The sequence below is a fragment of the Alnus glutinosa genome, chromosome 3, assembly GCF_958979055.1.
Source record: "Alnus glutinosa chromosome 3, dhAlnGlut1.1, whole genome shotgun sequence".
NCBI classification, from domain to species: Eukaryota; Viridiplantae; Streptophyta; class Magnoliopsida; order Fagales; family Betulaceae; genus Alnus; species Alnus glutinosa.
In genome coordinates, this window is record NC_084888.1 from 26,535,403 (window position 1) to 26,602,630 (window position 67,228).

At 34.2% G+C, this 67,228-nt stretch overlaps 1 protein-coding gene and 1 pseudogene across 1 annotated transcript; both read right to left on the reverse strand.

Moving 5' to 3' along the window:
* Positions 1-18,177: 18,177 nt before the first annotated feature.
* LOC133862497 (uncharacterized) lies at positions 18,178-18,897 on the reverse strand (annotated as a pseudogene).
* Positions 18,898-41,171: 22,274 nt separating this feature from the next.
* On the reverse strand, positions 41,172-42,038 carry LOC133864924 (ethylene-responsive transcription factor WIN1-like). The gene is made up of 2 exons (XM_062301365.1): positions 41,916-42,038; positions 41,172-41,807 (listed from the first exon to the last, which is right to left on the reverse strand). Exons 1-2 carry the CDS (start codon positions 41,993-41,995, stop codon positions 41,330-41,332), a joined length of 558 nt encoding a protein of 185 aa, XP_062157349.1. The 5' UTR covers positions 41,996-42,038; the 3' UTR covers positions 41,172-41,329.
* Positions 42,039-67,228: the final 25,190 nt, after the last annotated feature.

The window sequence follows — 67,228 nt, forward strand, 5'->3', positions numbered from 1 at the left end:
CCTAGCTTGAGGCTGAAAGGCTGAAAGGACGCTGCTGTTGCCATCATCAAACGACTCAATCTCTACAAGCTGCATTCTGAAACTCATTCTCCTCTTGCCAATCGAGCCGTGCAGTTTTTGAAGGGTAAACAAAACACTAAGTCACTAACAGCTAAAGGCTAAAGCTTCCAACTTGTTTAACGTTCTTTTATTTTATGCCTTGGCTTTTTCTTTTTCTTTTTGTTTTTTCTTTTTGTAACTTTTAGTCTTTTATGCTTTATATCTTTTCTGTACATTCTTTATGTTTTTTTTTTGTTTGAAGTTTTATGACTTTAATATTTTATGCCTTATTGCCTTATGCCTTATCTTTTTTGTACGTTCTTTATTGGTTCTAACATCAATTCAAAAGTTTGAAAGTTAAAACCATTACCAAATCATCAAAAGAGAACAAGGTTTTAGGACAAATCAACACGGTTTTCCCACCTCTGCCGCACAGTGAGAACACAGTTTCTCTAAATCAAACTGACATGCAGGTTATGGAGCAACGTGTTTCACAGTTTCAGTACGTTTTCACTTTGAATTTTCGCACGTCTACAGTACGTTTTCACTTTGTTTTTTCCCATTTTGAACAGTAACTCATGTCAATCCTACTGAACCAAATCCTGCAACTTATTTTTTCTCTCTGACTTCTCTTCGTTTGATGCGCCTGTTACCTTCCCGAGTAAACCCACTTTTTGGTTTTTTTTTTTTTTTTTTTTTTTTTTTTTTTTTTTTGTGGAATACCGAATACCTGGCGAATACACGAAGCAAAGTCAGAGAGAAAAAAATTGTTTTTACAAAATCGGTTCAGATTGACATGAATTACTATTTGTGATGGGAAAAAAATTCGATTATTCACCGGGTGGAATGGCTTGCCAACCTAAAAATTATCTACAGATAAGTGGTAGCTATTCCAACCGATGATTAAGAAATAGGAATTTGGTTTTACACTTATCGGTTTTCACAACTACGTGGATTTTAATATTTTTAACCACTCGCAATAGTACGAGACTTTGTAGTATAGTACTAAGGAGGGTATCGTACCACAAGGATTGGAAGGTTGTTCAAGTTATGAAGTATCTAAGACGTTGCCTAATTTAATTATGAAAAAGATGATTTGTTTTGTTCTAACACTAAGCTAAACAAGTAACAATGAAAAGTCTAAGAATAAGGAAAGTGTAGGGCATTGATTTCACTCAATCCTTAAGCACATGGTATATTGTATTCCTCCCGGATTTCTTTCCCAAATGTAATACGAGCGCGTAATGATTGTCAATCACACGACAACCTCAACATGAAATTACTTTAGTTAAAGACAATGATAAACCATCTATTCATACAAAAATCATTCAACTCAAATCTAGGGTTGAATGATTCATGCTTCCTAGTATGGATTATAAGGTCTATCAATAAGCATACACATTTATGGAAAAAGCATAAACCATCTTAGTTTAACACATAATCTCCACATAAACTTACACTAGAATGGAAAAAACATTTAAGCAATAATTAAACTAAAAAGAGTGTGGAGAGATATGTGATCCCTAGCATGAGTTTATCAAATTCACATAAATTATGTCATAAGCACCATTACACAACCATCCTTAGGTTATGTAATCATTACACTTGTATGGAAATCCAAGAACAACACAATCTACCCCATGGCACTTAGAAAGAGTTCATCAACACCCTACAACTAAATTAGCTAATCATGGAGTTATGGAATTCTCTTATAGAAGAAGAAGAACCCATTACTCTAGAGGATATAAAAACTACAACCCACACTAACAAGATGTAAAAACAACTAACTTTAATTGTTGAATCTTCCTTAACAACTAAAAAGGTACTCAAAAACAAGCTTTAAAGAAAAGAAATTTTAAGTAGAACATTAAAGAACAAGCTACGGGCTCTGGAATCTAAGGATTCCAGAATTGTTTTCGACATAAAATAACACAAAACGAAAGGAAGAAGAAGAACGAAGTGCTGGAAATATAAAGAAAATATAAAGAACACTTGAATCAATTAAACTCCAACTTCACTTTACTATAAAAACAAGTTTAGAATAAATTACAGCATAAACATACCTTGAAACTAGCTCTCTGGAAAACATGAAGAAAAGAGTGCATCACTTGAATGCACAAAAGCTCAAAATAAAATTTATCAACTAAAACTAACTATATTTTTAACCCACACGTCCATCCTCTATTTATAGAGGATTTGGTACAACAAACCTAGCTCTAACAATCACTCTCAGCCGCACAAAATGATGGTGACAACTTCTGATTAGAACCGCACAACTTGAGGATGAATTTGAGCCACACAAAAAGCTGCCGACATCTGAAGATCTTTCTGAAATATCCGAAGTCGATCGATCGATTTATTTTGCCTTGGAGATTTCGATCGATCGAATGTAGATCGATCGATTTATTTTCTCAAGGAAATTTCGATCGATCGAATATACTTGATCGATTTTTCTCTTCTAGGCATGAACACTTGAACTTCACATATCTTCATTAGGCTTAACTTGTTGATTTTTTCTTGTTTTCAATTAAGATCTAAAAAAGAGATGAAACACTAAAACATACCAATACGTTATTTAACAACACAAACTAGGGTTTAACATATGTAAATTAAGGGGCTTTGAATGTAAACATTCAACGCTTATCACACTTAGAATTTATATAAAATTTCTTAGATCGGTTTCTCTTAGAAAAATAAGAATTTATAGTTAAAAACCATAATAATTAATTAGGAATAATATTAATTTTTAGGTTGTTATGATTATTTGTTAGAAAAAAATTTCATTTTAATGACTCAAATCATGAAATCACCATAACGCATCATGTTTGTTTACTATAATAATTAATAAGGAAATTAATTTTTATTTGTTAATCAATTACAGATGGATTCACCTCTAGGCACACATTCAATGAATGGTACTTCTTGTCATATATCTTCTCCTTTGGACACTCCAGTAACTCCCATAGAGATTGAGGATACTCCAGTGACTCCCATAGAGATTGAGGATGTAGAAACATCTGCTAGTGGATCTATGCCAGTGGGTCGTGGTGGACGGCCACCACTCCCTAGGAAAAAAAGAAATGTTTCAAACAAATCTGCAGCGTGGGACCATTTCACTAGAGATAAAAGTACCTCTGATGACGATCCTGTCGCTCATTGCAATTACTGTGGGACTGCCTATAAATGTCACCCAAAGAACAATGGCACCTCATCTATGTTGTATCATGTGAACTCATGCCAAAAGTACAAGAGCCTAAAAGCTAAACAGGATAGGTCTCAGCCTAAGTTCACCTTTGGGGCCGGGCAAGGTGGTAGTGGTAACAACCTCATGATTGCCAAGTATTCTGAGAAAGTTATTAGGGAGGCACTCTGCGAAATGATTATTGTTGATGAATTACCTTTTATGACCGTGGAGGGAAAGGGATTTCAAAAATTACTCAGGGTTCTTGAGCCTCGATTTAAGGTTCCTTCTCGATATACAGTAATGAAGGATTGTGTCAAACTGTATATGAGAGATAAAAACACATTGAAGAACACGTTTTTTATGACTGGTCAAAGGGTTTGCTTGACCACTGACACATGGACTTCAATTCAGAATATGAATTATATGTGTGTCACTGGACATTTTATTGATACTAATTGGACTTTTCACAAAAGGATATTAGCATTTCGTCAAGTGCCAGATCATAAGGGGCAAACAATTGCAAGGGAATTAGAAGAGTGTTTGGTTGAATGGGAGATTCATAGGATATTGACAATATCAGTTGACAATGCAAGTGCTAATGATACTGCAATTGATTGGTTTAAAAAAAGAACAGTAGCCAATAAAGAAGTTGTTTGTCATCATGAGTTTATTCATGTCAGGTGTTCTGCACATATTCTTAATCTAATTGTACACGAGGGTTTGAAAAATGTTGACAATTCAATCATAAAGGTCCGAAATATGGTGAAGTATGTGAAGTCTTCTCCCCAAAGATTGGCTCTCTTTAAGTCTTGTGCAGAAAGAAAAAACGTTGAGTGTAATGCTTCCTTGACACTTGATGTTCCCACTAGATGGAATTCTACTTATATGATGTTAGAGGTGGCAGAAAAGTACCAAAGGGCATTTGAACTTATGATATACGAAGATGGACATTTTTTAAACTATTTGTACGAGGATGGTGCGGGAAAAAAGGGGTTGGGTTCTCCGACTGATGATGATTGGTATAATATTCGTCACTTTATTAAGTTCTTGCAAGTGTTTTATGATGTCACAATGAAAATCTCTGGTTTCTTGCATTCAACTTCCAACTTATATTTCGATGTACTTTGTGATGTTCATTCATGTTTGACGGAGTATTCTGAAAGCAGTGATCCATTGTTGAATGCCATGGCGAACAGAATGAAAGTGAAATATGATAAGTATTGGGGAGATGTTGAGAAGATTAACCCGTTGTTGTTTGTGGCTTCTTTGCTTGATCCACTTTACAAGATGACTGATTTGGAATATTGGTTCCGGCTTAGTTTTGGGGCTGAGAAAGCGGAAAGAATTGACTCTCAACTGAAGTGGGTATTAGATCGGTTATATGAGCACTACGCCCGTGGTTCTAAAAATGTTGGAAGTGGGTCTATGTTATCAAATGATGAAATGCGGAGTGGTACAACATTAGTTGGTAGTTCTAAGTCTAGAACTACTTTTTTACAGAATTTTCATTCATTTCGGGCGTCTCGAAATTTGATGCAATGTAAGACAGAAATAGAACAATATTTTTTGGAGGATGTTGAGACACCTAGTGAAAACTTTGATATTTAAATGTGGTGGAAGGTAAATTCAACAAAATTTCCAATCCTCGCTGAGATAGCGCGAGATGTATTGGCAATTCCAATTACCACGGTTACTTCTGAGTCAGCATTTAGTACTGGGGGTCGGGTGATAGATCCTTATCGGAGTTCTTTGGCTCCAAAAACAGTTGAGGCTCTTGTATGTACTCAAAATTGGTTGAGATCTACTCCCATTAGTGCCCATGAGACATACTTGTCTTATGTTGAAGATGAAGAGAGCTACAAGCTTGACTCAGGTAATGATAACAAAATAAATTTCATATTTTGTTTTTTATTTCAATTATTCATTAATTTTATTAATTCTTGTGAAAATTTATTGTGGTAGAAATAATATCCAATTCCATCACATATGATGCGGATTAAGGCTTGAAGGATGTGCTTTATCAAATGATCTCTTTTTTTAGGTAATAATTTATTTTTACTTAATATTTAGTTTGTAGTATTTTTTTTTTTTATTAATCACTATGCTTATATTTTGATTTATTTGATCAATGCAGGTATCAAATAAAAGTAATAGAAGGATGTTTAGTTTAATTGGATTATTGAGAAGATCAAATTGAAGGATGCTATTTACTATTTAATTTGTATTAGTTTTCTTCTACAAATTTAAATCTGGTTTGCAAACTGTTAATTTTTTTTTTGTTTATTTGTTTTAGTGAACTATGATATGAGCACTAAAGTATTTTATGATTTGAGAAATATGAATAATAAAGTTAAGTTTAATTTTTATATAGTGTCTGTTGTATATTTGTATTATTTAAAAAATGATTTTGATTTTTATTATTTTTTGTTTTTTTTATTATTATTATTTTACACTTTATTTATTAATTTTGTGGTAAAAAAACTCATTTTCCCCCCACCCCCAGGCCCCATCCACCCGATTCTGTGCTTTTGGCATTTGTTTTTAAAATGTAAAGCAACCTTTTCACTGACGCAGCATCTTTTTCCCATTTTACCCCTTTTGGGGAAGATGGAAAAAAACAAAAGAAGGGGTAAAATGGGAAAGAAATTTGGGAAAAGCGGGGTAAAATGGGAAAAAAAAGTCTGCAAAACTATCACCTACTTCAAAAAGCTTGCCGAGTGCGTGGGGGAAAAATTGGGGGTGGGGAAAAGAGGTTTTCAACTAGGGCCACAATCTTGCCTTCATTACTTGCATTTACATTGCCCAATGCAAGTAAATCTATGCCATTATTACTTTGTACTTCGTGCAGTGCTATAATTATTTTATTTTAATTTATTTTAATTATTTTGCACTTTTTTTTACTAAAAAGTCTTGCCTCTTACCGAATCCCCCGTTATCTTCTTTTCTGCCTGTCTAACACTGTTGCACCCTCTCCTTTCTTTCCATTATAGCAGAAGCAACCTTGCCCTTTTCTTTTTTTTTTGGCCATGTTTACTGGTTACCGTGAAGCAGATTCGGTTACTTGAGGCCTGATTTGAAGAGAGCTGAGGTATATTTGCAGTTTCGCACAGGAGGAAAAGAACCTTATCTACCACTACCAGCCACCTTCTTCTTCTTCTGCATATCTAATCTCCCTTTAACCGACTTCACGGACCGTTACTGTCTCCGATTAACCAATGACGGTAACGGTCGAAAAATGATATATCGGCACATTGTCGGTGAAATTACCGATTTCACTGACAAAGTCGGGACGGTAGGCGGAAAACCCCCTACCGTCACCGATTCCCCCGATACCCAGGCCTACGTACTGAGATACTTGATGTCGATTTACTTCTGTTTCTACTCTTTATTCTTATAAAATAAAACTATAATAGAATTACTACATAGTATCTTTATGTAAAATCGACAATATTGAGGCTTTTAACAAAATATCTCATCCATCATGTATGTGCATTAAATTCATAGCATGCAAGAATTTTAGTGTTCTTGGTTGACTTAGCAATTATAATCTGCTTACTGCATTTCTAAGATATATCCCTTAATAAGAAAATAAATCCTGAAATAAACTTTCTATTATCTATATAATTAGCAAATTCATAACTGAATAACCAATCACCTCCAAATGGTAAGTGTATCTTTAGGTTAAGTTGTACTTCTTGGTTCCTTGCATATACGGCAAGACTTTATCTGCAATACTTTATTGACCTAGTATTTTTACTGTCAGTCCAATGGTTAAGTCTAGTGCAAGCCTATGCTTTCCTTAGGTTGCATAATGCAGATGCTCATTTTAGGACATTAATCTGTATTGAATTGGTCCCTCTTAATTGTTACTGAATGTGCAAAATCCTTCATTCTAAATCTTTCCAAACTTTTTTCAATGTAGGCCTTCTGAAACAATGTTAATTTTCTTTATGTCTCTGTGAATCTCAATGTCAAAGACATAAGAGGTTTCACCCAAATCTTTTATTTCAAAGTTTTGTGAAATGAACTTCATGTAGCAAGCTTAAATCACCACTTGCAAAAATAATATTTACATATGGGTATAGAAAGATTACTTTACCCCCACTGACTTTAAGGTATATATACTAATTAACAAGGTTTTCAATAAACAATGAAGTAATAACCTTGTAAAAAGTATACCACCGATGAGAGATCTGTCACAGCCCATAAATAGAATTATTTAATTTGCAAGCAGTCTGACTGTTATTTATAAAACCTTTTGGTTGTTTTATGTAAACCTCTTACTTAAGATCTTTATTAAGGAAAGTTCAAAGTTGTTCTCACATCCATTTGATGTAGCTCTAGGTCAAAATGAGCTACTAATGCTATGATTATCTTAATGGACCATTCTTGTGTACTGGAGAGAATGTTTCATAATAATCAATGCATTCCTTATGAGTAAAACCATTGGCTACGAGTCTAGCTTGACTTTTTAGCCATGGATTTATCTCTTAAATCATGGCATTGAACCACAATGTCGAGTTTTCTCCACTCATGGCATGTGAAAACAATTTGGATCATCCTTAGGTTCGACATCAAAATTAGACTCTTGAGGTATACAACATAATCACTAGTGATTGTTGATCTCCTTATTCTATAAGATTTTCTTAATTCTACTTCCTCTGCATTTTGCAAAGTCTAAGTAGATTCAAATTGAACCTATTCTTCATGAGTTGACAATTCTAAAACTGATTATAGCTAAGAGTAATCAATTTAATTTTTCATAAGTACAATCAAACATCCTTCATATGAAGGAACCTCAGTCAATTGTCGTGCTTCTTCTAAGTAAAACTTTTGAGGATAAGTACTCCCACTAGGTTCAACATCCTTTAGAAATTTTACAATCAACAACTCTATGATTATATGAAGGATAAGAAAACATAAAAACCCTTTAGAGTTTACTGGATAGCCTATAAAAGATCCGCTAATTGTCCTTGAATCTAATTTCCTTAGCCGAGGATTGTAAATCCCATCTTTAGCAAGACAACCCCATATATGTAAACAATTTAAACTTGGCTTCCATCTATTTCATAAAAGGTGTCTTAAGGACAACCTTAAATGGAATCCTGTTTAATATATACGCACCGGTCTTCAAAACTTTACTCTATAATGGTAATAACAGATTAATATTGATAATCATTTCCCTTTTATGCATACCTACCATAATGCTCTTTGCCTACATTAGATCTTATGATCTTCATGTTGTTTCTCTTCTTTTTCCTTATAGGCATTGAAAGCATTCAATACCTCAGACTTATCATTTAAAAGATAGAGATACATAAACTTTATATGGTCATCACTAAAAAAGATAAAAATATAGCTGACCATTTAAGCAATGAGTATGAAAAGGTCAGCACATTTCAATGTACATGATCTCAAAAATCTCAAAAGGCTCTCTTCAGCACCTTTAGTGATCATGTTGGTATGCTTTCCCTTATGCAGTCCACACAAGTACCAAAGACAGTAAATTATTATTTACCGACTTTTATTTTCTCTATGGAGATATATTTCAATCTTCAATGCCATAACAAGAGCATTTTTAAATTCATAAAGACTCCACTTTATGTCAACATCAATATGCAGAAATAATTTTGTTTCAAAAATTGGGATATAGGTCAATTTTAAATAGACATTAAATAGACCATCAACTAATATTCCACCAAAAATAAGAAAATTTTCAAATTTAAAATAAATTGAAATTTTTAACAAACTAAACTAGAAAATAAATTCTAAGAGATAATGGAATATAAAATATTTTTGAGGTAAAAAATTAATATAACTGAATTTTAAAATTAACCTATAGATCTCAACAACCTCCAATTATAAAAACACGTGTTCTGCATTTGTTGACAATGTGGACTGTTAAATCATAATCATTCCACAACATATTTAAATGAGTCACTAAAAGAGATTCACGACATACTAGATATACGAAATTATCTTTATTTTAAGTCATTTCTCATACTTTATGCAATCTTTCTTTACATGCTCTCAGTTTTCCTTATTCCAGAAGAAATAAGTGTCTTGATTGCCATAGTATTTCTTGGCACCGTATTTTCATGCTTTAACTAATAGACATGATTGTATTTATTGGTATTTTCCTAAATAATAATGTGAACACTTTATGGATTCTCTCATCTTCTTGAACACACATGGTTAGAAATTCATTTACTAACCATTTATCCTTATGTGTGTTACAAAATAAAATTCCACACTTAGAAGAGAGAATTCAAAAAATGAAATAGACCAATACTGACTCAAAAAATTTGAACCTTTAGAGACTTAAGCTAAAGGGGTAATTACCTTTTCCCCCCATCAACTACCAATCATTGTCAACATGCCCCCAGGAACTGACACCTCGACCAAAAGAGAACATCCAACTACCAACTTTACACACTTTGCCCCCTTTCGTCAAGGAATTCCGTTAACTTGGACGGAATATTTCATTTTTGGGCGTTAATTTTGGTTTAAAGACCAAAATGCCCTCCAACAGTAATTAATAAAAAAAATATTAAAATTAATACGTTTAAAAAAGTTGAGGGCATTTATGTCTTTTTACGAATTAAACTGACGGAAGGGGGCAAAGTGTGTAAAGTTGGTAGTTGGATGCTCTCTTTTGGTCGAGGTGTCAGTTCATGGGGTCGTGTTGACAATAGCTAGTAGTTGATGGGGGAAAAAGATAATTACCCCTAAGCTAAACTATAACATCATTCATTCCCATAATGGAATTAGAAACACTTCACAAACTGTAAAAAATTTGTCTTTATAGCTTTTTCTATTAGGGTGCTGGCCAAATTTTATTTGAACTTCCTAAATGTTCATTAGCAATCTTTATAAAATCTTTGGCCTTGAAACATTGAGGAACAAATCCCTGATGACTTTGGTGACATGAGATTTTATAAACATCTAACTTAGGTGATTAAATCACTCCCACTATTCATGCTTAATAATCTTAAATGGCGTACTTAATTCCGTGGGAGTAGGTGGTTTGTCCACACGAAGCACCAAATTTCTAACACCCCAAGTGAAAAAAGCATATCAACCTTTTTCCAATCAGAAAAATATTACCATAAAGTATTGCGACATAAAACTACCAAAAATAGGAATAACTGCAATGACCCAAGAAAATAAACAAAAGAATACTTTAATGCTATGAAATAACTTTATTTTAAATTAGCCAATGCCAATTTAAATAATAAATTTCAACCTACCTGTGAGCAAATGTTGCATCACGCACGAAATTTACTCTTTATTAATAAGACTAAAAGCAAATTTACATATTAATAAATAAAATTCTTCGTACCTGTGGGCAACCCAGAAATTTTTTACTTTTAATAAGAAATTTGTTATTTTATTCTAATTAAGTCATAAAAATAAAAACCTTAATGTGGGGATAAATAATTAAATTTATGAATTAATTACAACACGATGTTAATTTTTCTATATGAAGTTCATGTGTATGATATTTTTTGCAATTATTATAAAATCGAGATTCTGTGGCTCTCCCAAAATCATAATAATTACGTTCATGAACATATAATAAACTCTTTATGATGTTCATACGTGTAATCCTGATGTAATTATCATAAAAAATTGGATGTTGTGGCTCTCCCAAAATTATTATGATAATACGTGTGTGTAATCCTGTTGCAATTATCATTAAGAAAATTGGGATACTGTGGCTTTCTCAAAATTATTATGATAATTGCGACTTCATTAATATCTAATAACTTTATAAATGCCCCATAAATGGCCTTAGGAATAAAACAAACCAATACAAAAATGGGGTAAACAGTGTTCTCCAAGGTACAAGCAAGTGAGTTCCCAGAAAAGTGAGGGGGGGTCACATGGACACTCTTAAATCCCAAGACTTTCATTCTCAGAACTTTTCCAAACATTGCATTTTTGGATAGTGCCGTAAACACACCAACATATGTGGTATTGTTAATTATTTTTAGGTTTAGGTATCAAGCTATTTATAATTAGACAATATAAATTATATTCCTCAATTCATGTGTTAAAGAAACAATAATATTAATACAGAACACTGTAAATAATAAATGGAATAAAACTTTAATGTAAAAGTATAAAATTAGACATAGCTTAATGGTTTGAAACTTGTCACTTAATGGACTCAAAGGTCCCTAGTTCAAATCCCCACTTAAGCCCTACTTTTATTTAGTTTTACAAAAATCCAAATGGGCCACTGTATTGGGTTGGCCCAATTTGGTCAACCCACTTAATCGGATTGGGTTTTCGTATTGGGAAATCGGGTCAGGTCTCTGTATTGGTCACTTTATGGGCCTTTTTTTTTTTTTAAAAAAAAAAAAAAAAAAACCCAGATTGAGCTTGGATTAAAATAAACCCATACCCGAAACCCTATGGAACCCTACCCGGATTCCCAAAAATGTGACCCGACATCCCTAACTCTTGAAACCCTAACTCAGGCCGCCGCCGCCGCCGCCACCCTCTTCCTTCTTCCTCAATTGCTTCGGCCACCGCCCTTAGCCCAAGCATCCTCATGCGGCGACCACGACGACCCACAGGGGTTGCCGGTTGCCCAGAACCCAGGCGGCTCATAAGAGTCGTCGTTGCTGTCACGGTCCCTTAGTCCCACCACTGTCGCACGCAACGACGGCGGCAACGAAAAAGGCCACCGCCCACTGCCTACGGTAGAACTCGCTCACCCTTATGCAACCTTTCGCTGGCGAATGCCGGTGCTGCTATGTGAGAATCCGTCGGTTGTGACACTGTGGTTTCACAGCAAATCTACTTTACAGAGGAAAAAATTCTACTTTACTGAGGAAGAAGAAACATCAAAACATATTACAGTGCAAGTGTACAGTGATTTCACGGTACAAAAGCCACAATCTCGCATAAACAATAATGAACATAAATAATATTGCAAAAATGTGTAATAATCAGATGTAAAAACTGTATGTGAACCATAAACACACAAACTGGGAATCAACGTAACTTAATGCTGAGCAAAATAGCATAGAGGTGGCTCTAATATCACATGTTAGAACATATAAACATATTATGCCAAACTAACATGCGTAGCGGAAAACAAAAGACAAGGATCTAAGCTTACCTTTAGCCATCTTCGCTTAAGCGTTTCCACGAAGATCTGAAGAACAAAAAAATATTATTTGAGGGATCTTCTAACCTATGCCTTACTATATTGCCGTATTGATGGTGTAAACAAGCTATTAATTTATAGGCTAGGTCAGAGACCCTCAAATATAATAAACACCGTATTATTCCTCCCATCAAGGAAATAATATTATTAATTGATTTTGATTTTAAAATCAATTAAACGATTCCATTACAATAATTTAAATTAATAGAAATTACCATAACTGTAATACCGTATATTATATTTATTTATTAAATAAATATAATAAATACCGTATATGTGGCATATAGGCCATATATGGAGATAATATCTTACAATGAGATGTTATACATGAAATTCGAATTCTCTTTGTGAAATAATTAAAATCTCATCATGTTTTTTAATTTCAGTTTGTTGAGATTTGTGTATAAATTTAAAATAGAATAAAAGTTGAATAATAGTGGAAGAAAAAGAAAAAGAAAAAGGGAGAGAGAGAGAAAATAGGTAGATAATTTACGTACAGAGCTGGGGGGTGGCCGGCAGGGGCCATAAACCCCCCCACCCCCCCCCCCCCCCCCCCCCCAATTCCTTTGATTTTTTTTTTTTTAGTTACATATTATTTTAAGCCCAGCTGGCACCTACCCAATTTTTTTCTCTTTGTCGATTTTTTTTTTTCCCTTCTAGTTATCAATTTCTGTTTATCTGTTTAGGGTTAAGGAGTAAGTCAAAAGAAAGGTAGAAGATGGAAGATGACTATTTTAATTTTTTTTTTTTTTTTTTTTTTTTATCAAAACCCATAGTTTTTAAATTTGAAAAATACAGTTTGTTTTTTGAAGTTAGAAAGAGACAATTAAATAATGCAGCGCCGACTGAAAGGGTTTTAAAAAAACAAAAACAAAAACAAATCCTTGTGGGCCTCTCCATCTTCTCTCTCTCAATTACTTGAAAAGTATTTGAGTTTTGATTTATTTTTTATTGTAAGCGAAGTTAGTAGAAACCCAAAGCCTCAACCTATGAGACCAAATATATATATAATTTAATGCTTTATATATTAATTTAATATTTAAATATATAATATATTTTTCATTTATACTTTGATTTCCCTATTTTAATATAAGGATTAAAAAATTAAAAATTAAAAATTGGTCCCTCCCCAGAACAATGGCTGGGCTCCGTCCTTGTTTACATGGTTCGGTCTATGACTTACGTTCAGTGGCGAAGCTAAGATTTTTGCTAAGGGATCAAGATTTTTTTATTTCTTTTATGAATAAAAAAAAATTGAAGTTTAACAAAAATTAATTAAAAGTATTAAAAAATAAAACTAACACACTCTGTGTTAACTTGAAGCTAACATATGAAGAAAAACATATATATATATATATATATATATATATATATATATTAACTCGAAGCTTGGAGTTCGGACGAAATTTTTAACAATTTGACATTTTGACTGGGTGTGTTATTTGTTATATTCTTTTTTTTTCTTCCTGTTTTTTGTTTTTAAAATTGTGAATATTGAAAGAATTTTTTTTTTTTTGAATGGTTTAAAAAACACAAAACAAAATTAGAAAAATATGTTAATGCAAATTAAATTGAATATATTACACAATTTATGTTTGGTTGATAGTAGTTTTTATTTTTATTTTTTTAATTTTTTTTTTGGCAAAAATCAAAGCCAGGTAAAGATTAGAGTCTCAAAATCAAGGCAAAACTAATGATTGGGGATAAATTGTATGTACTTTTTTTTCAATTAAGAAAACCCAAAAAATAATTTTCAATTCTTCATAAATATAACATTTTGGGTCCATTTTGAACATTTTTTTTTTTCCAGCTTATTGAGTTGATACATTCTGAATGGGTCTTTTGTCATCACTTTTGAAAAATAAAGAGACTTTTAATTTAACTCTGTGTGTGTACAACGTGTAACAAAATATCAAAAGTATGAAATTTAAATGAGACATATTTTGTTAACGAAGTAGAAACTCAATTAAGAGAAAAATCACTATGGGGCAGCTAAACTCAGGAAATTTACTATTCAGAAGACAGCTATTACAAAGACAGTAACACTCACATACCCATTGCAGTGATCGTATCTTGTACTCTGACACGAAACCCAATGTTAACGCTTCCCAACCAAGTCACCAACTTGAAAGGGTCTTTAATGGATTCTTTTACCTTAGGGCTCCTCCCTAAGATAGACTTCAACACGAGCACAATAACAGCACACCGGCATCAGCTTGAGAGCTAGCAGATCTTCACAATATCTCCCTAAACACCATCTCTAAGGTATAAAGAATTAAATACCGAATTTTGTCTAGAATACATGCCTAGAGGCCTCTATTTATGGGATAAGAAGACCTAAATCGAGTCTGTCTTTAATTTCTCTAGGCGGCGTCCGGACGAAAGCATTGAGCGTTTGGACGGTCTTCTGTGCAATCGGCTTTCTATAACGCGCTTCACGTGTTTCCATATTAAAGTCGCGTTCGGACGGTGTTGCCTTAGAGTCCGAACGGTTGCACTCTGTCTACACATAATTGCCATAATAAGGACCGCGTTTGGATGGATGCAGAATGTATGCACGCAATTTCCTTATCAAGGATCTCAGTGTCTGGACAGTGTTGCCCTGTCGTCCAACACCGTCCAGACGGGTGCAAGCTGTCTTCCCAATCCGTGTCTGCAAATGAGAGTTGGGATCTTCTTGAGCTCTGAAGAGTGTTCGGAAGTGTTGCCATGGCGTTCGAACGGATGCAAAATTTGAACTGTTCGAAGCTTCTCGACATTGATGGGCGTCCGGACGCATGACTCGGCCGTCCGGACGGAAACATGGGATCCGACTTCTTTGAGTTGGAATATGCACAAAATCTTCCTTGAACACTTGAACTAGCTTTTTTGAAATATTTTTGAAGACTCTGAAATATACGGCATCCCTGATTATGACAAGGGTATTACATAATAGTGATTTTATCGAACAGAATGCAATCAACAAAACCAACAACTTTAAATAAAATAATAATAAAAAGTTACATAATCAGAAGATAGGCATGCAAGACCTATGACAATCTTTTTGAACCAATCTTCATTGCATTTTTGGACTAAAATCTTCGTCCATTTCATGAGCTGTTGAGCTCGGTTTCTTTTCATCTTGATCAACGGTCAAGATAGAATTTTATTTCATCTTATGGTTTAAAATAACTCTTTAAACATCCATTTATGTGTCTTGATCTAGCTAATAGTATTCCCTTCTTATTTTTGGGAAAAGGCTAGAGGTAGCCATGCTATGTCACGTGGGCTTGGCAAAATGGAGGTTTTTCATATGCTTTGCAACACATTTTACTTACAAACCTATGGTCTAGATATACTTGCTGAGGTCCGAATAACGAAAAATTCAGTACATCAACATATCCAAGGGTCTTTACAGTAGGTTTCACTACAAGGAACAAGATCAGGACACGCACAATCATTTCCTTATGAAGAGTGCTTTGGTTTTGGAAAAGAAAATCAAAGCAACCAACGATGTTTGACAACTTAGTTAAACGGTGCGTTTGGGAAAAACAAAAAGAAATTTACCTTCGTCTTCCACTTTGACTCTTCATCAACCTTCCCATTATAGAAACACCGAAAGTTACGACAAAAAATAATAATAATATGACGACGGCTTGAGTCGACTCAAGGTATTCTTGGAAAAGTTTGCCCCCTAATGAGTTTATGAGGGTGGGCAACTAGGGCATGGGATGAATTTCTACCAAGAGTAAGAGAAGTTTTTGAGAGGTGAGGGGCGGCCGGGGGGGGGGGGGGGGGGGCATTCGATCCCTCTCGACCCCCTCCCTCCGCACCTGTTTATGTTCACAAAGTAAAACTCAAAGGATTGCATTGTGCTCAATAACTTAATTGTTTAGAATACATAGGTCCTTATTTATAGTTGTATAAATCGACCCTACAAATAAACATAAATTAACTTATATAAAGAAACACACATCGACTTAGACTAAAAAATATAAATCAATCCTCTTATTGTCATTTGAAGAAAATGGAAACAAAAAAGATTAAGAACGTCTAGAACACTTTAATCTATCCACATAGATGTTTATATACGGTTTACTATGTTCAATTGGAACTAGTTCAAACGGTGGTCGAAGTTTCATGGCCAAGCTAGAGCTTCTATGCACCGGCCGGTTCAACCTAGTTTTCTTGTTTTGCCCTTGTTTTGGCTCATTTCAACCCTGATTTGGACCCTTCAAAAGCGATTGGAAAGATCGTTCAAGGGGGAAGGTCATTACAATAATTCAAGACAAAAAATTTCAAAAGGAAAAATCATAAAAAAAATACTAGAAAAGGGGAGAGTCTTCGCACCAAGGCCGCAAGGACGGACATAGAAAGTACGTTCATCATTTTTTTGGCATTTGCTAAAACAAGACAAGGAAATGGCTTTCACTATTACCTGATTTGGTACAATCTGACATCTCGAGTCACAGACACCTGAGGGATCCGTATCCATTAAGGATTATTATGATCATTGAGAAGAGCTCAAAGGACCTATGACGATTGAGAATCTATCGTTATAATCTTTCTAGATAAGGTAAACGGGTCAGTCCACCAAATCCACATTTGGCATATAATAGGAATTTTTTTAGTAACTATCAGGCTAGGCTAACATTAGCTTATGACGTTTGGCTTTGTTATTCTTATTATTTATTTATTTTATTACTTGGCCAGTAACAACCAGAACCACATTTTTATTTTGATAATGTAATTGTAATTAAGGCACATTAATATTTATTAAATTATATTAGTTAATATTATCATATTCATATTTCAAAATGGCTCTTAAAAGAGGTATAAATGCCTTGAAAGTTGAGAGCCTTAATGGCATAAATTTTAAAATGTGGAAACAAAAAATTTCTTATATACTGATGCATGAGAAAATACCATACACCCTCACAATTGAAAAGCCAAAATTGAATGATAAAAAGAATGAAGAGGTTGTTAAGAAACAAGAAAAATGGATGGAAGATAGCCTAATGGCAAGAGCCATCCATCTCAATAATACGAAAGATGACATAATTTCTCTCTTCGAAGGACACGAGATTGCAAAAGATATGATGAGGGCCTTGGATAAAAAATATGGTCATAAGTCTGACGCACACATACAACTGTTATTAAACAAATATAATAGTGTTCGTATGGGTGAAAATGATTATGTAGGTGACCATATCAACCAGATGAAACTTATTGCAAAAGAACTAGTAAATGCTAGCCACCCTATGTCAGACAAAATGCAAGGCACTACCATGTTGAACAGTCTTCCTCTATCATGGGAACATTTTGATATTGTAATTCGTCAAACATATAAAAATCGGGCAAAAAACATAATTGAATTACTGGACGAGAACGAGCAAGGAAATCATAACAGCTTGATGAAAATTACTCAAAAAATGAAACTAAACTACATTAGAAGTAGTAGCATCAATCATCACTGGGAACATATTTGTCCAATAGCCAGCATTCTGAAAATGTTAGAATAAGTTGTTTCAACAAGGATTCTACTAATAAGAGTGCTTAAAAGGAAAAACAACGCATCAATGATTTAGTTCATTCTTTAGGAGCTCAACATTTGCTTATTCAATTTTGTATATCCAAAGCAGTAACAACAAAAAAGAGATTCAAGAAGCGATAAAACAAAACTCAAATAAATAAAGCTGAGGCACTAACACGTGCCCCCAACGAAAAGAGATAAGAAAAGGAAAAAAGAAACCTTATAAAACCATATCAGAAACTTTGCAGGAATACAGAATCAAATTAGAAGTCCAACCATTTAGTGAAGTAGACACAGGTCTGCGGGAAAATTATGCTATCTGTTGTACATAAACTTATTTGTGGACAAACTCCACATGGAATGGAAGCCATGGCCCCTATTTTTGGTTCCCCCTTACGGCCTCCATTGCTTGTGCACCTATAACAAACTTTCCCAACAGGAATATAATCAAACTCTCCCATTCCATTGCTTTCCACCTCAGTTGCCTCATTGGCAAAAACCAAGGCATTCACAATCTTTTAATTTGTTGTGGCATGAACTCAACATTGAAGGCTCTACTCTTCCTAATCGTGTCCAAAATTCCCTCCAGTGTAGCAACCTTCTGCTCATATATGATCTTTACACAGTGCTTTTTCAGAAAGTTTATAAATTCAGTATCGAGGTTTCCCTCAACATACCAAGTCCGCCAGTGATTTCCTTTGATGGTTCAAACTTCGCCGCTATGTAGTATTTTCTACCTTTATTTTGGATGTTGACTACCTCTTTTATCAGTTTCTTAGCTTGAAGCAACTTCAGGGATTTGGTAACCACATTGTCAGGGAGGTTTGTTTCCTGTTTCATGCCCCTTGTCTAGATTGCCATGTCTTGTTTGCTTTTAATCAGATCATAGGGGATATGTTCATGTTCCATTAGAGACCTAGAAGATGAATTTGATTTTGGTTGTTTATACTTTAGGGATGAAGGCCCTTGTAATCGGCTCATTTCTATCAAAAGAAAATCGCAAAACAAAGAATGTTACTTACATAGAAGCAATATGAACCTTATTTTCATGCATGGTTGGATATAAACATTCAAATTTTTAACAACCAAACAAATCACAGAAACACGCAAAGACTTTATTTGGGGTTACTTTACAACAATAGGAATAGAGAATGAAGTAAAATTTGTAAACTTATTTGTTTCTATTTATTAGCTACCCCTGGCAAAAAAATAAAATAAAATTTGTGTTCATTATTTTATAATTTTATCAAAAAACTACTCAAATGAATTTACAAGGAGACATATCCCTTTTAATCAAGTTTATAACAGAACAATCATTTTATCCAATGTGTATCAATATAAAAGCTAGCAATAAATTCCTTGACAAGGTTGGTTTCTCTCGGTATATGGATATAATCATAACTAATAAAAGAATCAAAGAACATAATCATTTTTGAAAGTCAAAATTCTCATAAAAGGTTTTAGTTTTTCCTCATAATTCTCATTCAGGATGTCTCCATGGGCATACAATTTCCTACGAGCAAATATGCTCATCTTAATTCTTACCTATCAACAAAAAACCTTAGCCCACAAGCATATTGATATAGCTTTTCATCTTACTTGGCCCTGAAATTTTACAATTTAAATTGGAAGCCCAAACAAAGAGAAGTTAATTATTTCTTTTTTCTTCTTCTTTTCCTTAGTTTCTCAGCAAGCAAACTGACAAAAATACAAATTTCAAGAGAAGAAAAAAAAAAAAAAAAAAAGGAAAAAAGAAACGAAGTTAGTATTATTTCCTCAGTAGCCAAACAATGTCAAAACACTCCCAGAGTTAAACAAAACAATTTAATTTCAATTGTACCCTATTTGGCTTCTAAGAAACTGTGGGAAAAGAAAACCACATACATTCAAGTCATACTCTTCGATTATTTATTCACCAAAATGGGTTTCATTATCTGACAACGAACTCAACAAACAACACTAAAATCAAAGCTTCACAATGTTTCAGTTTAACTTTCCTTTTCTCAGACAAAAGTACCCAACCAAAACACAAATCTAAAGAACCCATTTATATGCTTAATGAAAAGCCAAATTGGAACTTAAAAAAAACAAGAAAAGAAAAAAAGAAAAAAGAAGAAAAAGAAGCCAAATTGGAAGATTTGATTTCTATTAATGAAAATGAAACGATAAAAAGAGAGAGTGGCAATAACTTACTTGTGATAGGAACAGAGGGGCTTTTACTGTTTGAATGATAGGCTTCTTTTTTTTTTTCTTTTTTTTTTTTTTTTTTTTTCACTAAGATTTCGTTTGTTTCGACGTAAAATAGTTTCCGTCGTAAAATATTTTCGACGAAATCATTTTCAGAAAAAATAATTTTCTCTAAAAATATTTTTCGGCATTTGGCTCGCACGAAAAAATTACGAAAGGAGAAAATGCAACTACCGCCGGAATCTGGCAATGTCCGGTCGCTATTGCCGAATCCCGGCCATTTTGGCTAGATTAGGCCATTCTTGCCAGATCTGGCCGGCTTCTGAACATGGCTGGATTTCGACTAGTTTCAGCCAGAATTTGGTTTGTCGGCATCCAGCGACGGTGGCCGGATGTTGTCAGATTCCGGCGTCGCCTGGATTTCGATGACCGACCATTGCCAAATTCTGACAATCAGATATAAAACTTGCGTGCAGGGATAAAGAGTTTAATTTCGGAAACGATTTACGATTTTTAAAACCGTAAATCGTTTTTCAAAATTTAAAGAAGCTTTTGCGGTCAAACTAAAAATGATTTTCGTTGACCATTATTTTCGCCCCTACCAAACACCGTAAAATGCCGAAATCATTTTACGCCTAAACAAACGGAGCATAAAACAAAAGCTACGATGTGGGTGGCCGGAAAGGGTTGGTTCTGTTTCCCAAAGGTTGTGATGGGCGGGGCTGGAGCCGCATCTCAGGCGAATTGTCAAAAGTCTCATCCTTTATCAAAGACGATGGGACAATGTTGGGAAAGGAAGTTAGGTCTCTTTCGTTCGCGAAGGTAGTGAGTACGGTGGCTCCCGTCTTTATTAAAAGCGCCGAGAAGCAACGAGGTGTGGCTTGGGGTGAGTTGGAGTAGTACTTCTAATGGATCAAGAGTGCTTGGTAGGGGAACGGCTGCCAATGGATTGTTATGCTTTGGAGCAGAATTCTCTTTATCCTCTTGGTAATACCCATTGTGTAATAGTGCCATTAGTGAATAATGGACTGGATAATAGTAGGCTGGATGGCCTTAGGGTAATGATCGCATCCAATCCTAAACCAATGAAATGCTTAAAGTCTATAAGGATCTTCCTAACATGCATGATATGAGCTCGTAATGGGCGTCAACCATTACGACGACCTCGACTTGAAAACACTTTCGTTAAAACGTAATAATAAAGCACCTAGTTTCACATTAAACAACTCAACGTAAAGATTAATCTATAATTGAAAAACGTTTACACTACAAAGATGTGGGGTGATTAATGCTCCCTAGCTTACTACTCTATAAAACATCCTAATAAGCATATACAATACATGAAAATCCTAATTAGGTCACAATGATAATGTATTTAGTTTCACACCGATCTATTCTATGAAAGGAAAGATATTTTACACTACTAAAGGTATGAAACGACCGGTGCTCCCTAGCATACCCTATAAGGTGATTCTAATAAGTAAACACACATCATTTCAAATAGAACCATTGCAAAAGACATCGTTCTCTTTCAAGAACATTGGTTTTATTCAAGAAATCAAGAAAACTCATAAACAAGCAAATCCTTTTTTCATGAATAATTAGATTAGAATATTGATAACAAAACCTTTTATCATGAGTTTTGAGATCCTCTAGCCTTACACAATCATCAAACATTTCAAGAAAAACTCAAGAACATCAAGAACACTTCATGGTTTTTGGAAAAGATTTGATCAAAACCATAAGAAAAGGGTTTTAGCTACACATGATTAAACTAATCTAAGCATGAAATCTAAGGAAAACAGTAAAGGAAACAAGATTAAAATGAACTAAAAACAATTATATTAATCTATGCAATTTGGATTACACAAAAGAAATGAAAAGGAAAAGAAATTAAGCTAGAACAAAGAAGGAAATGAAAGAAAGTTGCTCTATGGATTTTCGCCCAAAAAACATGCATCAAATGGATTATAAAACACTAAAATTAACTAAGGATGCCCTTGGAAAATTGGAAACCCCAAGTAATGCATAATTAAACCTAAATCCTAATCCTCATATTTATAGAAAATTGGATTTACAAAAGGACTACAAGAGTTTATTCTAGCCAAGTATTCAGAGCTGGTCGGCGTCCATTTTTGTCCATAGAACTCAACTTTTGATTTGGATCGCACAAAGATTTGGAATTATCTGGACCTTCTAGAAGACGGGAAGTCGATCGATTTTATAATGCTCTAAGAATCGATTGATCGCATCCTTATTGATCGAAGTTGGTTTGACTGAAAGCCAATCGATCAAATTATTGATTGTACAAATAATCGATTGATCGAATTGCCTTAGACGATTTTCATCTTTTTCAGGATCAGCCTTGAAGTCTAGAAATGACTAAATTGCCCTTAATGTATTTTCAGGTCTAATTCAAGTGTTTTGAACTAGATTTCAACTAAGGCCTAAAAATAAGACATAACACAAAACTACAACAAAATGTTATATATACAACACAAACTAGGTATAACAAATGTAAATTAAGGGGTCTTGAATCGAATAATTCAAAACTTATCAATGACTATAAACAATCTTTTATAAATTACAAGGACCTATGATTATGATCATCTGTGTGATAATCTTATTATTCATATTTTAGTCAAATACAGTGTAACTTAGTGATCTTACACTTATATCATATGAAATATTCAAATATATATGGACATGTAAAGCAATAATATATATATATATATATATATAATGTTTAATATTATACAATTTATAGAAAACAATATTAATGTAATTGGAGTTTTGGACACCAATGAAAAAATAAAACTAATTGGAGTGGCTTAGATAAATTCAAAATGAAATAAAACCAATTAAAAAATTGAACTAACTCTATTTTAAAATCAATTGATTTGGTTTTCAATCAATTCTATAAATTGTCTTTTTTTTTTTTTTTTTGGAAGAGAAATTCTCGTTAATGATCAAAATGCTTGCTCAGAAAGAATAACATCCAATAATTGAGGAGGGCATTCCCCCACCCACGTACAATCACACCGTTGGTTCACTGCCCATTTGGCCAAAGAATGGGCTGCATGGTTAGCCTCCCGACGAATGTGTTGAAGCTGGAACTGGGTAATATCATGAAGTCGCGTACAAGTGTCTTCAATCAGTTGTCCCCAAGGTGCCCAGCATGGCGGAATCTGCTGTATTGCCTTGATCACATTCAAGGCATCACCCTCAAGAACAACTTGAGAATAACCCCTTCCCGCGCACAATGATACCGCCTCCCAAGCCCCCAACGCCTCAGCCATTTCCGAATCCGTGATACAAGGGAAGTCTTAGCAAGCGCCGCCACCACATTACCTTGTGCATCCCTGATCACCACACCCACCCCCATTCGTTTCCCCTCCTTTTGAAGAGCTGCATCCCAGTTGCATTTGAACCAGCCTATAGAAGGAGGGGACCATCTTCCAAGTGCTGACACCCCCACCCCATCAGAAACATTCGGGGGCATAGTAGCATGGGCAAAACCAAGGGTACGTACGTAGATTCCTCAGCTTGACGATACAAAACTAGGGGTGGAGTAAACTGATTCTGGAAGATGTAATCATTCCTTCTCATCCAGATCCTACGAGCCACAGTTAGAGCTAGAGTGAGCTCGTCCTCCCCCAGTTTTTCTTTTAGCTAAGAAAAGAAATCCAATCCATCACCCTCATTTAAAAATAACTTTTGGATGCGCTTGCTCCCTTCCTGCCATACTGCAACTGACGCGGGGCATTTCCAAAGGATGTGGAAAATAGATTCATTTTCCTGGCAGCAAATGGGATAGAGGGGGTCCAAATTGATGTGTCTACGGGCCAACTTATCCTTTGTGGGCAACGCGTCACTGCAAACTTTCCACACGAAATTCTATAAGCTGTCGAACACCTATATGTTCAAATGAAATAGTGATAGTCTCTGTTAGGCAGCTCAACCTATTGAAAACTCATTCAACTCAATTCAAATAGGTTGCTATAGAATATTCCAATTATTATACGTACCAGTACTCTAATTATGGAACCCCACAATTCTTTTGGGTCATAAAATCTTAGAATTGAAAGGAATAACCCACAGTTTTTTAGAGATATTATGGCTATGGAGCTAATTAATTTTCAGTAAATTCCTGAAGATGTTATACAATTTTTCTCTCCTGTCATTTATGGTTTAAATTTTACGTACTTTTATATCAAACGGAATTTTGAAGAGAGAAATATAAAGATGAATGTTTTTGAAAACATAAATAATTCCTATAAAATGTCTAGAAATAAACCAAATACAAGAATCTCATATTTTCAAGAATAGTATTAGATTTCGATCCAAACATTTCAATCTCATACATTTTCTAATTCATGCAAAATAACTCTTCAAAATTTGCGTAGGCAAGGTCAAGATGCTCATATTAGATAATATACATAACTAATTAAGTTAAACCACAATTTCATCAAAGAAAAATGAAAAATACAATTTACTTTTATGGGTTTTGACCTGTTTTTAAAAAGCCCCATGAGTTTCTAATTTTTTTCAATAATAATCTTGAGTTTAAGTCATTTTTCAATCCTTCATATATTCTATGAGATTTTCTGTCAAGTTCTTAACGGAAACAATATGAAATAAGATCTCTTATCTTCTCTTCCATTAAGATAATAAGCGGGAAAGACCCAACATTGTAACCCTTTTCCCATATTTAATTAGAAAATATATATATATATATATGAAATAAGATTAAAAAAAAAGAGTTGAAAAAAATGCAAGGAAGAAAAAAAAAGAAACAATAAATGGAGGGGCTTTTGGAGTTGTCCCAAAGTCCCTGAAAGGCCCAGCCTACAAAGACTGCAAGAGAAGGAACAATACATATTATAGTGGGCTTTTGGACTGCATGCATTCTTGTTGTCTACGACTGCTTCGAATTCTCCACTAAGAAACATGAGAGAGAGAGAGAGAGAGAGAGAGAGAGAGAGAGAGAGAGAGAGAGAGAGAGAGAGATAGAGCCAGAGGGGGGGGGGGGGGGGGGGGGGGCAGCCTTTTATTTCATTAATTTAATTTATAAGTCTCTATTTCTTCTGGGTTTTTTTTAAAAAAAAATTATTTATAGAATGGGTAGTCTCTTTATAAGAGATAAGGCAAAATGAAAATAATTTATTTAATAGTTAAAATTTTATAGATTTACTAGCGTTTATTTTGTTACATAACGAATATGTTGTCACGTCATTTATATCTTTTTATTGGTCTTTGTGGGTATTGACGTTTTTTTGATAGTTTAAAAGAATATTAACACAATTAATAATTTAAATGAGACAATAACAATAAAATGATAATTTGAGAGAGTATGTATACTTTTCCCGACTTAGGTAACATTTAACCCTAGAAGCACCAATGCCACCAATAGACCAAGTCCCTCTTAAGCAAAATCTAGTTTGTGACAAGACATGACAGACACGTGTCTGCATCCCATTGCACAATGTTTGAATAAGAACCACAATGAATGCATCAAAATTTTCCTTTCTTAAGATGCCGACCTGTTGCTGACTGAAAAAGCCACCTTGCAATCACAGCTATTACAAAGCCTAAACTTGAATAAGAACCACTCTTATTGCGCTTGTGTCATATGTATTCTAGACCAAATCCTTCAATTAATAGGCTCCAAAATGCACTTAATTCCATAATTATTTTGCTGATCATCTTTGAGAGAATTATATGAGCATGCAGGCATTACAGTTCGTAATTAATAAACAATATTAATTATAGAGAATAATGCACTAGCTAGACAATAAATAATTCCACATCAACCTCTAAACACTAGTCACTAGCTAATTCTCTACTTAAATAATAGTGAATGGCGATGGGCTTGTTCTTAATTCATCATATAAGCCAACCTTAGCTAGTACGACGTCACATAACTTTAGCCTTTAGGACACAATCTGCCCAACCTATATAGCTAGTTATTAGTACCTTAATTAATGGCTAATGTTTCTCTTGCTACAGTAGTACCTTAATCAGAGTCATTGTACAATGTGCCATATTTCATTAAGGGTGCGTTTGGGATTGCGATTTCGTAGACAATAAGTGCGATTTTAAACCAAATCGCAGAACATAGATCGTTTGGGAACTGCGTTTTTAAAAATTGCGATTTGAAAACGCAGAAAATCTGCTTTTTCAAATCGCAGATAAGATGGTGCTTTTTTAAAAACGTAGAATTTTAAAGGTAAATTCGCGATTTTAAAGGCCAAACTGCGATTTTGCCAAACGCTTAACTGCGTTTTTAAAAATCACTTTTTTCAAATCGCACATTTTAAAATCGTTATTTTAAATCGCACTTTTTGAAATCGCAAACCCAAACGGACCCTAAGAGTAAGAGTAATTATGCGGATGAGACATGAAGAATTAGTGGTTTTATCTTTTTATTTATGTTATTTAATTTTATTTAGATTATTAGTATTAATTTTATATTTAATTTGAGTTGGAGTTATTTTGTAATTCAATAATGTATTTGGCCTAAAGTCAGTCAAATTATGGTTAAATTTTTTAAGAAATATATATATATATATATATATTTGATGTGATATAGAAGTGAAATGAGTTTTGAGGTTTTTTTTTTTGAGTGTTTTGCAAAGAAAGTTGTTTATTAACGTTTTAATTTTTAATTTTTTTTTTTTTTGGAAAATGCAAAATCAATTCTTATGGTTTTCCTGATTTACAATTAGCTCATTTTTGTATCAAAATGAACGTAGAGGTTCCTAGGGTATGTCAATAAAACAAATCATTCCCCGCATTCAAATTTAGTAAAATGTATACTTAATGGATTCCGTTAGTGTACCCCGTTAGCGCCAATAAAATGGCTACACGTGACACACTTTCTCATTTTCTTTGTTTCTTTTCTTTTAAGAAAAAACAATTTAAAAAAAAAAAATTTCTTTAAGTTTTTGATTTCTTTAATTTTTTAGTTTTATATATATATATTTTTTTTGTTAAGAGTGACACGTGTTACATTTTTATTGGTGCTGATGTGACACTAATGAAATTCGTTCAGTATTTGACTGTAGCGAGTGATTTGTTTTTTTGGCCTCCAAAGACCTTTGAGTTTATTTTAATACTATATATATATATCTAATTGTAAACTATGTAGATTGATTTTGTATTTTATTTTAATAGAAAAGAAAAAGAAAAGAGAGAAAAGATTGGGGGACAGACCTAGGGCCAAATTTGAAAATAAAAGACTCCAAAGTAAAACTCTAATAAAGTCTTCCTGTACCCTGCAAACGAAATGAAGAATTGATGATGAACCAACTACTTTGGCAGCCCCACAGTTCAATTAAGTACTCATATTCTGAACTCTGGTTAGAGATAACATGCAATAAACCCATGGCCAAGAGCCTGGTTTTAATCTGAACATGGAAAAGTCATCTGATGTTATCATCAATCACATCAGGTTTGTAGTTTCACAAATTTGATAAATCTTTCGTACTGATCATGTTACCTTTTCAGCCCAGAGTCATTGTTACTGTGAGTGTGAACACTAGCTCCATGACAAGAACAAATTAAGCGGACTTGCACAAACGCTTTGACTTGAGTTTGGTTGATATATAACTCCATGTGATCATTAATGAGATTACCAAATTCATACGTTTCGGTTAGGGTTGGTAATTCGGGTTCACGGGTCGGGGTCGGGTCAACCCGACTGACCCGATTATATAAACGTGTCAACCCGAACCCGACTCGATTATTAATCGGGTTGTGACACGTGACCCGAACACGACCCGACAAACCCGACTAAAAAAACGTGTCACCCGTTTACCCGACACGACACGGCATCAATTTCACTGTTTTCACATGTTTCAACCTTCAATATTTTTTTTTTACCTTCAATTTTTTTTTTTTAATCGGGTTATAATCGTGTTGGTGGGTCAACACGCGTAATCGGGTTATAATCGTATTGGCGGGTAATCGTGTTATCTGGTCAACCCGTGCAATCGGGTCATAATCGTGTTGGCGGGTTGACCCGCCAAACACGATTATAATCGGGTCAACCCGATTATGACCCGAACCCGATTATAACAAACCCAAACCCGGTTTTTTCGTGTCGCGTTCGTGTCGGGTTCGCGGGTCGTGTCAAAAATTGCCAACCCTAGTTTCGGTGTTTAAATTATTATTTATCTTAAAGGCTTAAGTGATGCAAAATTTAAGGTATTTTTAACTCGTTTCTTGACATAATATTCACAACATTATTAAATGAATGCTTTTGTTCGGCGTGTCATATCCAATAACTACGGAATAAATTTAAGGAGAACTACTACACATTCTTAAGTTCCTACTGTTTGATATGTCACTAAAAATTATTATTAAATTTTAAGAAAAATTTCATTTAAGGATACTGAATTATTGACCTATTTGACTTAAGGGTACTGAACTTCAAAACGTCTCAAATTAAGGTATTCAATTTTCAAAACGTTTCAATTAATAGTAAATTATCCGTTAGAATTTACTGTTAAATCATGTTAAAATTTATAAAATACCCATTTTTTTAGGAAAAAAAAATTGTTAGGATTTAGGTGTTGGTCAAAATTTAACGAAATTTGTAAAAATACCCATACCTGAATATTTAAAAAAATTTATAATAATTTTTTTTAAAATAAACACACTGGTATTTTGAGAATTTTAGCAAGATTTAGCGGTAAATCCTAACGGAGTACTTGTTATTGAGACATTTTAAAAATTGGATACCCTAATTTGAGACGTTTTGAAGTTTAATACCCTTAAGTCAAATAAGCCGATAGTTTGATACTCTTAAGTGAAGTTTTCCTTAAATTAATTTTAAATATATCACTATTAAATTTTAAATTTAATAATAATTTTTAGGATTAAATACCCCATTAGTACCTGAGTTTTAAGCGTTTTTAAATTTAGTACATAAGTTTTCATTTATATCATAGGTGGTACCTGAGTTAGAGGTAAAAACTCATTTGATACTTTTGTTAGATTTTCCGTCTAAATTTTAACGGTTCGTCACGTGTCTACCGCTGAAGTTGACATGTGGCACTATATATATTTTAAAGAAGAAGAAAAAGAAAAGGGGTGGCTGAGCCACGCCCTTGGCCGGTCTAAGGTGGCCAAATCACCCCGGCCACCCCATGGCAAAAAAAAAAAAAAAAAATGATGGGTTTTGGTCCTTGGGGGTGGCCGAACCATCCCCATTGGCAAACTCTCAAATTTTTTTTGATGAGTTTTGTCCCTTGGGGGTGGCCGAACCACCCCCTAGGGCCAAAACCCATAATTTTTTTATTTTATTTTATTTTATTTTTGCCATTAGCATGTGGTGGTTCTGCAACTCCAGAGCGGCCAAGGAGCCACTCCTCTTCTTCTTATTTTCTTTTATTTTTTTTTTAATTTTTTAATTTTTAATTTTTTTATATAATGCCACATGTCAACCTCAACATTTGAAACATGATGGGTTGTTAAAATTTGAACAGAAATTCTGACAGAAGTATCAAATAAATTTTTACTCCTAACTCAGATATTATCTATAATACAAATAAAAATTCAAATACTAAATTTAAAAACGCTTAAAACTCAAGTATCATCAAGATATTTAATCTTGATTTTTAATATCGTATCAAAGAATAAACACTTATAACTTTGAGAATCAGAGTGGGAGCGTTCCTATTAATTTATTATTATTATTATTATTATTATTATTATTATTATTTATAGTTGTCGGTAACATTTTTCAGATATAAGTATTTGCTCCCAATCTATCAAACTTAGTAAATGTCTAGCCTTCATTATGTTGTGAAAGAAGGAATCGTCGTAGGTATCCGTCATTCAACAATCACATCATTATTAATATTTGGGGCATGATCTTAAAAGAGATGTAAATATGTAATGTTCAATGATATGACAAAGAATAATACTATTTTTTGTATTTATTTATTGGGTTTATGTTATATTTGCTGACTTGTTCATTTTAAATAATTTATAATATTAATTATTTAATATAATAAAAAATTATAAACAACGTAAAATACATTAAGCCAACAAGTAACAAAAGCACTAACCTTTATATCTTTATGAATGTAATTTGGTCCGTACCATTTATTCCTATTACTCTTTTTTATTGTAAAGTCGTTAGGAATCAATTGTCCGACAAAAATATAACAAAAGATTCACAAATAGAGTTGTTTATCGTCAACAAAATAGTAGGGTCGACCGCTTTTAATACGATTTGATAATCCGATACAAAATTATTAAGTTAGTGTTTAGGCTAAACGAGTTGACGGGTTGACCCGTTTACCGACACGATTATAAACGGGTTGACGTGTTAATCCGACATCCCGTTTACAACCCATTTAGTTTTCGAGTCACTTGTCAACCCATCAACTTGTGGGTTGACCTGCTAACCCATTTTTTTTTTTTATTATAAATAGAAGTTACTAGACTTAGTAGTTTTTTTTTTTTTTTTTTTTTTTTTTTTTTAAATACTATTAAAAAAAAAGTAAATATCTTAAAACAAAAGCCATGATTCCTTGGCATCCAAGAAAAGAAAAAAGGAAAAAAAAAATTATAAACAAAATCTTTTTTCTTTTCTTTTTTTTTTTTTTATAAAAAAAAAAAATTAAAAAATTAAAAGGTTGGGTCGGGTCGACATGACCTGTTAACTTAATCGTGTCGTGTCGGGTTTGAGTTGATCTAATCGGGTTGTCGAGTCAAAAGAGCTAACCCAAACCCTATACGACAACCTAAATTGCTAAGCATACAAAATCATATATATGTTAAATGCCTCTACTGTGTTCAGTTAAGATTATTAAATTTCTCTAAAATGTTTGCAGTAATTGTAAGATAAAGAATACAATTATGGTTTCTATATTCTCTTAGGGTAGGGTGCAATTGGTAAAAATAGGAGTGCAAAAGGAAATGAAGTTCATGGTGTATTCCTACTGCATCATTGATCGATAAAAAAAAAGGCTCGACACCATAATTCTTTTTAAGCTCTTATAGCAAATTGGGAACACAAATGGTGTATGCTTTCAAAAAATATATATCATTTCTTTGGGTGATGAGGATAATTAGGCTTGTTCCAATTGTTAGAAGCAAATATGACATACGTATGCCAGTTTAGGAGCAGATTAGTCATAATTATAAACTGGCCATATCTTGTGAGTACGACAATATATAGAAATACAAATATGTATTTAGTAATTATTACCATATTCAAAGGGCTACAAATTTATATAAGGGCTATTTTGTAATTTTTCTTTTCAAGCCTACGGCTCTACTTCTATTTAAGCTCATTAAGGATGACTTGACCGCTAGAATCGACGTATTTTCCAGCTTTTTAATAAGAAACACGCAAGTAGTGATATTTATTTAGTTTTATGTATTTCCTTAATTTTTCATGGATTTGTGAAAAAGTTTTGAATTATTGTGCTTATAAATTTAGCTTTCCATTACGTCACGTTGCATCAGTTGGTATCAAAGACCAGCTACTTTTATGCCATGGCACACAAAGGAGCACATGGAGGAAGACATACAACTCTTGGCAATGTGTATGAAAGTGATGAGACAACATGCACGTGATACATAACTAGATGCACGATTTTAATAGTGGGAGGTGAGGCTTGATGTATTGGACCAGCTATTCTACACCTTGGCTTTTAAGAAGTCTCAAAACCATCTACCAAATCCATCTCTTGTGGAGGAGTGATGTAGCGTGGTGTAGTAGGTCGCTAAATCTATAAGTAGAAAACTCAGAACTTTTCCACAAAACCAAGAAGGTTCAAGGAATTGCAGGAAGACTTGAAAAAATCACTTCAAAAGTGTTTCTTAATAAAAATCTAAGGAAAACAACATAGACTAGTGGCCAAACTGTCCTTATTAGAATTAAATATAAGTAGGGTCGCAACTAGGGGTGTAAATCCGGTCCCAGTTCCCGGTTATTGGCCAAAACCGGGAACCGGAACCGGGGTCCCCGGTTATTGGATTTCAGTAACTGGAACCGGAACCGGGTACCTCGGTTACCCGGTTTTTCAGACAACAACCAATCGCCTGACGGTGTGGACTTGAGCCTGACGGTGGAGAAAATGGTGGAAGTGGTGAAGATCAACTAGTTCAGGAAATGGTTTGGGAGACACGGCTAACATATCCATGAGAACCAAAACACCACAATTCCAACAACACCCAACATGAACTCGGCCACTCCAAGCAAAAACAAGGGATTTTATCAAAAATAAATCAACAATAATAAATCAAATCAACTATTTTACAAGGATTACTATTTTGAGGATTTACCCAGAAAATCCACCAAAAAATGTGTTGAATGGGTCACGGAATGAATTGCCGGAAGTCACAACCCATACCCTTGCTCCACCGAAGTTGACCCATCGCCGATTGGCTTGACCCATTGAAGAATCGGGTCTACTTTGGTTCCTCTCGTGTTTGACGGGTCACGGGTCTTCTCCGGCATCACGACGTCGTCTGCTCCGATAACTGGCGACCTGTGAATGATTGAGTCTCACTTTTGCCTTTTGGGTCCACGATCTCCCTCCCCGATCTCCTCTCTGTCTTAATCTCTCTGTCACTCCCGATCTCTTTCTCAGCTGGACAAAGGAAAACAAGAAAGATAAATGAAAGAAAGAAGGAAGAGAAAGATAACCGGGGAGAATGGAGCGGCGTAGGGACTACACAAAAGAAACAAAAGAAAGGTAGGGTTTTTTAGTTTTTAATATTTTATGGTGTAGGGAGCCAGGGACGAAGCAAAACTGCAAAAGGGGCTTTTTTTTTTTAATTTTTTTATTTAATTATGTATAAGACCCGGTCCCGGGTTCCCAAGTATAACCGGGTCTTGTGAAATCAAGAACCTGGGACCGGGTACCCCGGTTACCGGTTTTCCGGGCCCAGTTAGTGCCCGGATCCGATTCCGGTTCCGGTTATAACCGGCCCGGATTTACACCCCTAGTCGCAACCTTGAAAAAAATATTACAAAACTACCATCCCATGATCTTGTTCGAACGCGGTAAAGGCTCATTTGAATGTGATCACAATTTGTGTTATAGTTCGAACAACACAAAAATCAAGGTTCTCATAATTACTCTTGATCGAATGTGTTTCGATCGACTTAGAGATCGAGGCTCCCTTGAGCTCACCTGAAAAACCACCACGCGGCGTCGTTCGAATGACGTCAATCGAACTAGCTATCGATGCATTCTAACCCAAACGATATTCTGCAATCTTGTTCAAACGCGAAATGATGTTGTTCGAATGCCGCCTTTTCTCCTCAAATTTATTCATGTAATTATGCCTTTCAAACCGTTGCATGACTTCCTGAGAACAAACGTCTCATTGATAATATGTTGTTTTATGCTATACCTAAACTTTATTCGTGTCGCTGCTTAATGATTTAATAAACATATTTTCTCCACAAAAAAATAAAAATAAAAAAGGAGAAAAAAACGTATTTCCATGCATATTTTAAATGTGAACTTTTCCATAATTAACATGAAATGGGCTCATCGCATGGGCTATTTATCGTTTCTGATTTTACCTACTAAGTAATGAACTTATATTTTTTTTGTTTATAAAATAATAATGTTTTACAGATTAGCTGGTGCTAGAGTCGGGAAAGGAGGTGCAAAAGTTAGTGGCCAAATTAGCTGTCTTTGAGAGATTTATTTGTTATGGCAAGTTTTGTTTGATGATGGTACTTGTGTATTTGTTATATGTAAACATACTCATACCAAGAGAGAGAGAGAGAGAGAGAGAGAGAGAGAGAGAGAGAAGAAGAAGAAGAAGAAGAAGAAAAGAAAGAAAGAAGAAGATATGTGTAATTATTTTCCACTATTGTTATTTGATAATGAGTTGTTAGGGGTAAACACTTCATCTTACATAATCAGATTCGAATTTGACCTGCTGATAAATGGAAGATGACATTTAAGACACGTGAGGGGTTGTATGAATGGTTGGTAATTCCATTTGGGTTATTTAATGCCTTAAGTACATTCATGAGGGTGATGAACTAAATTTTTCACCCATTTATAATTTAGTGCTGACCTTGATGTACATCTTAAGTAGTTGTGACAGGTACTCAAAGTTTTGTGCATGCATATATTCTTTATTGCCATAGCCAAGTGTAGTGTTCGTTTATGACTGTTTCAATTATATTTTTTGGGTTATGTGGTGTCGAATAATGGTCTTTCTATGGATGAATCAAAGGTTTCAAATGCCAAGCAATGGTTGTCACCTATTACAGTTCATGAGGTGCGGAGTTTCCATGAGTTGGTATCATTCTATCGACATTTCATCCACAACTTCAACAGTATCACGATGTCGATCACGTATTGCATGCGAGCAAGAAAATTTTCATTGAGTATGAGATGACTGTAGCATTTGATGTTATTACGGAGAAGTTGACTGCACTCAAGTCCTTGCTTTTCCAAATTTTTCTTAGCCTTTTAATTTGTATTGTTACGCTTCAAAGGTTTGGATTGGAGCGGTTTTTAGTTAAGGTTGTAGATTGGTGGCCTATTTTGGTGAGAAGCTAAGTGGTTCAAAGCTCAATTACAAGTTAAAAGCTTGATTGCATGTGACTGAGTCAAGAAAGGGGAGCGAAGAGATCCGTAACTTTCACTTGATCTTCGACTTGAACAATTATAGTACATATGATGTGGAGTTCTACGTCGTGATTCAAGGTTTGAAGCATTGGAGTTCTTACTTGGCTTACAATGAGTTCATTCTATATTTAGATCATGAAGCATCGAAACATCTTAACAGTCACAATAAACTTTCATCCAAACAGCAGGTTGGGTGGCATACATTCGACAATTCTCTTTTGTCATTAAGTATAAATCTGGTGCTTTAAACAAGGTGGCGGATGCGATTAGCAGTAAGGAGTCTTTGTTGACTACTACGAAGACTAAGGTACTTGGGTTTGATTTATATATAGAATCATTATTTACTAACCCGTATTTTGGTCCCATTGTAAGTGATTTTGCAACAAGACAACAGGAGGATTATGTCATACATCATGGGTTTATTTTCAAAGGAAAACAATTGTGTGTTCAATCTTCATTTGAAGATTATTCAAGAGCTTCATAATGAAGGTCATATGGGACGTGATAAGATATTGTAGCTTGTGGCAGATCAATTTATTGGCCTATCATGAAGGAGGAGGTAGCTAAATTTGTGGAGTGATGTCTAATTTGCCAATTAAGTGTCCAAGGGTAAACCTACAAATGTGGGATAATATATGTCATTTCCTATTCTGGATCAAATATGGACTAATGTGAACATGGACTTTTTGTTGGGGTTGTCGAGGACACCACAAGATAATAACTCTATTCTTGTTGTGGTGGGTTAGTATTCTAAGATGCCTCATTTCATTGTTGGTAAGAATACTTCCGACGTGGTCAATGTGGCTCAATTGTACTTTTGAGAAGTCCATCATCTTCATGAATTGTCATTATACATTGTTTCTAATTGAGATACTAGGTTTCTGAGTCACTTTTAGAGCTTCTTGTGACATTTATCCAATACCAAGCTTGACTTTAGTAATGCTTATCATCTTCAAACCGACCGGCAAACAGAGGGTACATGTCAATCATTCTTTGGTAGATTTGATTTGGAATTCGGTGGGTGATCATCTCAAGTCTCGGGATAAGAAGTGATTTCAGGCCAAGTTCCTTACAACCGTTCTACAAATTGGAGAACCGAATTCAGCCCATTCTTCATTGTTTATGAGAATAATCTTCGTGCATCATTGGATTTGGCTCATGTTCCTGATTTGAAGAGGGTTAGTACTATAGTAGAAGATTTTATTGCTCAAATTCAAAAGGTTCACAAAGCTGTTGTTTAAAATTTGCAAAGTTGTATTGGTAAGTCTAAGGCGAATGCGGATAAGTAGTGTTTTGTGGGGTATGCAGATGACAATTTCGTGTAGGCCGTGCTGACTAAGGATATGTTTCCCATGGGAGAATATAACAAGCTTGCTGCTTGGAAGATGGATTGTTGGAGATATTTGAGAATATCAATCGTAATGCTTGTCGATTGAACCTTCCAAGTCACATCAAGATGTCTGATGTGTTTAATGCCAAGCATCTAGTTCTGTACACTAGTGATTCCTATAATGATGATGCGAATTCAAGGAAGAAATCTCTCAAACTCAAGGAGGATGATGTAGATCAAATAACCAGTAATAACATGAAGAAATTTGAGGTGAAAATGGCGTTCAAACGACATCATTCGCAGTTGAAAGAGACTGCAGAATAACGTTTTGGTCAGAATCCGTAGATCGCTAGCCCAATCGTACATCATTCGAACGACGTCACAAGTATCCTTCAGGAATAGCTCCAGGTAGTCTTGATCGCTACACATTTGTTCGAAGGTGGTTCAAGAAGCTTCGATCATAGTAGTGTTTGTACTGCCATTCGAACTAAAGCGCGATGTGTGGTTGCGTTGGAACAAGATGGCAACAAGTATTGTAATTTTTTTTTATTTTTTTTTTTTTAATTTCCAAGCTATGACCCTACTTTTATGTATGTCTAATTAGGATGGTTTGACTGCCGGTCCATGTTGTTTTCTTAGTTATTCAATAAGAAATACATGCATCATTTTTCTTCTATTTTCCTACAATTCCTTGAATGTTCTTGGTTTTTTGGAAAATGTGTGAGTTTTGTGCTTGTTGATTCAGCAACCCACTACACCATGCTGCAACAAAGAGGAATATGCATTTGTTAAGAGCACTCACATTGGATCATTTAAAAGCCCCTCTAAATCTATAATAGATAACAAACTCACAAAAACATCCCTCCATTGGATTATCTATCCTAAATCTAAAATAGAGTTTTGATAGATTTGTGAATAATGCAACTCTACATGTGGAGTTGCACTATTCACCAATCTATCCATTATTTTATTGTTTTCTACATACAAAAAGTGAAAAAAAGTAAAATGACAAAAAGTAGAAAATAGATAAAAAGAATAAAATAAGAGTAAAAAAAGAGTATAGAGTTAAGAATAGATAATCGGATGGAGTGTGCCTTTTAAAACCCATTAGCTAAACTAGATAAAGTGAGTTTTGATTATCTATTTTTGATTGAAATATACACGATCCAATGTGAGTGTTCTGAGTGAGATTCTTCAATAGATTAGGACTCCCCATCTATCTATGACATATACTGTAACACCCCGGTCCCATATTGGGAAGAGATGAATAGTTCACATAAAGTGGGTGGTTTATAAATATACTCATGGGTGTTAAGTCTCACATTGCCTAATTATTAGGTGAAACTGGGCTTTATAAGGGATTCTAGGAAAAATTCTAAATTGATTAGTCCTTTTGGGGTGATAGTGCATATATAGCTAGTGTTTTTTCCTGGGTTATTACAAATGGTATTAGAGCCACCTAGTAACGCCAGGTCATGTGGTACTGGAGCATCGCATGACGTGGCCCTGATGAGGACTTCAGGGGTTTAAGGGGAAGAGTTTGTAACACTTCGGTCCTATATTATGAATAGATGAATAGTTCACATAAAGTGAGTGGTTTATAAAGATACTTATGAGTGTTAAGTCTCACATTACCTAGTTACTAGGTGAAATTGAGCTTTATAAGGGATTCTAGGAAAAACTCCAAATTGATTAGTTCTTTTGGAGTGATAGCGCAGATATGACTAGCATTTTTCTCTGAGTCGTTACATATACCTTTATGAAGATGATCTACTGGAGGAGGTAAGTTTTACGGTTGATACTGTAAAAATTGTTGAAGAGAATGATGTCCACCATGTGTTTAACAAAAGTCCAAAGAGTAAAGTATCTTAATGGGATGTTGAGAAAATAAATTATTTTGATTTTCTTGGGGTTGGAAATTTTGTATCAAGTTTTCCTAATCCAAATCTTGATGTTGGCTACAACATGTTGGGGGAAAATAAAAATAATTGAGCCTTTTGGGGAAATGTTTTATGGAGAGTAAGTTGAGAAAAATAAATAAAAGGCGTGTAAAAATTAATTTATCTCTATTTTTTTTTTGTTTTTTTGGATGAACTAACACTTTATAAACCAAACACTGTACGTACAATCTCTCCAGTTAAAATTGGAATCTCATCAAACAAAATCAACACAAGCCAAACTAGCTTACAGTAAGCAGCCAGCAATCTACCAACAGCTCAAACAACTACAAACATCTACAATCTCCAAATATGCATCAGCCGAGTGGCCATAGCCGACCTCCCACCCTTCCGTTGAAACAAAAGTCTACTTCTCACTTCCCATTGAATTTGGGAAACAAGAGTTTCTTCGGTCCTTAGGGTATTCCCATGACACAAGTCATTCCTTAACCTCCACAAATGATAAATAGCAGCCGCCAAGCACAACTTACAGGCTAGAACCTGCAAGCTACGGCCTTTAAGGGAACACGACCAACTCACAACATCGTCCCATTCGGTAAAAGGCCGCTGAACCAAACACAAGGCCATCAAATTTCTCTAAATGCACCGACAAAAGCTACAATGAAAGAAAAGATGATCTATAGACTCTTGCCCCCCATAACAGAATCTGCATAAAGTGTTGCCCTCATAACCCCAACAACACATTCTCTCCTTGGTAACGAGAGCAGCCCGGAAAACAAGCCATAAGAGAAATGCATGTCTAGGGATTGCCAAGGGAAACCAGACCACATGACTCCAAGCAACTTCCGTAAACTTCGTCCTCAGAAAATTCCAAGTTTCAGAACAAGAGTAGATCCCTCGAGAAGTCTTCCATATCGGAATGTCTCTTTCCCCAATAGCAACATCCTACAACCGGCTCTGAATCTCCACAAGGAGATCAGACCGAGCAGGAGGCCAAACCCAACGCCCATCAATAAGAACCGAGGAAACACGGGCATCCAGATTACTACCAGTGTCATACACAATACATTAGCCATAAGTGTCCAACAATCTCTCAGCCGGATGCCAACAATCAAGCCAAAGAAAGACGGAATGACCCTCTCCCACTTTGAAATTGATGAACTCCTTAGCCAACTCACGGAGATTGAACAGTTTTTTCCAGCTCCAAGAACACACTTTGGGGATAGCTATATTCCACAAGCTACTCCCCTTAAGCCAATAAGAATGCACCCAAGCAACCCAAAGAGATCCGGATTGAGCAAAAAGACTCCAAATATGCTTCAATATAGTAGCCATATTCCATTCTTCAAGCCTCTTAATGCCCAGACCCCCCTCAGTTTTAGGACAGCATAGCTTATCCCAAGCCCCTTTAGCCTTGGCCTTAGAATCTTTTCCACACCAAAGAAATCTATTAAACTTCTGTTCAAGGAGCCGGATGATCTTCTTTGGCAGAATAAAAATTCTAGCCCAATACACTTGAAGGCTAAAGAGCACCGAAGAAATCAATTGTAACGGACCTGCAAAGGAAAGATGCCTCACCAACCAAGAGTCAATCCTCCCTGAGATACGGGCTATTAAAACCTCACAATCAACAGCTGATAACCGCTTAGTAATGAGAGGAACCCCTAAATACCGGACAGGAAGAGATCCCTCTGGCATTTGTAGCACCTCCAATAAAGAAGCTTTATCATCTTTTGATACCCCCAAACAGAAGAATGAGCTTTTAGAAGGATTGGCTTTAAGGCCAGAAAGATCTTCAAACTCACCTAAAATACTATGAATAGTTCGAATGGACTCAAGCTCAGCAGCAGAAAAGATCAAGAGATCATCAGCAAAGCATAAGTGTGTGAGCTTCAACTTCCGGCATTTAGGATGAAACCTAAAACGCTCTACATTCATAGAAGCCTCAGCCAACAGCCTAGATAACACCTCTATGGCCAACACAAACAAATAAGGTGAGATCGGATCACCTTGTCTAAGCCCTTTCCTTCCTTGGATATTGTCTACTAAAGAACCATTAAGGGCAATAGAAAAAGAGGGGCTGGAAATGCAAGCTCTCACCCAAATAACATACTTTCTAGGGGCACCAAAACAAGACAAACAGTGAAGAATAAACTTCCAGCTAACAAAGTCAAATCTACATGTTGGTGTGAAGAATTTCAAATCTACATGTTGAGGTTAGTTCCAAGTTATTTCTCTTTGGTATCGACTTACTTTGCTGTTGAGAAGGATGGAGTGGAAGGGATTGACTGGACATCCAAAAGATCGAGGCAAAGATATTTCAAATTTGAGGACAAATTCTTTCTAGTCTAAGGAGAATGATGCAGACTAGTTTAATTACGAGGAGATCAATCACAGTAAAATGGCAATATCTTGTGACTCCAAAATCATATGGAGACAAACTAGGTGGCGTTGGACAGCTTATTCAAATGGCTAAAACATTTTAGTTTACAAAAAGTTATTAATTCTAAAGTTTATGTATGCTAAAACTGTAGGTCCGTCAATAAAAATACAAATATCTATTTCAAAAAGTTGCAATAATGGTTGTTTTGTAATTTTTTATTTTAGGGTTACGACCATACTTCTATTTAAGCTCAATAAGGACAGTTGGCTTGACCGCTGGAATTGACATATTTTTCAAATTTCTCAATAAGAAACATTCAGAGATTGATTTTTATTTATTTATTATCAGTTTTCCTGCAATTTCTTGATTTTTCTTGGATTTGTGAAAGAGTTGTGAATTATTTTGCTTGTAAATTTAGCTTCCTAGTACACCGCTCTGCAACAAAATCGGACCATTTCATATATCCAAAAAAGGTCTTAGTTAAAAAACATGATATATCAAAATCGATCTTAATTCATAGAGCTTCATCTCATGAGTAGTACTAATTAATATTCTATGCTAAATTGCTAACCGATCAGACTTTTACCAAAAGTTCCTACAAACGCATGCATGGAAACAGAAGATATATATATATATATATAGAGGTGGATTAAAAAAAGAAAGAAAGAAAGATCAAAGAAAACAAAAACAAAATAAAAACTAGATAAAAACCCAATTTATTTATCTTTATATCCCACATATTAAGTTTACTGCTAAATAAGATACTACAAGTAATTTTCTATAATAACTAATTAAATACTTCCTATAAAGCCAAACAAATTAAATCTGTGGAAGTTTAAATCAACATATGTGGGTGACTATACCCTCCTCCTCATGATTTTAATGCAACAAACCTCTACTTTGAACAAACAGACACAAAATGTCAAGGACCGAGCACATGAAAGCCCCCACGCTTTGGTCTGCCGGCCTGTGTACGTGAAGTGATCAATTTCTATATATTCAGAAGTTCCTCAATCATCTGCAATGCAAGCCTCTGCTCCTCATCCACCCCAAGATCTCCACCTTCCGGCCCAGCCATTTTTCCTGTCCTTGACACGGGCAAGTTTTCTTCAGCCATTATTTGTCCATTCTTCCCTCCCAACTCAACCATCATCACCCAGTTAGAGTCGGAACGATGCCCTGCGCGTTTATGCCAAACTCCAATGTGGGAATTCTCAGTGTCGAGCCTCAGGCAAGTGAGAGAAGGAGATGGGGACTTGCAACACTTGCGAAGCTTTGCACTAAGTATTGCAGAAAATGGAGTGGAAGACGATGGAGAGTTGTTGTTGTGGTCATGATTGCCCGTTTGATTTGTGACGATTGGGAAGTTTGTTTTGGCGTTGGGGCCACTCATCAAAATGGCTGCCTCATCGTACGCTCGCGCTGCCTCTTCCGCTGTTTCAAATGTCCCAAGCCACACCCTTCTTTTCCTGCAACAGATTGGAAGAAAAAAAGAAGAGAAAACAAAGAGGTATTGTGAAGCGTGTGTTAAAAAGTTTTCAGAAGACAAGAGCAAGAGTTTGTTGTAAATTATATACAGTAATGGATGGCGGATCTCAGACACCCATGAGCCCCAGTGCCGTTGCCTGACACCTCTGAACTTCTTTGATTGTACCATGTATGTAAAACCTGTCACAGAGAGAGAAAGAGGGAGAGGGAGAGAGGTGTAGAAGCGTCTTGGAATGGTGTAATGCTGCTTGAGATTTATAGAAATTAAGTTGATCATGGTACGTGGTAGATATTGTTGTCTGTTTGATAAACTAGTTGTTGTGTTTTTATTTTTTCAAATAATAATAAAAGGTGTTTGATGGGATATAAAGTAGTAAAAAAATTTATTTAATTTTTTTTTTGAGTTAAGAACATCGAAAAAAATAAAAAGTTGTAAAAAAATTGTTACAAAGTAGTTGATGGAATACAAAAAGTTTAAATGTTTTGAACATTAATTGTTTTTTAAAGAAAAGTAAGAGAGAGATGCTGAAAGTTTTTCCAAACGGTCCTTCTTTTAGGAACAGTATCAAAGAAAACATTATTCGAGATACAATTACAAAAATTATTAACCCCTAATAAGTAACTTTGCAAAATTATATATGTAGGGAAGGTGGCGGCCAATGGACTCTTGAAAGCATTGAGAGCTTGTTTGGTAAGGGGGAGAAAATTTTCTTTTCTTCTCTTCACTTTTTTTAAAAATATTAATTGTTTGTTTGGATGTTGAATTTTTGAAATTAGAATTGAATTCTTATTGTTTTTGCAAATTTCGAGACAAGAAAATGTGTTTGGGTGATGAATAGTTTTTTTTTTTTTTTTTTTTTTTTTTTTGAAATTGTGTTTAGCCGTTGGATTTTTAAGATTGAAAAGTAGTGTTTTTTAATAGTAGGAAATGATTGGAGGTATGAAAAGTTGTGTATAATTATTGGTGTTATGAAAAGTAGTGTGTAATAGTAATTATTTATTATAAAAAAATTATTTAATTTAAATAATTATAATTTGGGTGGCCCACGCATTTTTTTGTTCTTTTGAAAACCGGCTTTACGGGTAGAGTGGAACCCACGTGTAAAGCCGTTTTTCTCTTGAATTCGGGTGTTTTTTCTGGTTAAAACCGAGTTGAACCCGATTGGCTGGGTTTTGAAAAACACCTGAAGGTTCCCAAACAGATCATAAACCTTAAAAATATTCTAACTTTATATCATATCAATAATTTTTTATTACAATTTAAATAAAAAAATTCACTACAATATAAAACTTTTTCACTTTTCTGTACAAATTTTTTTTACTTTATATCACATTTATCACTTCTTACTACTACCTCCAACTTACATTCCCTTACCAAACAAGGCCCGGGTGTATTCGGTAACTAACTTCCTTTTCATTTCACTTATTTTCACTTTTTTCTAAAAAAAAAAAAATCAACTTCAAAATTAACATTTTCATTTTTTATATCACATTAATAATTTTTTTATTATTATTAAAATAAAAAATCACTACAAAATATATATATATATTTCACTTTTTTATCCTTAAAAAAAAAAAAAAAAAAAAAAATCAGCTCAACCATCTATATCAAACACACCCATTGTCCTGGGACACGTCATGCATATGATATGAGAGCAAAAGTCATGTAATGGGTACACCATAATTAGGGTATTGAGGGTAAGCAAGCTGACAATGAGAATTACTCGGCTCGAGTTTTTCACAGTTTTCACATGGAGCATGACTTTTTAACCAGAGTAGAACAGAGTATATAACAGAATAAAGTAGTGGGTTGTTAGTTTTGAAATTAGTAAAAAGTGATTATGTGATATAAAATAAAAGATTTTATATAAAAAAGTGAAAAAAAAAATTGTATTGTAATGAATTTTTTTATTTAAATAGTAATAAAAAATTATTGATGTGATATAAAAAATAAAAAAGTGATAATATTTTAATGTTAATCGGTGATAAAAAAAAATATATTAAAAAAAAAGGGGTACAAAAACAGTACAAGCAGTATGCTGTTTTGTTCTATAACTTACCAAACGCCCATTAATATTTGTCTCAATTTCACCATCCACCCCCCATATAGAGATCAATGACTCAACCGGTCAACCCCATAAAGTTTCTCAACTAGTCAACCAGCACATGTCAATACCGACAAAATTTTGACTGAGGCTGCTTTGTGTCCCTTCACCAATCACCAGTACTCAAGAAGTACTGTTAAACAAGCAACTATGGTAAAACAAAAACAAAAGCCTCCAACAGCTCCAAACGACCACCTAAACAATACGTACGTTCTGTTTAAAGGTTTTCAACCAGGAATTTTTACATCATAAAGATTCTCATTCTCAAGTTAATGGCTTTAAAGGTTTCTATTACAAGGCATATAATGCGTTGGAGGAAGCTAATTAAGCAAGCTTTCTTTAACTCTATGGAATTGACCGAATCCTCTCAGAAAAACCTAACTACACTACAAAAAAATTGAATTTTTGAGCCGTTTTAACACTAGGAGTCATTTTAACTAAAACGCCTTCAAGTGAAGCCGTTTTAAAACGGTTCAAACGCAAGCCGTTTTAACAAAAACTGCTCAAATTGGATCCATTTTTTTAAAATGACTCCAAGTGAAGTCGTTTTTAAAAATAAACCTATATATTTATAATAACCCTATATAAACTATATATAGCACTAAATTTACCAAAATATGTATAAACTATAACCTTATATATATATATTATATATGAGTTAAACTTAATTAAATAGTTGATCTCGAATTAGAGCCGATCTATAAAATGTGTGTTCAAGGTCGGCTCGTTTAAACCCTAAATAGCTTGTTGAGAATGCCATTTGTTTACTCCAATTTGTTTTTGGGAAACGTGCATGAGGGACACGAAATTGTCCTATGTCATGCCCCCGTCTCATCGCCTTAAATTTTTCTTTTTCAAAAAATTTTCTTCTCTCACCCGCATCTCTCTACTAATATCTCTCCGTTCACTCTCTCTCTCTCTCATAAAGATTGTCATTTCTCAAGTTAATGGCTTTAAAAGTTTCTATTACAAGGCAAATAATGGGTTGGAGGAAGCTAATTAAACAAGCTTTCTTTAACTTTATGGAATTGATAGAATCCTTTCAAGGAAAACCTAATCATGGTTATTCGACTCTTGAACAATCCTAACAAGACTATTAAGAGATTAAAGATTTCTTACAATTCTGGAATCCCCAGAAATATGTACAATGAACTGGTGTTTGGAAATCCTAAACTTTTAACCAAAAAGGAAAGTTCAGATCGACATCATATGAATTGTTTGGAAGAAAAAAAAATAGTTGACCAAACAACAAAAGTAGAGACATTTAAAAATCATTACATCGATCTTCTCAAACATACAAGATGAGATAAAAGAAAAGAAAAGAAATTTAATTTCTTAAATTAAATATTAGTTTTCTTATGATTGATCTATTAAAAAGAAAATATATATTTTTACTTGAAAAAGCAAAACACTTGCTAGGTAGTAGCTAGGTTCCATGCAAGTGATATTTTTCAGATTTTTTTTTTTTTTTTTAAAATAAAATAAAATAAAATTGAAGATCAGGGAGCCATCAGAACATCAATCTCCATGAAGGATCAATATTCCTACATGATTCCGTTGAGTTGGATTCTCGTAATCTAGCTAGCCAAAGTTATTTCTGGTATTGCTTTTAAAATGAAAATGAGAAGAAAAAAAAATTGATTTAATTATCGGTATAGTATTCGATCTTTGCTCCTGATCATGATCATGGACCCTTGACAGCAACGGTGACTCGTTACTCGTGCAACTGTTACTTGCTCATAATTTTGAAGATGGCTTCTGAACATTCTAAGCTCAATTATAAGATGCCAAGTTATCGTATCAGAATTAATACTAGTGTACGAGCAATAGTTCTCATCAATTGCATGAAGGTGGGAGCATTTAGTTCTCATCTACGAAAGATGCTTAAATATACGTACTGGAGTGGAAATCAATAATTGTACTGAACAAGTCTGCAAATGCGATGAATGTAGAACTCCCATATGTTCATAAATACCCAATACCACCCGCCCTACTCTTTTCTCCGGGGATTTCTTTTTTACTGTCATAAAACCAGAAGCAAGTTATTTATTATTATTATTATTATTTTAATATATATAAAAGCCCCAATATTAACTTTTGGTGTATATGCAGACGGATATTAATCACTTCTATCTGCTATCCGCATCTACTATCCACATACAAAAATGTGGATAGCGGTTTTAGGATATGCAGATGTGGTTATTAACCATATCCACATACCATATATATATATATATATATATATAATAAATTCACCAAATCGACGTCATTTTGGTATTTAATACCAAAATGACGTCGTCTTCGATAAGGTATAGGTTACGTTTATATTAGTTTGCTTGGTTTTGTTACTTTATCGTGTAACACTTGGGAAAAAAAGGCAAAAGTAACGTAAAATTATTATATTTTCACAAGATTAAGGCTTAAGAAAAGTTAAAACAAGCCCAAAACACTAAAAATGTGCTTAAATTATTTTCAAAATCGTTTAAAATAGACCCTAATAAAAACCCAAAGAAGGTTCGAAAGACAAAAATATGCTCATTACCTAATATGTGAATAGTGGATAATAACTATATTTAATAACCGCAATAATCATGTGGATGCAGTCAGCACAAATATGATGTAGATGTGGATGCAGATATCTAAAAGTAATATCCGCATTTTGCGGATGCAGCTGCGGATATTGAAATTAATCATCTACATCCGCGTGTACATCCCTACATCAAACTACCGATGTATGTCAAAATGCCACTTTTTTCTTATTATATTCCTATAATACCCTTATTCTCTTTAAAATTAAAATAAAAGGTTAATAAAATAAAAACTAAACTAAAATATTTTTTTTAAAAAAATAAAATAAAATCAAGGGGGTGGATTAATACAAAAATAAAAAATAAAATTATTTTTTTGGGATAAATGCAAAATCAGTCCCTCTAGCTAGCCTAAATTCCAAATTGTTTCCTGAGGTATAAAAAATAATTCATAAGTCTTCAGGGTAGACCAAAATAACAATTTAGTCTTTGCAGTCAAATTCTGTCAAAACACTTGACGGATTCCACCAGTGTTCATATCAGCACTAATAAAATAATGACATGTGTCACTCTTAATAAAAAAATATAAATATATTTAAAATGAGAGCCCCTTCTATAAGGATGGACAGTAAAAATAATGTTTTACAGCTTTCAATAAAGAGTTGACACATCATTTAGAATACTAAAATAGAATATGCATGAAAGCACCGAATCATAGGAAACTTTCTCCATTTCAAGAGCCCAACTGGCCTTAAAAAACCAACACCTCCTCAGCCCCATGCCGTTGCCAGATTCCGCCAAAGGCCACCACCATCATGGATGAAGTTTTGCCGTCAAAGGAGAAACCTGGCAGGATTTCCAATTTCCAGTCCCCCACAGTAATGAGAAACCTCTGATTTTCACCAAATAAAAAATGTAGAGACCAAATCTACACCGACGTGGGAAAGAGAGACTCGATGAAGGAAAGAGAGATCAGGCGAGGGAAAGAGAGATTCAGTGAAGCCCGAGGTCGGGGTCGGGGTCGGGGTCGGCGATGTGGTGTGTTATGAGCCCAGACGTGCTTCTCAGCAGGATTGGTTCATGCGGCTTCTTTTAGAGGACAGGAGTGAATCGTGGCTAGTTTCTAGTTGTGTGTGTTTGATGTTTGTTTTTAGGGAATGCACGTGGCAGTGCAGTTATGTTTATTGCTTTCTAGAGTGTAGTGGATGTAATGGGTAGTGGGCAAAAGACATGGGCTGAGTAGTGGACCATGTTAGTAGTGTCGTAATGGGTTAGTTATGTGTTAGTGGGTCAGTTATGTGTTGCTAGAGTCTGTATTTATATCTGCAGTTTATGTTAGTAAATTAACCAGAAAATTATTCAAATGTTCATTTCTTACCGTGTGTTTGAGTGAAAATGAGAGATTGGCTTCTCGAATTGCCAAATTATTATCTTTTATTGTCTTTTATCATTATATTATTATAAATCCCACCATCAAATATCCAGGCTCATAACAAGTGGTATGAGAGGAAGAACATTCTAATGGTACGTCAAATGTTCGAGTTGGGCGCCAAACAATTGAATAGGCTGCCGAACGTTCGACATTGTATCCTAAACGTTTGATAAGTGTCTAGCAGTTTTTTTTTCAATAGAAAAAAAAAAAAAAAAAAAAAAAAAAAAAAAAACCTAGACATCTCAGCCCTATTAGACGACCTTGAAATTTGTAATAGCCCAAAAATAATAAAATAAAAATAACAAGTAACTAACCGCTATAAATCTCATGTTTATATATAAAGTATATATACTTGTATTGCTAAATTATTCAACTAGTTCCTTAAAATAATTTTTCCTAAAAATCAAAATAAATAAATAATTTTAAGCTTTGATCGAACGTTTGAAGCATCTCTAGAACGTTCGAAGTAGACCTCTGACTATTCAGAAAAACCCTAGGACTATTAGACCAATAATACAACGAATGTTCGAAGTAGTACACCGAATGTTTAACCCTACCTGAAAAGCAATTCTAACCTACTTTCCACATCATTCAACCTTATGCACTCCAAACTATGCCTATAAAAGCCACCCACGCCCTTTATACTTTACAAATTGCCCATGCATCCTAGCCACCCCATTTCTTGAGAGAGTTCCTAGAGAGAGAAGGTGGTCTTGGTGTTGTTCAATCTTCATTAAGGTAAAATTTAAACCTTAAACTCGTTTTTATGTTGTTGGTGTTTTGCTCATGTGATTTATCATGCTTTTTAAGAGTCTTAAACATGCTCTGAAAAATTCATAATTTGTCTCTCTTAAAAGGGAATAGTTTTCTAGAAGTTGGGGGCTTACCCTTATTTTTGACAAACCTACACGTTGATATGATTTAACATGCTTTTATAAAGCTATTATGAACTTTGGTTAGGATATAAAATGGTATGAGTAAGAGCTTTGAGTTTTTCATACATTCTGGTACCCATCGAATGTTCACTGCATTTTACCAAACGTTTAACAGTGACCAGAAATGAATAATCAGGGTTTTAATAATATATTAGCATATCTAGGTTGTTATTAGAGTTTTCACGTGCATGTGTTAGAGCTCTCATTATATTATGTTTAATATTAGGGTATGTTTTGCAGTAGCGGGAGTCCGAGATGTCCGAGTCTATGGATGAGCATTTGAGGTAAGTAAATGCTTAAGAAACTGGTTTCACTTTAACGTGCAACATGTCAAAGGACTGAGCATGATATGTCCTAAGCCTACTAATTGTATAACATGTTTAGATTGTTTCAATTGGATAAATGCCGATATATGTTTTTCTTAAAATTGAACAATATTTTGCATCATATGACATGGTACATCTGTACATACAGTATTACGGCCATGGGCATACTATTATACGTGTTTGACCCTATAGTCACAGAGATTTACTTTTATTTTTGGCCTTGGATCCAATGATTGTTTTGTAATGGGCGCACCATGTACAAATGTGGTCACGCTTACAGCTTTGCTAGTAGTGTGGGCCACCCGAAGTCGAACTCAGTTAGGCGGCTAATATAATGGCATTCGTACAATATCTAGGGCACTGGTGTTGTATTACAGGTCCTTTGGCACAGCGCCAAATCTATTAATGAGGGGTTAAGGGTTTGGATAGACCATATGGAGGATATCTACCATTAAATATGTGTGTGTGCGCATGTGTGTGTGCGTGTGTGGACTTATGCAGTTATTTCTCTTCCTTTGTAAAATATCTCGGTGTTTTGCAGATTAATAGGTTGTGAGGCGAAAGAGTGAGAAATTTTCTGAGATAAAAATGCCAAGCAAATGGCTTGTATTGTTAGGTTGGATAATTGGTAGTTAATTGTTATAGCAATGTCTGTTTGGAGGCTCTGAGTCTATGGTTGATGATACATAATTTTGTCTTAAAAGTTTATTTTTAGAAGTCTTAGATCAATTTATTCAGTTTTCTGCTACAATGTACTCTAATTATTAGTATATCGTAGTGAATTTAGCCAATTACTATTTAATTGGTTGATGACACTGCGAGTAACACTCCAAGTTAAGTGAATATAATTATCTAATTTTGGGGGCGTTATAAAAAGTCTATAAATTCATCTTTACGTCCAAAACATTCATTTTGGACACCCTTTTCACCTCAGAACCCTGGAGAGAGAGAGTGTGTGTGAATTTTGAGTGAGACAAGGAGAAAACTTGGGTTATTCCCTTCAAGATGTAACATCCCAACCTTCCACTTTGTTGGTTTAATGTTGTTAGCTCTTTTAGTTTCTGATAGTGTTGTTCCCATAACCTTGAGCTATATCTAGTAAATCTAGGTTGTGGGTGTTGTTTTGGGTTTTTAAATTTTGTTATGCATGTCTTTTCTTTGGTTTAGCCTTTCCTTAATCTTTTGGCTTACTTTTCTTTGCATGGAGTCCTTGTTGCGGTCTAGATTTGTTGTTGATACCCTAAAAAGGCCTTAGGATGTGTTAAACTAGTAAAATTTTGTATCTTTGTTAAAAATTGAGGTTATGCGTATCACTGAAGGTTCGGTAAGGTTTACCAAATGATCGATGTAAAATGATCAAGGCCCAAGCTGAACGATCGACATAGTGACCGAACATTCGATAATCTGCCAGAATGACCATTTCCACCTTAGTTTATGTTTTTAAGGTATTTTCGTCTAGATCAATGCTTGATATTGGATCCTTTGACAAATTCAAGCATTGGTGACAGTGAGAAAGATTACCCAGTAGAGTATTATAACGACGGTGAGTTTTATTCACATGAATACTTGTTATTTGCATTTCTACGTGACATGAATATTTTAAATATATAAAACGTGCATGTTTACAACTCAAATGAAATAATGTGAACTTTATTTTTGTGAAAAAGATTGATGAGTAAAAAGATAATGAAAATTATGAGCTTGTAAATGCATGCATGTAAAAGATTGTGAATTAAATTGCATCGCATGACATGGTACACCGAAACGTGTGAGATAATAGTCATGAGCTTACTATTATATGGTTGGCCTTATGATGATAGAAATTTACTTTCATATTTGGCCTCGGATCAAATGGGTGTTTGTGACGGGCACAACATGAAAGGATGAGTCACTACGGCTTTGCTAGTAGCATGGACCACTCAAGGTCGAATTTGTGCAGGCTACTAGTATATGACAGTATACGACAATATCTGGAGCACTTGTATTTCAGTACAGGTCCCTCAGGATAGCGCCAACTAGAGCAGGATAGGGTTAAGGACTCAAATAGGTCATATGGAGCTAAACTATGACATGCTTCTCTTAATTATTCTGTATTATATGGATATTGCATCATCATGTCATATGATCTTTAAACTGAAAATCATACTTTAATCCTGCGTGTGAATTTATAAACTTTTTTTAATAAATGAGTTCCCTGTATAAATAATGTTTCATTCATATGTATTATGACTCATTAAGTCGTGTACTTTCACTTATATCTTTTTCACCTATGAAACATGTTTTGTTTTATAGTTGGGTTTTTTTTAGGATAATGGATCCCACGAGACTCTGTTCGCTTAGAGGACATAACTATGATCATCTTTGAAGAGTTAGACCTCGAGTGGCTTAAGGGTATGTGGCATGACAATGGTGATATGTGCCACGACATGATCAATATTATTCATTTAGTTTATCTCCTTGATATTTGTTGATTAAGTATTACTATGAATTGGATTCTATAATAGTAATCTTTGTATTTCAAAGCTTTAGTACTTTTAATTTGGGCTTGTAATATTCCTATCAACTTCATGATCGGTCTTAGATCGTAAGACTGGATGGATATCTATGTTATGTTTTGATGTTTTAGTTTAATTTTGGTGATTACCTACTGCGGTTCATTTAGTAGCTTTATTGTTTTTTTTTTTTGTAAAGTCTTCTGCTGCATACGATCTCTTTTTTATAATGAGAGAACCCCATAGGGTAAAACCCTTAACCAACTTGTATTTTCGTTCTTAAATCACTATCTTTTCCATAGGATATTCTGTGTAAGTGTTATTACGTATGTTTTTTACTGGCTTATGTGCCTTGTTTTAAGTAGCTGCTCGTTTTAGCCACTTAAGGAAACAAAAGTGTTAGCCATTTAAAACATGTCACATCAGCCGATGGATGTGAGTATGATAAACGGATGTAAAGAGTAGCATTACTCTTTTTATATTTTTAATTGTAGGTGACGTGTTATAATATGATTTGTGTTGAAGTGGCATTTGATGGTTTACATAAAAATTTTGGATAGAAGTATGATCCAAGGACTTTATTTATTTATTTATTTATTATTTTGCTTACCATAATAAGCTGTCAATAAATTTTTATACCCTAAAGAACTTAATTGCAAATCAATATAAATTGATTTTATATTTTTTCTTAATTTTTTTACAAACTAAAGACAAAAGCTATGTTACCTATGGTAATCCCAAACATGCATTAAAAGAACTTTAGTCATAATTGTGTAATGTCACTATAAGAAGTCCTCTACTTGATGGAGACACAAAGTGTACTTATTTGCAATATTAATGTCAATAAAAGATGAATAAGTGGACATAAAAACATAACGCTAAAAAACAAACAGTTGTGTTTTATATAAAAGACAAACACGTGGACAAGCAATGACAAGTAAACTTCATGCTTTGAATACAAAACACATTTGTGCACTAAAAAAATGGCACTTACAACAAGAAGCTCCATCCCCATTTCCAGGCATTGTTGGGAACTCGTATGAATCAATCATACAATTTGCATCAGAAAAATGCAAACACTACATGTAAGAAACTAAGAGTAGTTGCATGCCTTGATGGGTTACAACTCAAAATTGATTTCGGCTTTCTATATTGTGACTAGGGTTTGCTTTCCAGACCTCTTGAATCTTCTCCTTAATTTTGAATTATGGCTGAAAGTGTGGACTCTCATACACAAGACTCTTTAAATAAATGTGTGAATCCTAGGTATAAAATGACTTTAAAACCAAGTCTTATATTAACACTTAATCACAAGCCACTAGGAGTTTTATTCCTTGTGCAATTAGGTTAAACTCAACGAACCAAAATGCCAAAACGCCATATATACTATTTCTTAGCTACCACTAAACTAATGTGTTAACCTTATTGCATGATCGAGATAGCAATGCATGCACATGCATGTACTTCAAAGTTGGCAAAATTAAGTTCAGCTGCAATGTTGTACGTATGGAGGGGCGGTAACTTGTGTTCGTGTATAAGATTTGAATTATATCGAAGTATAGGTAAAAATTATATAGGTCAACCCTAATTCGACCCATTTAATTAAATCAGTTAGATCTTTTAATCTTAACCCACTAATTTTGTGTCGGGCTCATACCAGGCTTGTAGGTCATGTAAAAAATTATCAACCTTTATATAGCGTATAATTCAAGTCATGTCGAAGCATGAGTATAAGACTATATATAGGTAAACTTCAACTAGCCTAACTCTCATTTAATTAAACGGAGCAAACTTTTCAGCCCTAACCCGCTAATTTTTTCAAGTTTACGAGTCGTATCAGCAATTTCCAACCCCAATACGTACCCACCACCATTATTTGTGCTAGTGCTCAGTTGCAACAAAAAGAAGATGATAGTGAACGTTGGAATCTGGTTGAAATTGGTGTTATTAGCAATTCCGAACCTGGAGATGGCCGCATGGCCACCCCCTGCCCTTTGGCAGCCACCCCATTTCTTTTCTTCTTTTTTTTCATTTTTTTTTTAAATGTATATAATTTTTTTCTCCTTCATATATTTGTATTTTTAGGTTTGATATTTCTTATTAAATTATTGTTTGAGGGTATTTCTGTCTTTAATCAAAATTTAATGTCTAAAAATAAAATATTCCATCCAATTTAATGAGATTTCCTAACAAAAAGGAGGTTTTGGTAAGTAAATAGTAGTTTGATGCTATTTTCTGGTAAATGTATCAGTTCATGGGGGCATATTGACAATGACTAGTAGTTCATAAGAGGAAAATGAAATTACCCCTCAATATTTTAACAAGAACTGTATTATTTTGGACCAGTAGTTGGGTGGAAGAACTTTGTCCTAAAAGTTTTCCATGCCTGAATTTGAACTCGAATCAATCCCACATCTTTTTATAGAACATCTAAGGAGCACAACAAGAATTCAAACTAGCTCAAAATCTTTAGAAACTTGGATAAGAAAATTTGCAATAATGACGTTAATATACCACTGCCTTCCACCACCATGCAGGTTAAATTTATTTAGACCATATAATTTTTAGTTAGATGCTCTATATATATTATTGCTAAATAATGAACAATTACCCTAATCTATAATACATTATTGGCCATTACTAAAAGTAGGTTTGTACTGAACCTCATAAGGCTTTGCCACAATAAAGAGTGAACGTTAAAGTGAGAAAATGGGATGAGTTACTACCATTGAATAAGTCACTATCAACTATTCTTCAGAATTAAATGTTAAGGAAGGCAACCAAGAACTTAACGAAGGCAATCTAGAATCGATCTGTAAGAAAAGAGTGTTGTTGGGTCTGTAATTTTGATTATATGTTTTCTTATCAGAATTGGTGTATGATTAAGTAAAAAATTTGACTTGAAAATTTAATTAGTTAATGACTGACTTGTCAACCATAAACTTTAAATTATTTCACTAATTATAGATTACTACATCATTTTATAAGAAGATTATAGTAAAAGTTGTAATACTCAAAGTATAATTTTTCATATATAAGAAAAAATCATCAAATGCATATCGTGCAAAATGATTCTGAGAATAATGAATCGTAATTACAAATAAATCCCTGTAACCTTGTTATTTATCCTTTCGTACGTTTAAAAAATCGTCATTGGGGGCGTACATGTGGATGGTGGATGCTGGTTATTTGCAATATTTGCAGCCGCATCCGCAAAATGCGGATATCACTTTTAGATTTCTGAATTCGCATCATGTTTTTACTAATCGCATTCGCGCGGTTATTGTGTTTATTACCCACTATCCGCATATAAAGTATTGGGCCTATTTTAGTGTTTTGAGCTTTATTTGGGTCTAGATTAAGGCCTATTTTAAACAATTTTAAAAATAATAATAATGAACTATACAAAAGATCGAACAATGAACATCAACATATATTTGTGTGCAACACTGCCACTAAGAGAGACAAGCATTTATCAAACACCAAATAAAAGTTTTGGGCACAACAACACACATTACACAATTTTTAAGAAACCAACTGATAAGTCTTGAATTAATCGATTCAAGACCCCTTAATTTGCATTTGTTAGACCTAGTTCTTGTTGTATATATAACGTGTTGTTGTAGTTTTTGTGTTTTGTCTTATTTTCAGGTCTTAATTAAAATCTAATTCAAAACACTTGAATTAGACTTGGAAATACATCAAAGGTATTTTAGTCATTTCCAGAGTTCGAGATTGTTCCTGAGAGTTGAAGAATTGGCTAAGGCAATTAGATCGATCGACTTTAAATGAGATCGATCGAAATTTAGATTGATCGAAATAAAATTAGATCAATCGAAAGTTAGATCGATCGACTTTATAATCGATCGATCGAATTTTCCGTCTTCCAGAAGATCAGATATTTCAAGATTTTTTGAATTCTTTATGCAATTCAAATTATAAGTTGGATTTTGTGGACAGAAATGGACGCCGACCAGCTCTGAATACTTGGCTAGAATTAATTCTTGATGGTCTTTTGAAAATCCAATTATCTATATATATGAGAAAAGGGATTTAGGTTTAGAGATGCATCTTTTGGGGATTTCGGATTTGCTCAGGTGTTTCAACTTAATTTCTTCTATTTCTAGTTTACTTTGATGCTACTCTCTGGACCGAAATCCAGAGAGCTTGTTTCCTTTGTTGTTTTTCCTTTGTTCTTCATGTTCTAGCTTAGGTTTAATTTCTTTGCTTGTAATCCGAATTTCTTAAGTTTTAATCTACTGTTTTAGGTCAATTTTAGCTTGTTCTTTTACTATTTTCCTTTAATTTCATGCTTAGATTAGTTTACTTCATGTCTAGCTAACTTAGTTCTTAGGATTTGATCCAAATTCTCTCCAAAAACCATGTAGCGTTCTTGAAATTCTTCAGATTTTCTAGATATGTTTGATGATTATTAAAGGCTAGAAGATCTCAAAACCCATGCTAAAATGTTTTGTTTTCAAGATTCCAATCTATTTATTCATGAAAAAGAGTCAAACTTGTCTATGAGTTTTCTTAGATTTCTTGAGTAAAATCAACGTTCTTGAAAGAGAACGATGTCTTTTGCAATGGTTCTTTTTGACATGATATGTGTTTACTTATTAGAGTTACCTTATAGGGTATGCTAGGGAGCACCGGTCATTTCATACCTTTGGTAATGTAGAATGTCTTTCCATTGTAGTTTAATCTTTACATGGAATAGACCGGTGCAAAACTAGATATCTTATCATTGTGGCCTAATTAGTGTTTTTATATATTGTGTATGCTTATTATGATGTGTTCTAGAGTAGTAAGTTAGGGAACATTAGTCACTCCACACCTTTGGTAGAGTAAATATTTTTCAATTATAGACTAATCTTTACGTGGAGTTGTTTAATGTGAAACTAGGTGCTCTAGGATTTCATCTTAACAAAAGTGTTTTCGTGTCGAGGTCATCGTAATGGTTGACGCCCATTACGCGCTCATATCATGCATGTTAGGAAGATCCATATAGACTTTAAGCATTTCATTGGTTGAGGATTGGACAAGATCAATACCCTAAGTTTCTTCTAAGTTTGCTTTCAATTTCAGCTTTCATTCATTCACTTTATTGTTGTAGCTTCAATTCTACAACCTTTGCCTTTGTTTTTTATTTTTAAGTTAAGTTAAATACACTCTTTAGATATCCCGTTACGCAAAACAACCAATAATCTATGTGGTTCGATCACCCTTACTATAGTACAATCGATACGTACTATTGCGAGTGGTAAACTTATAAATTTAAAATCCACGTAGCCGGTTAGTCCGCTACCACCAACTTATGTGGATCAGAAAATTACTAGTAGTCTGGCCGTTGAACGAGAGCCTCAAAGCCCTGAAAGATTAACCGCATCCACATATTTTAAAATCATTATCAGCATCTACATATGCGGGCAATAGTTTTTACTAACTATATTCGCATTTGCATATGCAGATAGTGAATGCAAGCGGTTAATATTTGTCTGCCTGTACAAGTATAATCGTCATGTATCACAACAAATCTACACACAAAGAAACAAAAATCATTTTAATTTTAATTTTTTTTTTTTTTACCTCTTGTTTCTTTTCATTAAACCAATCCGTTCTTTCTCTTATTTTATTTTTCACCCCTAAGGCAAATATTACAGTTGGAAGCCTAGTATTTTCTGCTATCATAAACCAAATTATATTTTATAGAGTTTGAGAGATTAAGCCCACTTATTTATAATCATGGGATGCCCTTGGCCCAAGTGCATGGCAGCACAATTAATATTGTAGATTAGGCCCAATGAAAAAAATAATCACGCGAATGTAGTTGGGGCTTGGCCCAAGTCCCTGGCAGTATCTACGGACGAGGGTGAGAGGGTTACTACTTTGTTGTGCAGTCCATCCACTGAACCAATAAACAAAATAAGAGAGCTTCTCAGTTCTCTACTCTCTCTTCTCTCTCCTAATTCCCAAAGACAACCCATCCTCCCCTTCCCCTCTGCCCCTTTACCCTCTCCCCCCTCCCTTTTCTGCCTCTTCTGAGGCTCCAATTACTTCTCCAGAGGTCCTATTTGCATTCTTAAAGGTCTTAACAGTCTCATTTGAAGCCTTATTTCAGTTCATCTACCTCGTCGGCTCTCCCTCCAAAAAATCACCTGCAGCAAATTCTATACAAATTCCCGAAGCATTAAGAATGCTACAATGCTTCCCAATGTACTATTCATCGACAAGTTCAAGATTTTGAGGCAAGTCCAAAATTAAAAGACTTCAGTCTTCAGCTATGGCTTATTCAAAAATCAGAGCATCAAAAGCTGAACAAGGTTGATTTGGACGGAAGGAGTGGCTGACTCAGTGTCTGCCTTCAAGGACAATGACGAGAGAGAGAGAGAGAGAGAGAGAAAGAGAGAGCAGAAATAAAATAAAGTAAAAGTAAAAAAAATAATATTTTAATGCTTTAGAAAAAAATTAAGAGAAGTTATCGTGATGTGTTTTTAGATAGAGAAATAAAAAGTAGTTTTGTTCTCTAAATTTAAGAAAAATAGTTAGATGTCTACGGCTAATACTCTTAGAAATAAGGTCGGGCATTATAGCTATTTTGGCTTTTCATTATGCCATTAAAGCTTGTATTTCTCTTCTAATTAAGTTTTTTTATTTTTTTTAATCAAATCAAATAAGGAAAAATAGGTTACAAGAGATCGAACAATCGTAAAGGGGGTAGACAAAATTTAAAAATTTAATTGTAGCTTCTTCTTTTTTATATAAGTGATTTTTTTTTTTTTTTGTTTTGTTTTTAACAGAAAAAAAAAAAAGAAAAAAAAAAAAAAAAAGATAATACGAAAGAGGGAACGAAGCAACTCAATATAGACCCAAAACAAACATCGTGTTACAAAATAAAAGCTAGCATTTAAAAATTGGGCAAATAAATGGCCAGTTCAATAAGTTCCTTGACAAAGACTCCAACATAAAAGATCAAACACTTCTTTGTCGAATCAAGAACATAGTTATGCATCTTAATTTATTCAATAATAAGAATGAAAATAGTTTTAAAAATGGAATGCACATATTAGTAAATAATAGTATTATAATTTATGCATCTAATATTGTATTAGTTATAAATCATTGGTAACCGTTTAAGTGGGGTAGTTTGCGTGGTTTTTTTAACTGAAGAAAGGTGACAAGGATGGTCCCACAGAATTATCTATATAGTGTTGCCGTGTTTGTAATTAACAAGTAATCAAGTATATAATAATTTTATGATTTGTTTTTAGTTAGATTTCAACGCTAATTAAGGATATAATCCATAGTTTAGAGTGGGGCCATAAGATTGTTTCAAGCTCACGAAGTAGGATTCTTTCAAATACTTATTCAATCAGGTGAGTTTTAGACCGCAACCCATTTATGCATCGAAGTTGTTGATTGTTCATTTGAATTATTTAGGAGGAGCGATAATTGGGTCTGGTGGTGCTGCACTTTTTCGCAATGCGCCTTATGATGACCGATGCTGGAGATTAGTTTCACGTCACCAACAAAAATAAAAATATTAAGACTGAGGTTAATAATTATGAAATAATCGATAAAATTGTTAAGAAAGTTAGTGAGAGAAAGAGGGGCGATTCCTTTTTATGGTAAAAAAATCATTCATCTTAATTATTTTGCAAAGTGATCTCTTATAATTATTGTATGAATTTTTTTAAATTCAAATAAATAATTTAAAAGAATTATAATCTGTATTTTAGTATTGAATTTTTTTTTTTAAAGTAAAGAATAAGAAATTAATATTGATTTTTTTTTTTTTTTTTTAATTTTTAGAAGAGGAATTTAGTAGGCTTGGCAATTTTGACACGACCCGCGAATCCGACACGAACACGACAAGAATATGTAGGGTTTGGGTTTAGGTTATAACTCGTTTATGATCCGTCAACCCGTTTATGACACGTTTATGACCCACCAACCTGTTTATGACACGTTTATGACCCATCAACCCTTTTATGACATATTTATGATGCGTTAATAACATATTTTTTATCAAATTAACTAAACGGGTTGACACACTAACTTGATAATTAAGATCCCCTCAAATTCTTTGATCGAATTTGATAGAATTCGGGCAGGTAGTTGTAAGTGAGCATTTATGGGATCCACCTAACTAAATAAAAGTTCGACTGCCCAACTGCTTATCCGGTCAAGTGAATCCCATAAATGCTTACTCACAACTACCTGCACGAATTCTATCAAATTCGGATAAAAAACTTGAGGAGATCTTGATTCCTAACTTGACGGGTTGACATGTCAACCAAATGGATTGACACGACAACTCAAATTACCAAACTTAAAATTTAGTATTGAATTTAAGTGGACCTAACAGGCAACCAAAACCTGCCTGTCAATTAACTTTAAAAAGGCAAAAAAGAAAAAAAAAAAACTGCCTGTCAAGTCACGTCTTTACTCATGATTAATAATTCAAAATCTCGACGTGGGATGTAACCATTGGTTAACGTGTCACATATACGATTCTAAAAAAAAAAGGTGGGCCATCCTTATCCCTATCTTTCAAAGTCACATTCAATGGCCCTAATGTGAACCGTTGGATCCTCGTGTCGGCAAACCCGTGTTTGAAGGCAGTACTCTGACAAGAAATGCAAGACGTGTCCTGAAAAATTAATTATGGTCTGTGGACAGGAAAAAGTTGAAAGAGTGACACTAATAATTATTTAAATATAAAATTTCTACTTTTTTTCTTCTAGATAATCATAATTTTAAAAATATTACAAAAATTACAAAACAAAACAAAAAAAAAATCGCATATTCAAACTTTCCATCAGCTTTGTTTTCACTTTATTCTATTTTGGTTTAGCACTTTACAATAAATGCAGAAATAAAAAAGCATTTATTTGGCCAGAAGCCGCACTACCTCATGTTTAATTTTTTAAGGGTTAAAATCATTAATCTTATCTAAAAAAAAAAAAAAAGTCTTAAGGTGCATTTGGAATTGTGATTTCATAAGTAAAAAGTGCGATTTTAAACCAAATCGTAGAAAATAAACTGTTTGAAAATTGCGTTTTTAAAAAATTAAGATTTGAAAACGCAGAAAACTGTTTTTTTAAATCGCAGACAATGAAGTGTTTTTTTAAAAACCCATAATTTTAAAAGTTAATCTGCGATTTTAAAGGCTAAACTGCAATTTAGCCAAACGCTTAACTACCTTTTTAAAAATCACTTCTTCATATAACACATTTTAAAATTGCTATTTTTGAATCGAACTTTTTGAAATCGTAAACCCAAATGGACCCTTAAGAAAGAGAAAAGATTTTGGACAAAAATTTCGAAATTTCATATAACCCGCATATAAAATTCACAAGTGTTCCTATGCATGTGAGAAACACATGTCATTTTAATAGCACGTACTTCTTACATGCTTTTTTAATAGTATTAATAAAAAAAAATATATGTTTCTCACATATTTAAAGGACACATATCATTCTTATATGTGGGTTGTATGAAATTTCCTACAAACCGATTTGAAAAAATTTCTGTCCAGAAGGACCTAAATATTTTCTGTACTCCATATGGCAAACCCTTGTTTCCTTTAAAGTCAACTTCAAAATATTTTACTATATATATATATATATATATATATATATTCTTTTTTATGTTTTGTTATAAAAAATTTTAAAAAAAAATCTACTTTATATCACATGAATTACTATTAAAAAAAAATAACTACCAAAATGTTTACAAAACACACATGTGATCTCTCTTTTTTATCTACTTTATCGTTAGAGAGTATTCAGGTTTTTTTTAAATTCAAAATTGAGGATTTGTTCTTGTGACTTGTTTGAATTCATTTCTCACATGTTGAATTTCCTTACAACATGTTTCATCTCTTTGATTTCTTGTTTCATCAATTGCTTGTTCTTCGTTTATTGAGATATATTGGATATATATCTTGCCTTTGATTTGGGCATATTTACCTTGACACATGATTAAGAGCTTGTTTGAGATTGTGTTAAAAAGCTTAAAAAGTACTTTTAATACATAAAAAGTTATAAAAAGTACAAATGGGTTTGTTTGTTAAAAAACTCAAAAAGTACTTCTTTGACTTTTTGCTCTAAGAAAAGTCAAAACACACTTTTGAAAAAAACCTTTAAAATAAAGTTTTTTCTCAAAAACTCTTTCTAGATATAAAAGCTCTATTTTTCAACACAATCTCAAATAGACCCCAGGTGTTTTGTGCTTCCCTTGAGATTGTAGTGTTGTTCTCAATCTTGGCATGTGCAATTGGAATTGCTATTTATGATTGCCTTGTGAAATTTTTGTCCCATTGGTTCATAAACTTGCTTCTTCTCTCTTGTTGTGCATTTAGAAAGCATTCCTCTTTTCATTTTTTGGGGGGACCATTATGAATAGGTTGGGTTGGGTAGAATTGGTTTTTGAACCTTTGTGCATTTCTTTAGTTCAAGTAATTCTTGATTGCCTTATATTGGATGATTATATCTTCTTGCAGGAATCATGACTTCTTTTTCTCCAAGAAGAAAAAGTAAAGGTGAAAACCCGAAGATGATTCCCGGTTATTGGCTAAAACCAGTAACCGGCTCCAGGGTAGCCAGTTATTGAAAATTGCCAACCGGCTCTGATAACAGGGTAGCCGGTTATTCAACAATTAACCGGGTACACTGATTGGTACCCGATTATTTGAACCCAGTACAAAAAAGGAGAAGTTTTGAATATGAAGATGCTTAATCCTTCTTTGCTAATTATTTTGAATATGAAGATGCTATCCAGTTTGAATATTTGAACCGTTGATTATAGAAAAAGTTACAAGAAAATAGATGCTATATCCTGTGACAAACAACAGTCCTGCACGATGAGTCACTGTCCACTATTAAGATCTAAATTGAATTAAGACCTATCTTAGTAGACCAAAATACCATCTTCTTTCCATCCCCTATAGAAGATTGATTAAATTATTGCTACCAATCTTCATGCCAAAGCTCGTGTCACCAAGCCTTTTAATCTTCGCAACTTTCTGTTTCAATAACTTTGTTCCTATATACACAAAACTAACACCAATGTTGTACGATGAACCTTTCCTTGAAGAGTCCACCGCTCCCACAACCTTGGAAAATAAATCGTCATCCCAGAATTTCTCAGTAGAAGATGTGCTTCTGGCATAGAAAAGTTCCAAGCCTTCCCTAACATAGAAATCGGAGGAGGGATCAATGGACTCACGAAACATGTCGCTACTTGTAAAAAGCATGTTCCGGTTCACCATCCAAGAATTAAACCTAAAATCCAAACACTTCTTGATTACATAGGCCTTCACAAAAATCTCCTCAATCAGCTCTACGTTGAAATTTTGAGAAGTCATCCATTTGGAATTTTGTCCGTTGTTTTCATATTTACTTATATATATACCCGATTTCCCGGTTATAACCGAGTATATTAAAATGCTAAAATCGATAACCGGCTCCGGGTAGCCGATTGCCGGTTATTTCCAACTAGTTTTTCAGTTACTGGTTACCGGTTGGTACCTGATTACCAATTACCAGCCGGTTATAACCGGTTAGATTTACACCCCTAAAAAAAAGGACCAAGACTCCAAGTGCTTAAGTTTATCTACCGTTGTCCATTCTGACAAAAAGGGGGGAATAAGTGTTTGAACCTAAATCTATGTAATATGTGTCCTTTTGTGGGCTATTTGTGCCTTTGAGGGGGAGTTAAGTTGTTTGCCTTGAGGGGTAGTTGTTTGTTTTTCTTACATTACCTATAGTGGTTGTAGGTTGTAGTCTATTGTTTGGTTTGATTGTTGTTGCTCTATCTCCCTAAGTTGTTTCATTATTTTAGTTGCTTATAAACTCATATACGGATTATGAAAGTTGTTCTTGTTAAAATCTCAATGCGTTTAATGAGTTTGCTCAATGTCTCCAGATAACTAGGGGTGTATAAATACTTGTTGACCCGCCCCGATCCAACTCGCACAGGCCAGTTTTTGTCCCCTCCCCGCACCGCAATAAGAACAAAAAACCCTAACCCCTTTGAGCCGTTATTCAGTTTCGAGATTCTTCTTCTTCATCTCTATTCTCCCCTTCTCTTCTTTCTTTCTAGTTTCTTCCTTCATTTTCTAGGTTCTTTGTCTCTCTTCTTCCCTTCTCTTCTTTCTTTCTAGTTTCTTCCCCCCTATTCTTCGAGTTCTTTCCCTGTGCCGGCGACTCTACGACTCAGATCTCCTACATGACTTCATCTTTCTGCCCTCGCAACCATGGTCTCTCTCTCTCTCTCTCTCTCCCTCTCTGGTTTTATTTTTACTGGCTTTCAACTTGTACCCATGTTTAGGGGCAGGAGGCTAAAGTGAAGTCATGAAGAGAGAAGTGATGGTGGAATTGAAGAATGACCACCACAATTGCTCTCCACCACAATGTGTGGATCACAACTTACAGCCAAGCTCGCACACTCACGAGGGTCACGACATACAGCCACCGACAGCACAGCCCTAGGAGTCACACACGACATGGTAAGGTATTTTTGTTTCTCTTGAATCTCGATCTTTCTTTCGGTCTTTCCATTTCCTCTCATTTGAAACACACAGATTTGCCTGAATTGGGGATAACTGCACAAGCCGCAACCATGTGGATACATTGTTTACCCCTGCGGCCACGGGTTCTGGTTTACACAACCCGTAGGGGTGTGAGACGGGGACAACAAAGGCGAAATTCCGCCTCGCCCCACCCCATGCTCACCCCTACAGATAACAGGTACCAGGGACAGAGCCAGACATTTTAATGGGAGGGGACCAAATAATTTTATTTTATTTTTTTAAGTAGGAATTAAAGTATATATATATATATATATATATATATATATATATATATATATATATAAAGCCAAATTTTAAGTAAATTAAACCTAACCAAACTTATAAACAATAATAACTAATATTCTTAATATTTAATAACCATAATATCCAAATTACAATACCACTTATATTATAAATTGAGCTTAGAAAACTAACCTCAAAAGTGCGACTTGTGTTTAGTGGTTTTGCACCACTTCTGTGTTGCGAATTAATTGTTGTTATGCATGTGTCGTAAAAATCAGATTAAATCAACAATTTTCAAAATCAAATATGATAAATTGACAATAATTCCACTTTCACACTTATTTTTAAAAAGTGAAATACAAAGTGTTATTTGATGTTAATTATTATTGAAAAATGTAAAATATATATATATATGAACAGTGACCGGCCACTATTCTGTAATGTCCCGGAGCTTAACAAACAAGCCAGTTGTCTCTAGATTCGTCCACTGAGTTCCACAGGACTACAGCCTTCTTTAGTTCTTTACACCATTAGCCCATTATCTTCTCAATTCTCATCTTCTTTTCTTCTTTCTCTTCCCTTGTTTTTGTATCAATCGGCAATCCCACTCCCAAACCCAAAAGAAAGGTTCGTTTGTGAAAAGAAAATTGCACTCTATAGAAGCTACAAAGTACTATTATAGTTTTTTTTTCTTATGCAATTTAATTGATAAAGTCATTGCACTAATCCAAGTCTATCTTAGCACATTACTAGTTTGGGCTTTGCTTTTGAAATCTGGTTGCATCCCAAGATGCAGAGCTTGAAATCCATAGTCTAAAGCCTTGCATTCTCGATCTGTATCATAATTTTTTTTTTCAACCTATAATTTTTTTTTTTAAAGAAATTCGGTGTTCAAAATCATACTTGTTGATCTTTTCATTTTCTAAGTGTTTGGTGTGAAATTGGTGGTTATTAGAGGGTTTTGTCAAGTTTCATCAGATAGTCGTTATAAGTCCATCATGACGTTATCTCATATGGAAGAACAAGAGCTCTTGGCCTGCTTCTGTCAAATTGCCGTTAGAAGGCCGTCATGACGTTCTCTCAATTGGAAGAACAAATGCTCTTAGCCTGCTTCAGTCAAATAGCCATCAGAAGCCTGTCATGACGATGTAGATCAGATGTCTCGACATGTCTTTGTCATAAGCCTGTCATGATGATGGAGTTTAGAAATGTCTCCGCATGTCTTCATCAAGAAGCCGTCATGACATCGCCTGCCAAACCTGCCTAGTGTCAGAGAGTTAGTGATGAAACCCTAGTTGCCATCATTACGCCGCCTCTCGAAAATGTTGTTAAAAATCAAATCTTTGGCTCATTTTTTAGCATTTCTTTCCCATAGCTCTAAAGCAAGCTTTGGACATTTTTGGTGAGGAAGAAAGTGAATCCTTCATCCTATAATCCTTCTAGATGTATGCCTTTCATGTTGGCGCACTGGAGCTACCTTGTTTTGTGACGCCCCGCCTTTTACAAAAAGGCTTAGGTAAAAATTTTATAATTTCCACGTGACATTACGACATCAAAGTTGAGATTTAGCAGTAGGATATATTTTTTTGTTCTCAAAAACTTAGGAATGTAACACATCAGAGCTGACTAAATTATCTCAATATATAAATAATATAATTTGGCGTTCTCACATAATAAATACACACAAAGCATTAACCTATGTGCCACATGCGGCACTAATAATACGTAACCAATTATCTCAATATATAAATAATATAATTTGGAGTTCTCACATAATAAATACACACAAAGTATTAACCTATGTGCCACATGCGGCACTAATAATACGTAACCATTGTTTTAACCTAGTACAAACCAACATATAGCATATTACATATTAAAAAAATACTTAAAAGTCTCATTCATAAATAACATGTTTGGCATAAAGATCTTAAGAATTCTGACCTTTCTCTTGTCCTGCATAAACATATATGTGATTGTGGTCACCACAATCACATAGTATAATCAAGTTAGTCAACTGCCTTTAATAATATAATGAAAAATTGATTTATTTAACAATGCATAATGCAACAATAAGATGACATGACATATTCATATGCACAGTCTTATTTATAGATGTCGTAAGACACTAACTCATAATACGGTCTTATCATTTATAGATGTCGTGGGTCTTTAGCCATCTCCGGTCTTAATATTCATTGGTGCCGTTGGTCTTTAACCATCTCCGATCTTAATATTCATTGGTTTCATGGGCCTCTAACCATCTCCGATCTTAATATTAGTGTTGTGGGCCTCTAACACCCAGTCTTTGGCTTGGGACTTAAACCTTCGGTCTTTCTGAGCCTTGTGACTTAAACCTTCAGTCTTTGTCTTGGGATGTTAACCCTCAGTCTTACTTATTAGCAAGTTCATAATTCATAATAGTAAATTATGAAAAGTCAATTTATCAGCAGGCTCATGATTCATTACAGTAAAATATGCAAAGTCTCAAATAAATCGCATACAATTAAATAAAACAGAGATCACAACATTATAGAAACCAACATCATCCTTAGTAAGTATTTTAAAAATACTTACTTGCATAGTTTTAAATAAATATGCATATAATTAAATAAAGCATAAATTACCATATTATGGAACCCACGATCACTCTTAGGAAGTATGTTAATACTTACAGTTTTCTGATTCAAAGAGAGATCTGCAAAAATGATGACTGCACATTTATATACATGCAACAATGAATCAGCATAATTTACTAAAACCT

Excerpts from the sequence above, each read along its gene's own strand:
- LOC133864924 (XM_062301365.1), bottom strand. The coding sequence starts at position 41,995 with ATGGTACAATCAAAGAAGTTCAGAGGTGTCAGGCAACGGCACTGGGGC. Across the intron at positions 41,808-41,915 it reads GAGATCCGCCATCCATTACT|GAAAAGAAGGGTGTGGCTTG; the intron begins GTATATAATTTA and ends AATCTGTTGCAG.